This window comes from Panicum virgatum, chromosome 7N (assembly GCF_016808335.1).
Source record: "Panicum virgatum strain AP13 chromosome 7N, P.virgatum_v5, whole genome shotgun sequence".
Lineage (NCBI taxonomy): Eukaryota > Viridiplantae > Streptophyta > Magnoliopsida > Poales > Poaceae > Panicum > Panicum virgatum.
In genome coordinates, this window is record NC_053151.1 from 35975074 (window position 1) to 36044551 (window position 69478).

A 69478-nucleotide genomic window follows, 5' to 3' on the forward strand; every position below is an offset into this window, starting at 1 on the left:
TTTCACCTAATATTGATTTAGGTGTTCGATGTTAAAATTGTATTTATTTTGAAACGGATGAAGTATGATCACTCATTCACTCACTCACGTGGTCCAAACTCCCCTTTAACCGACAAGGCGACAGCAACAGCCCCCGAGGCTCGGAACCGAAAGAAATGCAGGGCCAGAATTCCTCCTCTTCTCGGCGGGGTACACACGTACACCCAAATTCCAATCGCGAAAACCGAGTGGCGCTTGGCCGCCCGCAGGCTGCAGGTCCCGGGAGGCGCAGGCCGCCAGCTGCTTATATCCCACTGACACAGCGACCCCGGCCTGCCACCAGCCCAATGCGGCGGACGCAGTGAGCAAGTGAGGAAGACATAGCGCCCGCCGCAGTGGGCACGCCCGCCCGCCCGCCCGCGCACTGCTGCCGCTGCCTGACCTCGCCAGTCAGCCGTTGCTGGGTGGTGGAGAGGAGAGGAGGGGAGGGGAGCCGGGAGGGCGGCGGCGCCATGGCGGGGGGAGGAGGAGGAGGGCCCGGGCCGGAGAAGGTGAAAGCGGGGAGCCGGCCGCCGTGGGTGGGGCTGGCGGCGGCGGTGTGGGTGCAGGTGGCGGCGGGGAGCGCCTACGTGTTCCCGCTCTACTCGCACGCCGTCAAGGAGGCGCTCGGGTACGACCAGAAGGCGCTCACCATGCTCGGCGTCGGCAACGACGTCGGCGAGAACGTGGGGCTCGTCCCGGGGGTGCTGGCCAACCGCCTCCCGCCCTGGCTCATCCTCGTCATCGGCTCCGCCTGCGCCTTCTTCGGCTTCGGCACGCTCTGGGTCGCCGTCACCAAGACCGTCGCCATGCCGTACTGGGTGGTACGCTCCCCTCCCCTCCCTTCCCTTTTTCTCCTTCCCTCCCCCATCGCAGCGATCCAACACCTGAGTGTTCTGGGCCATTTGCCATTGGTTTGCTTGATTTAATTTGATGAGTTATGAGTGCCATGGGGGATGTGATTTCCACCGACGATGCGCACAGTGCGATGAACGGACTAATTTGGGCTTTAGTCTTAGACGTTAGCTCTTCAAGTTCCCATTTTCAGTGTGTGATTAAAAACAAAATCTGGTTGTGTTTTTGACTTTTTCTTTCAGTTGATCTTTTGAGCAAATATAGTGTAAAGTGTGTTGGTTGGACAAATTGCACGGTGTTAGCTGCCATACTCTAAGAACATAATTTATCCTATTATATTATGTTTCAAGTAAGTAGGAAATCATTGTGTCCGCTTGTGCATGTTTGTTTATTGTATGATTGATGGTAACACCAGCAGATATTTCCTCATTTCAAGGGCACGGAGCTAGATATGCTATGATTTTTCTTTGTTGCCGTCATGTAGAATGCTTCCTTTGGTTAACAAGTTGCGATGCTTTGACTAATCATTCCTGCAAGTGGAAGTAATTGATTTCAGTGTTGGACCACCCAATAAATCTCGACATGTGTGCTTCCCTTGCATGCTATTTTGGGCCATTGTCTTCACTTTGTTCTTCATTTGCTGCCTGCTTCATGCTATGGGGGATTTCTGTCATTTCCAGTGATACTGCGCACGTGTTGGGAGATGAATGATCTAGGGCCTATAGTCATTTGGTTCTTCAAGTCTCCAGTATCTAGTTCCCTTGATTAAAACATCCCAATTTCTATTTTACCATGTTTGTTATCCTCTTTGGGTCAAATGTATGTCAAGTGTGTTCGTTGAGCAAGTTTCGTGTGGTAGCTGGCATCCTGGAAAATTTAAGGCAGTAGTTTATGAATTGTTTTTCAAATGGCCACATGTGCATATTAATTAATTCTGTGATTGACGTTGACACATCTAGATATTTTCCCTTTCCAAGGTGTCGGAAGCTGGATATGATCTGAATATTTTCCTTATTGCAATCATTTTGAATCCGTATTATGGTCATAAGCTAGCCTATTGTTGCTTTTAGCCAACTCTTTCTGCCAGCGGGAGGAATGGCCTCACTGCTGTACCACGCAGCAAATCTGGAACCTTAGTTTCGTGGATTTCATCAAATCCTTGTGATGTATTCCCACCCTGGTGATTTGATTTGCAGAGATTTGATAGGAGTGAGATCTTTCTTGGTACCCTGTTTTGGTAAGATTTGTGAATTGGGCTTCTGTTGTCACAAAATCTAAAGTTGACTTCAATTATTATATTTTATTAGATTGTATGCGAGGCACTTTATTGTTCAGTTCAACTTGATTTTAATTTATAGCTTCAGAAAAGATTGGCATTTTATCATGAGGAGGCATACTGCCTATTTTCTACATTAGGTTTGCCGAAAAGGTTGCTCATGTCATAATGTTTCAAAACATATCTGCGCCAGTTGATTGTTTCCCTCGAAAAGTTTTGGGCCAGCTGATCTGGAAATTCCTAGTTGATATTGCTAAAGTTTAGAGTTTGCGAAAAATTCCATCCAAACACCACATACTTCTTCCTATATACCTTATTGTGGAATTCTCAGACAGCAGATATAAATCTTCAACAGAACCATGCCCTGTTTTACTGTCCTCCATTGGACCTGATGTGTCCAATTAGTTAAATTTCATCCATTCATAAATCAAAATGTGTCTCATAGAACCATGTAGTTTTCCCATGAAAAATCAGCTGCCGAAGAAGGATTAGTTAAGGTATTATGATGTCATTATTTAAACCTTTATTCTTCTTAGTTATCTCTGAACTAGTAAATCAGGTGGGCATGCACATGCATAGTTAGATGTCAAAAAATATACATGCATGGTTATCCTGTTTGAGTGTTGGTGATCTCCAGTACAGACACTCAAGAAAAAGCACTCACAAATTATTTGATTTAATGCTCACCATATGGCTTGTCACAATTTTTTTTCAATTCTGCCAATGAAGTTATCTCTTGACATCTCACAAAGAAGCACACTAGTTTTCTTGTGACTATGTCATTTTTGCACCATCAATATGCATTTTTTTTCAGACTGTTTGCCAGATTCAGCTTCTTGCTTTGTTTCTTGACAATTTTATCGGATACTTGCAGTTGTGGATAGCTTTATGTATCGGCACAAACAGCAGTGCATGGTTGGGCACTGCTGCTCTTGTGACCAACATGAGGAATTTCCCTCTCAGCCGAGGCACTGTTGCTGGTCTTATCAAGGGTTATGTTGCTGTTAGTGCTGCTGTCTACACAGAAACTTTTAATGGAATGCTAGGGAATTCAGCCACAAATCTTTTGCTGTTGCTTGCCTTGGGGATCCCAACAGCATGTATTGTGGTGATGTATTTTGTTAGGCCTTGCACTCCATCACTGGAAGAGGACAACTCAACAGAACACAGCCATTTCATGTACACACAAATCTCAAGTGTGGTTCTCGGCGTATACCTTCTGGTAGCTACAATACTTGGTGATACTTTGAAACTAAGTCAGGCTGTCACATACCTTTTGTTTGGTATAATGATACTTTTGCTCCTTGCTCCACTTGCAATACCAATAAAGATGACACTTTATCCAAACAAACAAACTAAGGAAAAGCCCAGCACCCTTGCTCCATCTTATTCAACTGATAGTCTGTCTGGCGCGGATCCAGAGAACTCAGAACCACTTCTGGGCAGCGCCTCAGCAACACTTGGTACAAGTGTCCATGAATCCGATGATAGTACTGATTTGGATGTTCTATTGGCAGAGGGTGAGGGAGCAGTGAATTTGAAAAAGAAAAGAGGGCCAAGGAGGGGAGATGATTTCACATTCCTTGAAGCTTTAGTAAAAGCAGACTTTTGGCTACTTTTTATTGTATACTTTTGTGGAGTTGGCACAGGAGTCACTGTTCTAAACAACCTTGCTCAAGTTGGAATGTCTGTTGGTGCTAATGACACAACTATTTTGCTGTGCCTTTTTGGCTTCTGCAACTTTGTTGGCCGAATCCTTGGTGGATCTCTCTCTGAGTATTTCGTAAGGTAAGCTACATCTAATGTATTCCCAATAACTTTAATCGCATCATTTTCCATCAATGCATCCTTTAAACTTATTTTATTTAAGCTGAAGGATGAAGTAGTAATGTTTCTGTACTTTACTGTGGTATACTAATATTACTTAGTGTCAACAAGTATTAGTCGAGCACTTCTGTTAACTCTTTATGGCATTGATGTCCATCTGTGTCTGTTATTTTGCATGTCATCAGGACTCAGTTATCCAAAATCGTTCAGATCTATTAATGTTTTGGAAATATGTACAAAATTAAGGAACTGCTACTTCTGAAAAAAGGATGCTAAGACATGATATTTTGCAGGTCAAGGATGCTCCCTCGTCCTTTTTGGATGATGTGCACACAAATAATCATGGTAGTAACCTTTCTGCTGTTTGCAACTGGTCTTCATAGCTTGATCTATGTTTCAACTACACTCCTGGGGATATGCTATGGTGTCCAATTCGCCGTCATGATACCAACTGTCTCGGAGCTTTTCGGGCTGAAGGACTTCGGCCTGATGTACAACTTCATGCTGTTGGTGAATCCGCTCGGTGCATTCTTTTTCTCGGCTCTTCTTGCTGGCTACATCTATGACAAGGAGGCGGCAAGGCAGCACCCAGGTGTGCTGGAGCCTTCAAACTGCTATGGGCCTGATTGCTTCAGAGTCACCTTCTATGTCTGTGCTATCGTGTGCTGCTGTGGAACCCTGTTGAGCGTGTTGTTCATAGCAAGGATAAAGCCGGTCTATCAGATGCTCTACGCAAGCGGGTCATTCAGGCATCCGCGGAGCCAACAACAGCTTCACTGATGATGCATGTACAATCATGCTAAGAAGAAACATTGAGGTTTGGGACTGAATGCACAATGTTATAGGGTTAATTATCTGCTGGATGCTGTGTTCCGGTGTTGTATCAAGATGCCTGGTTCGCTCCTGTTTGTATGGGAGAGTTGTTTTGCTTTCATCTATCCCTATTCTGTAAAGAGCGCCACTCGCCAATTTAGTAGATAGCATACAGGGAATGATCAGTATATACTGGTAAATCAGGCTGCCTATAATTTGGTATTTTTATGGCAGCTCTTGTGAAGGGCAGGCTTGGTGCAGTTGGTGAGAAGCTCACCCACCGAGCACCAGGTCCTGGGTTCGAAGTAGCCTCCCTGCATATTTGCGGGGGTAAGGCCGGCTTCGGTTACCCCTTCCCCAAATTCGAAGTAGCCTCCCTGCATATCTGCGGGGGTAAGGCTGGCTTCGGTTACCCCTTCCCCAAAACCCCACTCAAGTGGGAGCCACCTGGCACTGGGTCTGCCCTTTTTATGGCAGCTCTTGTACATCAGCAAGTTTGAGGATGTCGTACAGAGAATATATCTTCTTTTTTATACTGTTCTAATACCATGAGTTTTCTCCACTTCTTCAAGTCTTCCAATGCACAAATTTAATCAGCTATAATCGCAAAAAAAAACAGTTATGATACCAGGAACTCAGCTTACTTTTTTTTTTTTTTGAGAGAGGAAGGAACTAAGCTAAGCTTTGTTGGGTGTTCTCGGATTAGGCTGACTCTGCATAGTGGAAAAGATGCTTTTTGGACCGTCCCAAGTGGCCCATGTGTGCTCAGCATTATTCCCCACTTGGACCGTCCCAAGTGGCCCATGGGCTGGATGTCACATGAACTTGGATTCACCACGGTTGACAATTCATGATCAGCGACAGTAGAAGTTTCTGTTCTGCATAAACATGATGGCTTCATAAACCACCGTTGACAAATTATTTTTTAAGAAACCACCATTGACAATTGAGTAAGCACTATAGCTAAGCATGCATTCAGGGTCGAACAATATGGTTCCGAAGTCCGAAGCGCCATTTCATGTGCGATCAACAAACTACTAAAAAACAATTTCTGAAATAAGTAGCATCAGTTTTCAGTTTTCACCACTTCCACACCCCCGGAGGAAGCAGAACAATCTGAAGCGCACGGTGACACAAGCAATTCAAAAGAAACAAGGATTCAGCCTGACGATGCTTCAATTAAACCCCCAAAGAAAAATCCCAAGCAAGGCGGCGAATCGAAGGTCAAGATCACGTGCCACTGATGAGGCGAGCCTTTCTAAAGCGCATTTTATTGGGTGGAGAACATCTCGCGATCCGCAAATCCAGATCCTAGCATCTGGTTGGAAGGGGAAAGAAAAAAAAAACACCAGCAAGCATCGTGCTCGGTGCCGCGAGCATCGTGCTCGGTGCCGCGAACTCGTGGGCGCGCCCACCGCAACGCGCGCATGTGGATTCCAGGTAGGTGGCAACGACGGAGCAGCAGCACACGGACGCGCACACGCACCAGAGATGAGCCCCCCGCGCTTTTTGGTAGAGCCCTCCTGTGGGCGGCCCCCGCCCGGCTCCCGCGCAAAACCGTCGGCGGTCGGCGCCACCGGAGCCAGTGGGCGTGAACCTCGACGCCTCGCATCTCGCTTGCGGCGTGGGGCCCGAGAGGAGGTGAGGCTGACCAGGCTGCCGGGGAAGGGCGAGGCGAGCCGGCCGGGGGATGGGATGCGGGGATAGGCAGCAACGCGCCAACGCCGGGCGGCGGCATTGCCAGGTCAGCACCTGCGGCAGTTCGCTGCGGTCTTTTTTTTTTTCTGTTGAAAGCATCCAGAGCTCCGAGGAATCATTTAAGAATTTAATTGGACACCCATGTTGACCGCGCGCTCAACACAGATGGACTGCCAGAAAATCCGAGGACGCGCCTGCCGAGGTTTACACATGCACACATACCACACACCTGTACACACGCATCCCGGTACCCCTCTAAAGAGAAACCCCGGTGCGCACCCAGAAATTCGGCCCCGACCGGGCTCGAACCCGGGCGGGCAGCACGGCCACTGCCGCCGCTAGCCAGCGGACCTTTGGTCCGTTCGTGGTTCGCTGCGGTCTCACGGCGACGGATCCTTGGCAGCTTTGTGCAATTGTGCTTCCGTGCAACAGTTTCTACTCCATCCACGCGTGGGTGAGTGGGTCCGACTCCGCTGGCTTTATTGCCTTGTTCGGCTGGCGGATTCAGCCGGATTCAGCCAGCCACAACAGTATTTTTCTCTCACGCAAAATCAGCCCAGCCACCAGCCAACCAACCAGCCAATAGTATTTTCCTCTCATGCAAAATCAGCCTGCCATCCAGCCAGCCAGCCGAACAAGTTTTATCTCTCCGGTTGACTTGCCGCCCCCCCCCCCGGAACGCTTATCTTATCAAGCGCGAATGGTTCCGTGGCAGGACTGTACTGAACGTTCACTGTCGGTTTCGGCTTATCTTGCTTGTCTTCCAGCACCACGCAATCTTTTTTCCCCTCTAGCTGACGTGACATTTTGCTAGCCTAACGGTGGATACAATCAGCACTGATAATTCGCGCTGCTATTTGAGAAAAGTTGCACGCTTGCAAAAGGAGAGAGCACTAATCAATCCAAGATATTATGCAAAATAAAATTTGAAACAAAGTAATTGCAGTTTTATACACGTACTCGTGCTGTCATGCTGTGTAGTTCACCATCGTAGGTAGCGATGATCGACATGCACTGGGGCACACCACCGCGGTGCCGTAGCGATTTGCACCCGGGAGAGCCTCCGGTCACCGGTCCGCCACAATAAAAGCGGCCCCGCCACGGCGACGCGTTCCCCATCCTGGTCTACCAGGTTTACCGTTTCGGTCAGAAAGACCGAAATTTGTACTTTTTTCTGTTTTCGCTATTCACCGGAAGCGAATTTCAATCCGGAAACTGGGTGACTTCGGTTTCAAATTTAAAAATATAAAAATCAAACTTTGGTAAAAAAATAAAATTCGGAACCGTAAAAACGAAATGGTGAACCTGATCCCTACACGGCCACACCTGCCTCCCACCCACTTGCCGCCGCGCCTCCTCTTCGTTTTCTCCCTTTCCACTCTGCTCCGCACCTACCCATCGCCGCCTCCTCTCCCCTGTCTAGTCCTCCCAGAGTCTAGGCCGTGTTCAGTTCCATTTTTCCAAATTCCAAATTTTTTTTCGGCACTTGCATGGAGACTTAAATCTAGATGAAATAAAAAACGCATTGCGACTGCTGTCTGTAAATGGCGAGACGAATCTAATGAACCTAATTAGGCTGTAATTAGATGCTAAATTGCTACAGTAATGCTACAGTAAATAACCTCTAATGATGGATTAATTAGGCTCATTAGATTCGTCTCGCGATTTACAGACGAGTACTGTAATTATTTTTGTGATTAGTCTATGTTTAGTATTTCAAATATAGAAAAATGTCTTTTCAAAAAATTTACAGGCTGCAACCAAACACGGCCCTATCCGCAGCAACCGTTCGCCGCGCCGCGCCGTGCGAGATCAGCTCGATCCGAGCGACGGCGGCCATGACTTCCCTGCCCCGCGCGGCCCGCCTCCTCCGATCCGCCGTCGGGCGGCTGAGGTCGCCCCCTCCGCCGCCGGTGCGGCTCTTCTGTAGCGCCGCGGGAACCGGGACCGGGACGGGGGCGGGGACCGGGCGCGAGGCCGCGATCGTCGCCACCGCCATTGCGCTGGCCGGGTCCGGGCTCGGGCTGTGGCTGAAACCGCCCTCGCTCGCCGACTCCGGCGAGGCGGTCGGCGGCCAAATCTCGGTCGCCGGCGGCGGCGCCGCGGAGGCCCGGGAGGAGAAGGGTCGGTTCCTGTTCGCAGGTGAGCGCCCTGTCGTCCCCGCTTGCGTCCTCCTGGTCTGCGATCTCTCTGTCTCCGTGCTGGCTGGGAGGTTTAATTGATTGATGGACTCGCGCGTTCGGGTTTGGGGTTTTCTGCTGCTGCGGCCGCCGCCGCCGCCTCTATTGTTTCGTGTTAGTATGGCTTAGCTTACTGCTATGCATTAGGATGTTTGGAGCTTTGCGCGGTAAAGAACAAAGCTGTGCCAGGTAGACTCCTTGCAAGACTGTACGCTTCTGCTGCTTTTGATCACCCGTTTGCACGTCCTGCTTGGGTTGCGAGCGGTACGGTGCTGTCCTGGCTGTACCACTCCTGCTAGATAAGTGATAAGCCAATGGGTCACTAGAAAACTAGGTGACGCGGCGGCACCGTACAGGAAAGTCCGTAACCGTTACGATTTCTGCCTTTTGATCAACAGTACGTAAGCGTGCCCTGCTAAATACGTGTAGTTTTGCTTAGTTGTCTGAGTTTATCTTCTTCAAGCTTAGCAAATCTGACTGGAATGTTGATCTGATTATAATCCTATCATTTTTGTTCCTCTTCACTCTGCGCGTCCTACAGACTCATTCCGCAGAAGGGTGTTCTTTAATTACGAGAAGAGGATACGGCTTCTCAGCCCTCCTGAAAAGGTAATGTATGTAGTGCTGCATTAAGGATACTTCGGGGAAATTCGATTCAATAAGTGTTGGCAACAAATTTCTAACTGGTATATTTCTCGATAGATCTGAGTACTTTGCGTCTGTGAGGAACCCAGAAGGTGAAGTTTACATGTTGCCCTCTGACTTGATGAGGGCATTAGTCCCTATTTTCCCTCCATGTGAGTCGACTGCAGTTCGCGAAGGGCGATTAAGGGGGGAGCGGAGCCCTGGAGAGTTGCATTGTGCTCCATCGGAATTCTTCATGCTGTTCGACACAAATAATGATGGCCTCATCTCCTTTGCCGAGTAAGTAGAATGAACTTCAGAAAAATGCTGTATCTATTCACTGTGTTCAGACTATTGAACTTATGCCACTTGGATTTCTTTTCTGCATAAATATTGTCCTTGGTTTATTGTAAGAAAATCGTGAAAATCTGTAGGTGTTTGTATAGCACCTGTTCAGGATAAATGTAGTGTATATATCAATAAACATGGCACTACGCCATAGATACAATGCATATATTGGAAGTCATGGTGCAATACCATAGCTGTTTTCTGTATGATGCACTGCTAGACAGGTATATTATTAGTTTCTAAATGCCTGTGGTGTCTTGACAGGTACATCTTTTTTGTAACATTGCTCAGCATTCCCGAGTCAAATTTCAGTGCGGCTTTCAAAATGTTCGACGTTGACCATAGCGGGTGAGTTCTTATCCCGTCACCACACTCGGTCTTGATAATATACGGTCTGCAGTGTGCTGTTTCTTAGATATCAACTTGTCCGGTTCTATTTGTGTTTGACAAATGAACATGAAGAATTTGATGGAGTGAGAGAAAATTGACCTGATGTCTAGTTCACTTCAGTTTGAAATTCCTTTTTCCTATGTAATGCATGTTGTTTAGTAAAAGCTACGAAAGGTATGTTTCCCCTTTAATTTCTCTTGTATCCATGCACGAACAAGAATATATTTAAGTAGTCTTGTTTGTGCTATATTATTGTTTACCTGTGATCATTGCCTGCAGTTAATTTATCTCGCTCAGAAAAAGACCAGCTCTTTATGAGCATGTTCAATCATCTGACTTGTTAGTTGATGATAAAAGAAGGGTATGGATAAAATTTAGCCACCTTCTCAATGTAAATTTGTCGTTCTCATTGGGGACATGTCATCTTTTCAGGGTGATCGACAAAGAGGAGTTTAAGAAAATAATGGCACTGATGCGGTCTTTTAATAGACAAGGAGCCACCCATAAGGATGGCTTACGTATTGGACTTAAAGTTGGCCAGCCTGTGGAAAATGGAGTGATTGAGTTCTTCTTTGGTAATGATGGAAATGAACCTCTACACTATGATAAGTTTACAAAATTTTTGAAGGACATGCATGATGAGGTGATTTACTTCTTTTATTCTTTTGTCAACACATGATGGCTTGTCCACCAATATTGCCTCCTGCCTTGACCTGGAAGGTAAATGCATTTATATTATTTTATCCAACACCTATAACATGAATATTTTTATCCAACACCTACTTTTCATAGCATGTATATAGACATATACCTGCCAGCCAATGGTTGTTTATTTCCTTCATTGCCTTAATAATTTCTATTGATTTGTCTGGACTTACCCTTTTAAGTAGATTAAGTATACAATTCTCTGAACTTTATCTCTTTTAAGTATACAATTAAGTATATAATTTATCTTGTTGAATCTTGGAGACATTCAAGTAAAAGATGTACCAAAAATATCTAATAAACACCATCATTTAAGGAGTTTTCAAGATAAAAATATCCAATTTTTAAATGGACACAGCTAAAATACAGCTGGCCGTAAATTTACTTGTTCGTACGGCCGCACCGTTTTAGGAATACAATGATTAGGAATCAACGTGCAGGGCAGTGACACGTGCAAGTAATTTTAGAACTTAAAAAAGTTATAGTTCTTAAACCACCCATCAAAATCAAAATCCGATTGCACAACTGTATCTCTTTCGAGGAGATCTTCAAAACAAGACCCCACTTAAATTTATTTCGACGATACTTTTCAAAACACATAAATTATTTTATGTGCTATGAAAAAATGCCAAATCAATTAGTCAAAATGCTCAATCGATCTGTTAAAGTTGCCTATTATTGATCGAGCGATAAACATTCACCTACCTAACAAAGTTGTTTACTCTTATTCACTATTGACACTAAACATTCTATCTTCACAATATGAACACCAATATCCACTTCACTGAATCCGGGCATGCAAAAGCAACATGATGTAAATCTATAAGCAATTTCTGCAAACATCATAGGCAAATTAGAATGCGCGAAAAAATATTTTCTCTCAAAAAAATATGTCATCAAAACATAGTGGTGTGAGATCTTGTTTTGAAACTTTTATTGAACCAAGCACACCTGTGCAATCGGATTTTGATTTCGATGCTCGGTTTTGAAACTATGATCTTTTTTAGTTTGAAATCATTCCCATGGATATGCCTTTGCTTTATCTGGTTGCCCTCACGTTGTAAGGATCGATGGACCAAGAGGGGGGTGAATTGGGCCTTTTTCAAATTTCTAAAACAATTAAAACAACCTTAACCTATACAAAGCTAGTAAGGCTCAATTCACCAACTGGCTAACTAAGCAAATTACACAAGCTATCAAAGATACAACAGGATATGAAACTAAGCAAGGTAGAACTAAGTTATGATCACTAAGGTCAAGCACATGAATAATTGCATGAAAGTAAGTGCTTGAAATGAAAGAGTGGGCAAGAGACAACCGGATTTTTTCCCGTGGTGTCGATGTGTTGGCACACACCCCTAATCCACGTTGTAACACTCACTAAGAGTCTTGTCACCTCCCATGTCACCGAGACTTGGGCGCTCACTAAGAGTCTCCGTTCACCATCCCGGCGTGGTGGAGCTCAAGCCACGTACAAACTTCTTCGGGCTCCCACAATCCTTGGCAAGCTCCGGAAGAAACACCTTCAATCACCAAGATCGCCTAGGTGCTGCCAATCACCAAGAGTAACAAGCTAGGGTCTTCACTTGAGCAAGAACCGATCACCAAGAACGGATGCACACAAGCTTCTCTCTACTCAAGTCCTTAGTCTTGCTTCTTGAATGATTGAATGAACAAAAGTGTGGAAGATGAAGCTCAAGGTGGCTCTCAACAATAGTATAGTGTATGAATGTTGCCTGGTGTCAAGAGAGTGCAAAATGACCCATTGGAGGGGTATATATATAGGCAGCTCACACGAATAGAGCTGTTGGAGAAAAGCTGCCAGAAAACTGCTTAGCGCCGGTTAATCCGACGAACCTCCAATAGCCAGCGTCGGTTTAACCGATGAATGTAAACTGCCCATTTGGAAAACTAGCCGTTACAACTTGGGCAGATTAACCGACGTATCATCGGTTTAACCGGTGAGTGTAGTTGTCCACTGATCAACTGAAAAACCAAGTCTCTGGACAACTGCACCGATGTTAACTCAAATCCATCGTCGGTTTAACCGGTGAGTATAACTTCTGAAATCCCTGAGAAAACCAACTCACTGGACAATTGCACCGATGCTAATTTCAAACATCGTCGGTTTAACCGGTGTATAAAACTTGAAACACCCTGGAAAAACCAACTCTGGACTAATGCACCGACGTTCATTTCAAACATCGTCGGTTTAACCGGTGTATAGAACCTGTCCAGACTCTAATAACTGCGTTTAACCGACATATAGAAAAGTTGAGTCGTCGGTTAAACCGGTGTATAGACTTTTTCTGATTTTGCCTTTTCTGATTTGAGTCTTGAATGAAATCCAAATATTCTTGAGATATAAGTTGAAAACCACTTATTTGAACTTCTAGGAACCTGAGTGACCATAGTGTGCATCCATTTTTAAATGACCATGTCCATGCTCAAGTTACTTGACCTTAACCCCTCTTAATAGTGCGATCACTACAAAACTATAAAATCTATACTAACTTAAGTGTCCTTCTCAACCTTATGACACTTAGGACTAGAAAGATCCTTAGTCTTGATATATATTTGAGTTGAATACCGAGATCGCCTTTTTGAATAACGAAATTGAGGGGCCTCTTTAACAAATGACCAAATGAGCGATAATGATTCATTAAACTGCACAAACTCATTAGTCACAATAATGGTTGTCATTAATCACCGAAACATACCTAGAGGGCCTAGGTGCTTACAATCTCCCCGTTTTTGGTGATTGATGACAACACAAACAATAAATAATAACGAGAGAGCGAGGAAGATAAATAGGAAAACTCAAGCAAACTCGAAAGAGAACCAAGGAGCTCAACGGCTCAAACGAAATCCATAGATATGTCTCAACACACAGCATACTCAAGAGTCAAATGTACATATCCATGAACTAACATCAAATGATAATAAAACATCAAGGTCCTTCAACTACGAGCTCTCTCAATCTCTACCCTCCCTCTGACTCCAACTCCCCCTAACTCTCTCCCCCTTTGGCATCAAAGCACCAAAAAGGCGAGCTACTGATCCAGCTGTCGTGGCACAGCGAGGAAGCGGTCCGGATCGTCGTCGTCGTCGGACGGAGAGCCCTCAGTGACGGACGAGAGCTGCTGGTCTGAACTGACTGGGGGTGTAGCTGTCGTGGAGGCTCTCGTGCTAGCACTTCCTGGGAGAGGGTCCGTAGACGTGGTAACCGGCTTAGCAGAAGAAGTGTCAACATCTGAAGTAGTAAGTGCTGAAGCTGCCGGCTGTGTCGACTGTGGAACTATAGACTCCTCTCCTCCTCCCCCTAAAGGCAGTGTCTGTGGTACGACGGGGAGGGCGACTGACTGAACTGCCGACGGTGAGTCCTGGAAGAGTGTAGTCGCTGGCAGTGGTGAGAAGAGCGGACGACCGGCAGACCCAAGGAGTGCGGACATCGAGAACGTGGTCTCCGGTGTCGCCGAAGTAGCTGGAGCTATAGTAGGGGCTGGAGCAGGAGTGACTGTAAGCTGAGGTGCTCCAACACCCTGAAGGCCTGGCTGCTGCGGGGCGAGTCCGGTGTGAGTGTATAGCTGTGTGATCATCCCGAACATCACCATCATGCCCTGCTGCATCTGCTGAAACTGAGCATCTGTCTTCTATGATACTCGATCAATGAGCCCGACAAAACGCTCCTCGGCTGCAGCACGCTCTCGAGCAGCCTCTCTCTGAATGGCTGCTAGCTGAGCCTCATGAGGTCTCCTGGCCTCCTCCTGTGCTATTCGATCCTCTCGCTGCTGAGTGACAAGCTGCTGAAGAAGAGAGGTAAGCTCGGACGGCTGAGTCACCTGGGACTCTGTGACTGTGGCAGCTGCGGGTGACGAGTGAGTTGGCTCTCTGGACCCTCCTGCCTCGTGGTTGTGACTGGCGGGTGCTGCAGGAAAGTACTCGGCATCCTCGGAGGAGTCTGACACAAGCTCAGACCAGTGAATCTCATCATCCCCTCCGGGAAGCTGTGCCTCGGCTGCCAGAAGTGTCTCGTCCTCCTGTGCTACTCGGGTCTGTGCCTCTGGTGATAGCTGTGCCATAGCAGCTCTCTCGGCATGTCTGCCTCTCCTCCGGTCCTAGGGAGCTGTCGGACGGTAAACTGGAAATCGGGGAGCCTCATCCTGACGGTATACTGCACTGACGGGTGACTCAGCTGGCACAATCATAGAGCATATGTAGCTGATCCAGTGAGCATAAGGAAACTGACGTACAACACTCATCCCATCAGTGATCACATCCTCGATCTCAGCCAAAATGAAGTCAACAATGTCAAACGGCTCGTGAGTGAGTATGTGAAGTAGTAGCAGCTGCTGCAAACCAGTGAACCCCTCTGGGTAGCCACTTCTCGGTAACAGGGTCCTCCGGAGTGCCATGTGAACAGTGTACGCCTCTGGGGTCAGCAAGCTGGGTACTCTGGCATACGACGCTGGAAACGGTTGGCGGAAGCACTGAGAGATCGCCTCATGAGAAGGTGCAATCCCGCCAATCATCGCTCTGCACGGTGGATCTGCGTCTCCGTATACCATCTCGTGCAGGGAGACATCAACCAAATCGACTCCGAGAATCCCTGCAATCGTCGCCCTGGACAAGCCAAAGACCTGGCCTCCAAACACGAAGTGTACGGCTCTGCGCTCGGGAGCGATCCAGGCTGTGGCATAAAACACTCTGACCCAGTCCTCGATATATCTGTTCTGCTCTATCTGAAGTAGCCTGGGCAGACCTCTGAAGTGTGCAAAATGCTCTCTAACATCTGCTCCCCCTGCAGCTGTCCTCAGAGAAACCCAGTCAAGCACCCTGTGCGGAAAGATCCTGTGCCCTCGCCTCTGGTAGGTCTCGTAGAAGCTGGCCTGAAGAAGTGTCCTGAATCTACGGTCGACCCTGCTGTCACGGGGCACGGGGAACCAGTCCTCCTCTCCAACACTCCACCTGAGCCTCTTGACCTTCGCCGCATTGGCCTTGGTCAAGTTCAGGAGCAGCACACCTGGCTCCAGACGCACAACAATGTCCATACGGAACACTGCGCGCTCGGCCTCTAGGGCCTCGGCTATACGGGCTGCTGCTGCTGCGGACCTGCGAGGCTCCTGTGGCTGGTGACCTCCTCGCGTCCTCGGTCCAGTGCGACGCTCGATCGCGGGCGAAGACTCTCCTACTGGGGACGTCTGCCGAGTGCGGCCAGAACGTCGTGGAGTCGGTGACCCCTGAGCACTCTCTCCCTGGGACTGCTCTGACAGTGCTGCATCTGAATCTGCATCTGACTCTGAGCGATCTGACTCTGCAGCTGCCTCAGTCATGGCTCTGGTGGCCCTGGCACCTCGCACCCTGCCCATACCTCGACCTCTGCCTCTGCCCTTGGCTGGCTGCTCCCTGATCGCGAACGGACGAGCACGGCCTGACGCCTGCTCCTCGGCGGCCTTGGCCACCATCTCGGCCCTCTCGGCCTCCCTATCTGCGCGGGTCCGCTTGCGGGCCGGCTTCTCAACCACAACTTCCTTCCCCTTCCTCTTCTCGCGACCCATCTTGATCAGGCAAAACGTCGAACACTTTGCGCGCACCGAGTGAGAGAGTGAACTGCAGCGCAAGGTGAACGGTGCTGTTGCGTGGGCGGCTCTGTGGCGGTCAGCGGCGGCTCTTGTGCGTGGCAGTAGCGCTGAGTGGCAAGCGGTGGCGGCGGCGAGCAGCAAGTGATGGCGTACGCGGGCGGCGCGGGCGTGCGCGGGCGGAGCGCGAGCGGCGGTGGTGCAGGCTGCGCGTGGCGGCGGCTTGGGTCGGCGGCGTGGATGGCGCACGGCGCGTGGAGCGTACGGGGCGCGGCGGCTATGGCGGAGCGGTGACGGCGGCGTGTAGGCGAGTGCGGCGGCGGCTCGAGTCGGGTGTGGAGCGGCGGCGGCGTGAAGGGAGAAAGGAAAACAGAGGCCACGGCTCGAGCAAGAAACATATATGACAGGTGGGCCCACGATTTTCCTTAACGCCGGTTTAACCGATGCTTAGGTTTAGAACGCCGGTTGATTGCATCGGTTTAGTTCACCCGAGACTCCAGCAGAAAATCATCAGAACGCCGGTTGATCCGACGATAGGCAATTTGAACTCGCCGGTTGAACGCTGCTAACACCGGTTGATTGTTAGGTCAGATCTGAGTTACGTTCACCGGTTGATCCGATGCAGTGACTTTTGTATACGCCGGCTGAACGCCTAGTTTGACTGAGCTGAGTCAGAAACTTAGTAACGCCGGTTAAACCGATGGCTTAAAAACTTTTAAGCGTCGGTTTAACCGGTGAACTCGAAAAACCTTCACTCAGCTCACTCTTCTATGCTAAGTCCAATAAACTTATAAAATTCAACTAAACTCAAGTTAATGGACTTGCATAGGCGACTTTACCCCACAAAATAATTAGGATAGCACACTAGCTTAATAGTTTTTCTTTTCAACATAAGGAAAAGCCGCAAAGCGAGACAAACCGCCAAATAAAATGTATGAGCCTTGTCATAGGAGTATTGAAGATAGAGAGCTTCAAACTCATCATGACATGACTCACTAGGCAATAACGCACCTAACACTTTGCTCTTTTCACTTTTCATGAATTAAGATCTTGTATATGAAACAAGTCTCATTTTCATCAAGTGATCTCCTTTGTGACCCTTACGCATGCAATGATGATGCAAGTTACAACCACATGCGAAAGACGAGTAAACATGAAGTGCACATCTATATGACAAGAAATGCATAACAAGAATTTAAGTTCTACTTGTCAAGTTTGAATCCACGGGAAGCTTCTTCATGATGAGCCTTTCTACAAGACTAGAGGAAAACAAGTGGACCACCACCTCTAACTAAACCCATGCTCATCATTATCTTACCATGGTTAGACAAGTGTCCTATATGTATGCATTTTTCTATATGACATGACAACTTACATGACGTTTGCCGCATCTAATACATTAAGCTCATTCCTTAGCCTAACAAAAGTACTCTCGTCTAAAGGTTTTGTGAAAATATCCGCCAATTGCTCATCGGATCTCACACCTTGAAGAGATATGTCTTCATTTTTGCTTCGTGATCACGCAAGAAGTAATGGCGAATATCAATGTGCTTTGTGCGAGAGTGTTGAACCGGATTCTTGGCAATTTTTACGGCACTTTCATTGTCACAAAGAAGTGGTATCCTATCTAGTTTCACACCAAAGTCCAAAAGGGTTTGCTTCATATATAGAATTTGGGCACAACATGCACCGGCCGCTATATATTCTGCTTCCGCGGTGGACAAAGCCACGGAATTTTGCTTCTTACTCGACCAAGAAACTAGAGAACGCCCAAGCAAGTGACAACCCCCGGAGGTACTCTTGCGATCCACACGGCTTCCGGCAAAATCCGAATCCGAGTATCCCAAGAGATCTAACCTAGCGCCTTTGGGGTACCATAAGCCTATGCTTGGGGTGTGCTTGAGATACCGAAAGATCCTATTCACAGGCAAGAGGTGTGATTCCTTTGGGTTTGCTTGAAAGCGGGCACACAAGCACACACTAAACATTATATCGGGCCTAGATGCGGTAAGGTAAAGCAAAGACCCTATCATAGAACGATAGAGGGATTGATCAACCGGTTTACCGTCCACATCCAAGTCAAGATGCCCATTGGTTGCCATGGGTGTCTTGATCGGCTTGCACTCATCCGTCTTGAACCTTTTGAAGATATATTTAGTGTATTTTTCTTGATGGATGAATGTCCCTTCCTTCAATTGTTTGACTTGAAAACCAAGGAAGAAGGTCAATTCGCCGATCATGGACATCTCGAATTCTCTAGACATCATAGTAGCAAACTTATGGCTTAGTGAATCATTAGTTGAGCCAAAGATAATATCGTCAATATAAATTTGACAAATGAAAAGATCCTCGTTGACGTCTTTTGTGAACAATGTAGTGTCCACCCTCCCGATTTTGAAGCCTTGCATGATTAGGAAGTCACGAAGCCTCTCATACCATGCCCTTGGAGCTTGTTTGAGTCCATAGAGTGCCTTGTGCAACCTATAAACATGGTTAAAATTCCTCGGATCTTCAAATCCGGGAGGTTGCTTAACATAAACAAGTTCGTTAATAACGACATTTAAGAATGCACTTTTCACATTCATTTGATATAACTTGATATTATGATGTGAAGAGTAAGCAAGAAGGATGCGGATAGCTTCAAGTCTTGTGACCGGAGCAAAAGTTTCACCAAAATCCAAACCTTCGACTTGAGAAAACCCTTTTGCCACAAGTCTTGCTTTGTTGCGTATCACCACCCCATGTTCATCTTACTTGTTTCGAAAGACCCACTTGGTGCCGATGATGTTCTTGTCTTTCGGAGGAGCTTCGAGGACCCAAACTTCATTGCGGGTGAAGTTGTTCAATTCTTCTTGCACGGCCATCACCCAATCCGAGTCCTCAAGTGCTTCCTCTATGCTAGTGGGTTCAATAAAATAAACAAACGAGTAATATTCGCAAAATGAACCATGCTTAGAGCGAGTTCTTACTCCCTTGGAAGGACTTCCAATGATTTGACCAATTGGATTATCCTTGGAGATACGACCATGCTTCACTAGCGGTACATGCGTGGATGTTTGTTGGGGTGGATCATGCGTGACTTGTGTTTGTGGTGGAACATTTTGCTCTTCTTGTTCTTGGACTTGGGGTGTTGGCGTTGGCACATTTTCTTGAGATTGTGGATCATCTTTTTCTTGATCTTCATCCACTTGGGGTGCCGTGGAGGTTCTTGGTATAGATGAGGAAGGTCCCCCCCTTGATCATTGCCTTCATGCACCTCTTTCGGCTTGATATCCCCAATGGACATCTTTTTCAAAGCTTCATCAATCTCCTCATCACCTACATTGTCATAGCCAATAACCTTCTCTTGGGAGTCATTAGATTCATCAAACTTCACATCACATGTTTCCTCAACTAACCCGGAGGTTTGATTGAATACTCTAGACGCTTTGGAGTTTGATGCATAACCAAGAAATAAACCATCATCACATCTACTCTCAAACTTACCGAGCCTTTTTTTCTTATAGATGAAGCATTTGCAACCAAAGACTCGAAAGTAGGATATATTTGGTTTCTTTCCGGTGATGAGCTCATATGGAGTTTCCTTGAGGAGTCGGTGGGGATACACTCGGTTGGATGCATGGCAAGCCGTGTTGTTTGCTTCCACCCAAAACTTCTCGGACGTGCCATAATCATCCAACATTGCTCTTACTAGAGTGATGAGTGTCTTGTTCTTTCTTTCCACCACTCCATTTTGTTGAGGCGTGTAGGTGGCGGAGAACTCATGCTTGATGCATTCTTCATCGCACCATTCTTCAATCTTCATATTCTTGAACTCGGTGCCGTTGTCACTCCGGATCTTCACAATTGGGGAGTTGTACTCCCTTTGAGCTCTTCTTGCAAATGTCTTGAAGACTTCCGGAGTTTCTCCCTTATCGCCTAAAAATATGACCCAAGTATAGCATGAAAAATCATCAACGATTAGTAGGCAATAAAGGTTACCACCAATGCTCTTGTATGTAGTTGGACCAAAAAGATCCATGTGTAGTAGCTCGAGCGGCTTGGAGGTAGACAACATCGTCTTGATGGGATGATGTGTTGCAACTTGTTTTCCGGCTTGATATGCTTTACATAATTTGTTCTTGTCAAATGTGACGTCCTTCAAGCCGGTGATCATCCCTCTCTTGTGGGCTTTCTTGAGGTTGCTCATGCCAATATGAGCAATTCTTCTATGCCAAAGCCACCCAAGAGACGACTTGGTGAAGAGGAATGTCATAGAGCTTGTTTGCTTTGACGAGAAATCCACAAAGTAAATGTTGTCATGCATAAACCCCGTGAATACCAATGACTTGTCTTCTTCAAGAGTTACTACAACACCATTCTTGTCAAAGGTACACGTTAGTCCAAGATCACATAATTAAGCAATTGAAATAAGATTAAAACTAAGTGCTTCTACAAACAAGACATTAGAAATAGATAAATCTTTTGAAATTGCTATTCTACCCAAACCTAAGACTTTTCCCCTTGAGTTATCACCATAGGTGACATATTCATGATCACCGGGGTGTTCAAGAGAGGTGAACATGCTATCATTGCCGGTCATGTGTTGAGATCAACCGCTATCAAGTACCCAATGTTTTCCACCGGCTTTGTAATTCATCTACACACATGAGAATTCACTTTTGAGTTTTTGGAACCCAAACAAGCTTTGGGCCTTGCACATGTGTGACAAGAGCTTTTGGGACCCAAAATTGCTTGGGGAGCTTCTTCTTTGACTCCTTCGTAATTTTGCCAATGAATTTGGCCTTCACCTTGCCCTTCACTTTACTCAAAAGAAAATGGTTCTTTTGAAACATTGATGAGTAATTCTTTGGTAAAGTGGGAAGAGGGCGTGATGGTAAGGTGCATTCCCTAGTGTGGTGCCCGATGACTTGGCAATGTTGGCAATATGAACCAACTTCCTTGATGAAGCTAGTCTTAATCTCCGGAGATGGAGTAGTGCCTTTATTTGGCTCCGGAAATGAACCAAGACCTCTCTTGCCATAGTCACGTGCATTGTTGGAGAGAATTTCCTTGTGGATGTATTCTCCTCTTGAGAGCTTCTCCACACTACTCTTGAGGCTTGCCACTTGATCCATCAATTTCTTTTCCCTAGAAGGAGCAAGCTCGGGCACAATATTAGTAGCATTTGCATTAATGAGTAGGTCATCACATGAAGTAGAAGCATTGACATTTTCAATGGTTCCATTGACAAAGTTCTCAAGACTTGGGTCAATTGCTTCATAGGCAAATTCAAGTTCTTGATATTTGTGAGCCAACTCCCTATGCTCTTGTTTAAGTTTTTTGTGGCTCTCTTCAACTTGCTTAGCAAGTACAAGTGACTCATTGTGCTTTTTGAGCAAATCATTGTACTTGCCAACTCCCTATGCTCTTGTTTAAGTTTTTTTGGCTCTCTTCAACTTGCTTAGCAAGTACAAGTGACTCATTGTGCTTTTTGAGCAAGTCATTGTACTTGCCAAGCAAATCGGAGTGAGCAAGCTCTAACTTGGCATGAGTGCTCTCAAGAATCTTGACTTTGCTCTTTTCCCTCTTGATAACGGATGTATACTCATTAATGAGGTTAGTAAACTCATAAGGGTCAAGCTCTCCATCACTATCATTGTCACTATCCACCTCACATACCTTTGTGTTACTTTTTGCCATGAGGCACATGGGAGGCGGAGGTAGCGGTGATTCTTCATTGGTGAGGGCGATGGTGACGATGTCTTCTTCATCACTTGAATCTTCACTTGATGAGACATCGATCACCCACTCTTGTTTTTCCACCAAGAAGCTTCTCTTGGTGTGCCCTTTCTTCTTTGGGAAGAGCTTGGTCTTCTTGTCATGGCTCTTCTTCTTCCCAAGCTTCTTGTTCTTCTTTTCATCCTCTTCATCATCGCTTGAATCATGACGATGTTTGCTTTTATTGTCCTTTTTTCTTTTGTCCGGCTTGGGGGCAATCGGGAGATATGTGGCCTTTTTCTCCACAATTGTAGCATGTTTTGTACTTCACATCTTCCCTTGGTCGGAACATTCTTCTTTTAGGGTCAAAGTTGTAACTCTTCTTGTTTATCTTGTCGCTCAAGCGTGTGAACTTTCTCATCATGAGAGCAAGTTCTCTATTTTCTTCATCATCGGATGAGTTTTTATGATGATCCTCTTCTTCATTGCTTGAGCTTGATTCTTGCTTGATGATCTTGAGCTTGCGGGGCTTGTTTGCCTTGGTTTTGAGAGCGATTGACTTGCTTGTAGTTGGCTCTTCGGATATACCAAGGATACCCATTTCATGAACGTGAATTTCGCCCACAAGCTCTCCCACTTTCATCGTATCAAGATTCTCCTTTTGAAGCATAACATTGATGATGTTATACTTGGGTTTCGGAAGGAGCATAGGAATCTTGCGGTTGATGGAGCCACTGTCAATTTTAGAAACTTCAAGACCATTAATGTCCTTGACAATGACATTCAAGCGATAATACATATCATTACAATTTTCATGAGCTAGCATTTTAAAGGAATCATACTAAGCTCTAAACAAGTGATATTTTTGTTCACAGACTTTTGTGGAGCCTTCATGAATTTAAATTAGCTCTTTCCAAATATCACTTGCTAAGTCCATGCCATTTACTCTAGCAAAGACTTCCTCACTAACGGCTTCGAAAATTGCATTTCTAGCCTTGGCATTCCACTTGACTTGTTCCGATGTGGGAGTTCCGGTGAACCCGATCTTTGTTGCCAACCACACTTCGGGGGCAATCGCATCAAGGTATGCGGCCATACGAACTTTCCAATAGGCAAAGTTCTTGCCCTCGAAGTGAGGCGGCGAACCTCCCATCTTGGTCATAGCTCTAGGCGGTGAAGCCTAATGATCCAAATGAGCAACGAGGCTCTGATACCAATTATAAGGATCGATGGACCAAGAGGGGGGTGAATTGGATCTTTTTCAAATTTCTAAAACAATTAAAACAACCTTAGTCTTGATATATATATTTGAGTTGAATACCGAGATCGCCTTTTTGAATAATGAAATTGAGGGGCCTCTTTAACAAATGACCAAATAAGCGATAATAATTCATTAAGCTGCATAAACTCATTAGTCACAATAATGATTGTCATTAATCACCGAAACATACCTAGAGGGCCTAGATGCTTACACACGTGCATGTACAAATGGGCGGCCGTACAACCGGCCTAATTTACGGCCGGCCTAAAATAAGTCTTTTATCTCTTTCTAATTTACGGCCAGCCTAAAATAAGTCTTTTACCTCTTTAAATATAGAAGTTGTCGAGCAGTGCATCCGCCTAGACTATAGAAAAGGCAACGTTAGCGCTACCAACTATCGGAGTGAGGATGCTGCCATGGCCTTTTTCATTAACATAATGTATGGCGATCATAAGTATAGAATTAGTGTTTATTACCTAATCTAGACACGTCTAGTTCATGAATATAATAAATTAGTTGAGAATACTTCTCCTCCTCTGGTTGCCCTAAAGAAGTTAGGCACTAATAGTAGTTTAGTCAAATAAGACCATCATTTGAAAAGTAATGTTAATAGGAAAACTTAATAAGCTAGCCTTTATGTTTGAGCTAGAAAAGCCATTTGCAAAAGGTTATATAAGCTACAAAGTTTTTTTTTCATTTAGAGCATACAAATTGAGAAAATATAAACTACTATTTTTTTAGTCTAATAGCCAATGACTCACATGGACCAAGGGTGGATTTAGATCCCAAAATTTTACACATCACATCGAATGTTTGGACACATGCATAGAGTATTAAATAAAATCTATTTACAAAATTTTTTGCACGAATAGATTGTAAATCGGGAGATGAATCTAACGAGCCTATTTAATTCATGATTTGCAACAGTGATGCTACAATAATGATTTATTAATTATAAAATAATTATGGATTAATTAGCCTCATTATATTGTTCTCGCGATTTACAATCCATCCGTGCACAAAGTTTTGTAAATAGATTTTATTTAATACTCCAAATTAATAAAATTCTTTTTCAAAAAAAATTGGCATCTTTAATAGACGAAAGCCGTACAATCTTGATCTGGCGGTTGTAATGCGTTCTCGCTAAGTGTCCCGGGCACTCCTGGCTCATCGCCCATTCTTTCTGGCCTCCTCCAAGTTCTCCAACGGATGGAGACGTCGCCGGCTAAATCATTTCTATATATTAAAGACGCACGCTTCCTCGGCCTCCCATTCATCCACGTCAGCTAAAAAATTATACACCGTTCGATACACATCCCACGGCTCTCCTCCCTTCCGCCGCCGGCCGAACCCCGCCTCCTCCTTCCCACCGCCGTCCCGTCCCCGGCTGCTCCTCCTCCTCCCCGCCATCCCCGTCCCCGGCTGCTCCTCCTCCTCCCCCTCCCCGCCGCCGACGCGGCAACCAAGCTCGGCGGGCTTTAGCCCGAGCTTGCCTCCACTCCGCCGGCCAGATCCGGCCGGCCGCCGCTCCTCCAGCCCTCCCCGCGGCCGGATACGGCGGCGGCGCCCACAGATCGGCCGGTGGAGGCATGGATCGAGCGGCGGCGGGCGGAGGCGTGAGCGCGGGCGCGGCTGGAGCTGGGCGGGCGTGCGAGCACGCGGGAGGCGAGCACCGAGCAGCGCGGAGCACGGTGCTCGGCGCGAGGCCGAGGCCCGGGACACGACGCGGTTGGAGGTAGGGCAGCGCGGCTGCGCGCGACGCGGGGGGCCATGGTCGCGGCGGCGGCGGCGGTGGCGGCGGCTCGGGCGTGCACGAGCAGGTGCGGGCGGCGCACGAGCAGGAGGCCGGTAGGCGCGGGCGCGGCCAGCGAGGCTGCGCGTCTGCGGCTGCGTGCAGGACCAGCGGCCGGTGGCGGCGCGGAGCAGCTCGCCCGCTCGGCAATCGCTGCCTCACCTCCACCTCCCTGCTCCTGCTTGCCTCCCTCGCCGCCCTGCCTGTGGCCGCCCTCGAAGGCACACGGCCGTGCACGGTCGGCGGCGCTCCCCACGCGGCGGCGGCGGAGCTCCGCACGTGCGCGCAGCGGCGCTCCCCGCGCGGCGGCTTCGGAGCTCCGTACGCGGCTCGCAGCCCGCGTCGCCACCGCGCCCGCGCCAGCCGCCGCACGCCAATCGCGCCACCTCAACCCGCAGTTCCCCGGCCGGCGTCGCCTAGCCTCGCCTCCGTCCGAGGCTCGCGGCTCGCATCACCTCCGCGCTCCCGCCTGCCACCGCTCGCGTCGCCTCCGTCCGCGGCTCGCGGCCTGCATCCCCACGGCAGTCGCGCCAGCCGCCTGCCGCCGACGCTGCTGTCCCTGACGCCACCGATGTTGCGACGCCAAGCAGGGCAAGGCGGCCGGGCGCGCCTCATTCAGCCCCTCCCCTCCTTGACCTCCCTCCCCTCTGCTCCTGCGTTCCCAAGGGCAGCAAGCCTCGCCGGCTAGCCGGCCGCGGCTTCCGTCCGTCCCTCCCCCAACCCCAAGCTCCCAGAGAAGGATCGGTTGCAGCTCCATGGTCATGAGGCCATGCATCGGTCTGTGCTAGAGCTAGACCGTGGAAGGAGCAGCGGGCAGCCGCAGCAATGCCTGGCCATGGGAATTCCAAGGTGAGCTCTCTCCTTCCCTGCTTATGCCCATCTTGATACCTCTCACCTCTGCCTCCTTCATTAAGTAGTGAATGGTAGGCCAGCTTTGCCGTGATCCTACATTTGTGTCGTTCTGTGGTGCCTCCTGCAGTCATCACGATTCAAGTGCATACAGCCATACACCACGGAAACAGCTTGTAAAGTGTTCGACAGAATGCTCATGAGGAGAATAGGGACAGCAACATGAGGATAGTGGTTGTCTGATCTCCCTGTTGTGCTCTAATAACCACATCAAGAGCATGCCTACTTCTCTACCAGGTCAGATTCCCTCACCCTAATATATGTTTACAAAATTGGCATTGCCCACATATCCGGTTTCTTATTTGCATCTAGCATTCTCTTTGCTTGGTGTTTGTTACGTGGCTTTTGGAGGAAGACATTTTATTTTTCATCAATTAGATGTTTCGTTTAATGTGCCTGCAACTCATGCTCGCTACTTCCACTGCTGCAATAGGATCTCCTGAACCTTGGCAACATATTATTGGAAGTGAAGTCCAAGAAGACACACAGTGGCTATAAAAGATGGAGGAGAGCACCTGGCTCCTCCATGACCTGAAAATGGGCGAATAAAGTTGTAGGTGGATAAATGGTTAGAAAATTTGAACTAGAGATAAAATATGATCCAAATGGTAAGGCAAACTTCAAAAGGCAAATTTATTCTCTTTCTTAGTTTAGTGGATAAATTTGCCTGAATCTTTGGCCTCATTTTATTTTCCTACACCATGCAGGAATTTCAGAGAATGCAGCTTCACTTATCCAAGCAGGTACTAAGGAAAAACTACATTTGCGTGCTAAATCATTTTCTTGCCCATCATAGTTGCAAGTGCAGTGAAATTTTCGAAACAGAAAAAAGAAGTGTGCAACAATATATTTACAGAATAATTATGCCTTATGTTTGCTGTTACCTTTTGTCATTGCTTCTTTCACATATGATGCTCTTAAGTGTGACCCACTTATTTAAGCACAATTTAATATGAACGACCCTTCCACCAGCTTGACAGATGGGTCAGAGATACCTGTAGTTTTTTTACCCGTGGCCTTTTTATATTTGAACTTTGACTAATTTGTTCCCACACCACATCATGTACTTTTCCGGATGAATATACGGAAATCTAATTCTGAGCTGCCACGATCACATTTGCTGATTATAGGTTAAATGGCAGAGATTTCTTCCAGAATAAGTGGAATGTGGCATGTATGGCCTGAGGTGAAACACTTCATATTGAAAGTTTCTTTAAGCAATTTGGATCCTTCTTTGGATATAAATGCACACATCCTGTCTCGGTTGTAGCACGCCAATGCACAGCTCTGGTGAGGCCCTACCTCACCAGCATCGGGGCACCGGCAGTAGGCTGACAACAGAGGTGGTGCACAGGTAGACGAAATTATAGATGTGAGATAGTTAAGAACTATATCTTTTCTTGGTTATATATTTTTTTTTACAATTACTTCTATGCTTTGAATTGAATTTAATGTATGCATTTGCCATGTAAGTATAGCCATTGACATTCATAGGTCCTTATTAGTATTAAACTTGAGTGTCCATATACTTAACTAAATGCACACGGATAGTCAAGACTTGCATAGATTAGTCAAAAGAAGTATTATTAATGCCTTCTATTGAATATGCAGAAACAACATTTATATTGGCTCAACCCTGCTAACTAGAGTATCTCTGCAGCACCTTTAGTTCGGTAAGTTTCGCTTACTCCATGCATGATCTATGCTAGGACCATTAACTGCTACTACTTATTTCCATTTCCTTTGAAAAAATATTGGTGTGTTCATTTATATCAATTCACATCAACATAGCTTGTGATATTGATGTAAGATGGTCTAGGCTTAGTGTTCTTTAGCTCTATAAAATATTTATAGGGAGAGCTTATATAACTATATGTTTGCATACTACTGAGAGCTCCATCGAGAGCTCCTATATCATATTAAATTATTAAGAGTTCCTATATCCTCATTGTTCCAAAAAAAACTAACTGCATCTAGAGTTAATGAGTCCAAGAATTCATTCATGGTGGACATTCATATGTGAAAGATCTTTCAGACAATTGGTTTAACAGACCCATGTAAAATTCCCCGCAGAAGGAATATAGTTTTCAATGAAACACTAATATTTGTTACCATTCAAAGCACTAATATTTTTAACTAAATTTCATAGTTTACAAAATTCTAAATAACCAAATTGATACAAAGTAAATATGAGCGCGCGCGAAGGCGCGCGTAATGTACTCGTTTTTATAATTGATGGACAGTACCGGAATCTTCTCGCTAGCGGCACGCGACTCGAGGTCTGCTTGTAACTCTGCCGCCCCAGCAACGTCGCCCACGCTGGCTATAACTGATGGAGGAGGCTAATGCCTCGTTCGGCTCCCCCTGCCTCTTGCTTTGCTTGTCACGCTTTCCAATCTTCTCCTATCTGCACACCGTCTAGCACCGCAAATGTCATCACTGACTCCAGGAGGGTCGAGGCTGCTCCATCTGCCCACCTGCAGGACCTGCCGGGAACGAGGTGGCGAGGTGGTGGCCAGGGAGCTCGTGAGTACGGAGCTCCTCTGCCTCTGCTTCGAGGGAGACACAGTGGCGCCCAACCGGCGGCCCGACATCAAAGAAGATGTATTCCCCGGCGACCACCCTACTCCACCCGCCCAGCCGCAGACTTCGCATGACAGTGCCTGCTCATGGATCGTGGCTCCTACACACCATATGCTTGGCCTCACCCGCGCGTGCTCTGCCTCCACTGCGTAGCGGACCTCTCCCATCCATGATGCAGGCAAGTTGGTAGATGAAATGCCACCGCTGGTTACTAGCTTACTGCAACATGCTGGGGACATTTAAACCTCCAAGTTACAGCTTCAAGTGGCACGTCTTCCGGACTCCGGTGTCTCCTAAGACTTGGCAATGGAAAGCTGCCTCCAACATTACAACATATCTTTGAGGAGTTGCACATCTATATCTCAAGTATTTAAGATCAGGCAAGTATTGCTAAATTGATTCTCAAGGGAACGAAGGCCACTCTGATCCAACATTGGGGGCATCTTTCTAGTAGTGATCTAAACACACCCCAAATTATAGAAGCTATAATGGGATGAACATATTGCATTTTTTATGCTCATGTCATATCCCTTATGTAGGGTTACATATGGAACACATCAATTTCCCTTGTAAGACTAAAAGAGTTGTTTATCGTATTTCTGGCACCAAGCTACTTGTGTAAAGTGAAATCAACATCATGTCTTTTTATGTCCCCTTGTCTAAACTACACGAGAACTTATTAGCCAAAAAAACAAAAATCAAATAGCTTATTACCGCTGGGGCGACGGATGTAACGAAGGCGTTGGCGGAACATTTGTTGTGATGGAGCCGCCGTTGAACATTTGTTGAGCTGCTGATCTGACCGAGAAATGTCTCCAGCGTTGACTCGATCGACCCAACCTAGCGTCCGAGCCCCGCCAGCCTTCCTCGTCACTCCCGAAATACCGAGGCCGGGGCCCCACCCGCCAGCGCCCCACCAACCCGCCGCCCCGCCACCGTCGCGCGGGCCCCAGGTCCCACCTGGCAGCAAGCCGCCCACCAATACAATATCCCGCGCGTCGGCGTCGTTTACCAGTCTCCCTTCCCGGTCGTCGGTCTCGAGCGACCCCGCCTCACTTTCTCCTCCGCCTCCCGCCGCCCGGTCCTGGCACACGGTTTCCACTGCCAGCAAGGGGGCGCCCACCGCGAAGATCCCATCAGATCAAAAGGGAACTCCTGAGAGAGAGAAAGAGAGGAACCCTTCTTCGCCATTTCCGTCCGAGCGTTCCTTCCCCCGCGAGTCGTGCCTGCCGGTTTAGGTGGGGCCAGTGGTGGGGCGGCGGGACGGGAGCATCGGCCGGCCGGCTGCGGCGGAGCTCGAGTTCTCTTCTCTCCGGTGAGTGCTCGCGTAACATTCCTGCCGGAGCTTCCGGAGTTCCAGGACTCGGCTTCCAACTGTGTGTTCTGTTCCCGCGATTGGTTGCTGTCTGTTCAGACTTCAGATTGCTGTCTGGTCTGTGTTTCGGTGGATTGCAGACTAGCAGAAACAGGTTCGTTGCTGGTCGTGTTTTGGCGGACCTTCCGTGGTATAGGAAATAGGATTGGCGGCATACTATGCTTGTTGTGGAAACAAGGATTCGAGGAAGCAGAATCCGGCAGCTTGTCTCTCGCTTGATCGGATTGCGGGCTTGACCACTTGATTATGTTCCTGAAGCAACAGTTTTGCTCTTATTAGCAATGGATACCATGTTTGGTAATTTGTAGTATATGCCATTTGAGGCCGAAATGTTTCCTCTCTCCTTTTCTTGTACCTGCTTGTTCTGGTGCATGATCAACTATCATCTGACAGATACGGATAGATTTGACAGAAACGACTAACGACATCTTTTTCCTACTTCTCTTTTTTTGTTGCTTTGAATATGTAGAGGACCTCTAGCAGTATTGTTATTGTACTTGTACAATAAATGCATAGTTGAGGCTTCTGCTAAGAATATTGATAATATAGACGGTTTTGTTAGAGGCAAAGACAACTTATTCATAGTGCCCAGCAAATTAGCAGGGCAAAGGAATTCATAGGTCAGAATATTATGTGCATTTACAATCGAACTATTCCATTTCTAGACGGTAAATATTTCTTCTGCTTACTTCATTTTACCCTCTGGTTTTACTCAGAGGAAATTAGCCTAATCAAATGCATGTTTTGTGCATACTTTGTTGATATAAGCATATCAAGTGCCAGCTCATATTATACTACAGTAGCTAATTTTGTATCTCATTCATAAGTTGATAAACTGAATGATTTAGTTTTTTTTTCTGTTTTGATTGAACCTACTAGAAGGGAAAGGAGGACAACATTTACTGTGAGTCAATAGTCATATAAGACAGCTTCCTTCCATGATGTGCTCATGTAAAGGAATCAAGTACAAATGAAGCACACTGCTGTCCTTTGTTCGAGGATTGAAGACAGGTAGCGTTATGGTAGTCGCCACAACTGCGGGAATGTTTCTTGTGTGTTTTGAGTCCCTCTGCACCTGTTTTGGCTCAAAAAGGAAGGATGGAAGCGAAGTTCATGTTCTTGCAGGACATTCCGATTCCTGTAAGTTAAAAATGACATCTGTGGGATCATGATAAAACCTCTTGACACAGCGATGTCTAACCTGCTTGTTGGATGAAGTTAATACTGCTCCCTCCGTTCCAAATTATAGTTCATTTCAGTTTTTTGTTAAATCAGACTTATCTAACTTTGACTAAATTTATAGAAAAAAGAATCAACATCTACAATATCAAATTGGTTTCATCCACAACGAAATATGTATTGATAGTGCATTTATTTTATATTGTAGATACTATATTTCTCTATAAACTTGGTCAAAGTTAAACAATTTCAGCTGTTTTTGACACCCCAAATTTGAATTCGGACAAAGCCAAAGTGAACTATAATTTGGAACAGAGGGGGTAGCACAAGAGACACATTTGTACTTTCTGGTGGTACAAAACACTCACCATCGGTTGTGACATATTGCTTTTGTTTTTTCAGTGAGTTCTTCTGAAATGAGGTCAATTTCTGATAGAATTCCTGCAAGCCCGCTTCGAGTACCTGCAAGTCCATCTAGATTTTCATTGTCTTCGCCTCCAAGTAGAAACGAGCCTTTAAACCTGAGTCTTGAACATGTTGTTAAACTGACGCATAACTTCTCGCCAACCTTGATGATTGGCGAAGGTTATTTTGGAAAGGTCTACAGAGCGGAGCTGCGAGATGGACGTGTCATAGCTATTAAAAGGGCTAAGAAGGTAACTTATTTTGTCCACGCAACTATACTGCAAATTTCCTTGCTACAATGATTTAACTTCAGTCCGCATGTTGCCTAGTTATGGAGGCTCTATTTGTGTGGAGCCTTATTTAGACTGTTGAAGCTTATGTTCTACTCTTTCTTCTCTATACGCACAGTTGCTCACTTGCACTCGCGCACATTCATATGCAATATATTTGGGTGGAATCAAGATTGATCTATAGAGTGAGCTAATCCAGGTTTAGATAGATGGTATGGCCACTAAATGATAAATGTTCATAGACCAAAAGAACAGTATATAGGTGATGCTTGATGAACTATGCACTCATATTCCATTCTTTATTCCAGCAATGGAGGAAATGTTATGCGCTGGTCTTTATTTATCTATATGCTTGTTTGCATGTTTCTTTTTTGCACTGGCAATTTTACTCAAAGCCATTGTTTGCAGCATGAACTATGGTTTTGATATGTTTTCATCTTGCAGGAACATTTTGTTTCTTTACGTGCTGAGTTTAGCAACGAAGTAACATTGCTAAAAAATATTGAACACAGGAACTTGGTCCAGTTGCTTGGCTATATTGAGAAAGCCAATGAACGGCTTATCATAACTGAATACGTATCAAATGGCACTCTTAGGGAGCATTTGGATTGTAAGCTGCAAACCAGATTGTTAGTTTCTTGCATTCCTTCAAAAAATGTTTAATCTGGTATTTTGAAATCATATTTCAGGTCAACATGGTCTAGTTTTGGGATTTAATCAGCGACTTGAAATTGCTATAGATGTTGCCCATGGATTGACTTATTTACATCTATACGCAGGTACACTTAGTTTCCTTTTATTAAGCATCAAGCAATTTAGTTAAATACGACTTATTTGTTCTTCTGCCTTTCTTTGATCCGACTCTGCACTTGTACTACTTCACAGCTGCAGTAAGGAAAACATAATGACCATCATTCCTAGGGCATTTTTTTTGAAGAGAATATTTTCTTTTTGTTAACAATGCCTGTTTGGATAGGGTGATTGGGATCTGGTTCCTTAGAGTTTAGTTCAAATTTGAACTAAATCTGAAATTTGTAGAGGACAACCATCCAATTCAAATAGGCCATAAGAACCTGTGACCAGATTTGTGTTTGATCAAACTCTTTTGGTCTTCGATATAATACAACATATGAACTAACGTCCTGAATATGTAAAATTATAACTCTATCAGATAAAAAAAGCTATTGTAACAGATTTATTTTTGTCTTGATGTGCTATGCATCCAGATAACAGGAAGATTCTGTTTTGTTCACTCCTATTGACAACCTGCATAAGTTTATTAACTCATAGTTTCCTGCCGTTCTCTTTTGCCTTTAGAGAAGCCCATAATACACAGGGATGTGAAGTCATCAAACATTCTACTCACAGAAGGCTTCAGGGCCAAAGTGGCTGACTTTGGATTTGCAAGAACAGGTCCTACTGAGCCAGGACAGTCACAGATTGAGACTGACGTGCGAGGAACTGCTGGCTATGTAGATCCAGAGTATCTGAGGACAAACCATCTTACAATCAAGAGCGATGTGTTCTCTTATGGTATTTTGCTCCTAGAAATTCTTTCAGGCCGTCGTCCTATTGAGGTCAGGAGGGGTGCAACAGAAAGGATTACAGTGAGATGGGTATGTATTCACTACCCTACTCTTGCACTCATACCAATTTTACCTTTGATGTTTCTGCTGAGGTCTTTATCTCAGATTCCTTTGTTATCGATGAATTCGGTATGTAGGACAAGGTCCTTTCAGTTCCACCAAAGTGATATCTCCAAGAGACATAGGTCTGAGGGCCAGTTAGAACACTGAGAGAAAATTGTACCAATAGAATGAACATGGAGTAGCAATTGTTGAAACAAGTATGTTATAGAGTTAAAGAGATAAATTCGAGCTCATTCTGTGGGTTAATTTTTCATGCACCTCTGCCTCATGTGTGCTTTTTCATTGACTCGCTCAGGCGGTGTGCATGCATTACAGCATTAGTTCATTTCTTCACTGGCGATTTAATAATTTATCACAATTTAAACCAACCACGAAGCTAGGTTGACTCACTATAAATGTACTCGAAAGGGTTACAAACACCATGATAATGGCTTTGCTAGTAGTAGTTGTTAAGTGGGCCTTTTCTGTTGTCATTTGTATCCTATTGTTTTAGATATCTGAGACTCAGTCTATTGCTGATACAGGCTTTCAATAAATACAACAGAGGCAATGTTAGGGACATACTGGATCCAATGCTAACTGAAGCAATAAACGAGAATATACTGAACAGAATCTTTGATGTGGCGTTCCAGTGTGTAGCTCCTACCCGCGAAGACAGACCACACATGAAAGAAGTCGTGGAGGGGCTGTGGAAGATAAGAAGGGATTATACGAAAATGCAAAGGATAGCAGAATTGACTCTCTGAATTCTTGAACCATCTGATCCTGGTTGCCCTTTTTGCTTGGGCGAACATAGATCAGGTCCTGGTGGCTGGTGAAGACGGAAGATTCCCACACAAAATAAAGCAAATTTTGTGATTGTGAACTACTGGAATTTTGTACAGGGTTGCAAAATCGTTGTATATCAGCTCTATAGAGGAGATCAATGTGCCATACAGTGAGCGGCCTATAATTGATGATTTCCCTGAGTAGGCATGAGCCCATTGATCAATTTAATTTGTTCAGCAATCTGTATCCTCAAGGAAAGCTCCTGTTTGTGGCTCTTGGACTTCTAGAACTAATAAGACGTGAAAAATCAGAGTAGGTAGAAAGGAAGGAACACTAACTTGTTCTGGATATAGCTAGATATAAGAGAAGCTGCAAATTATAATTCCTCGCTTGTCATTTATGCCATATTCTTGGCAAATGTGTAACGCCTTCTTTGGATTGTCTATGGATTCTATAATGAAAATTTGGCCTAGGAGAAACAAGTCCAACATATACAACCAACGTGGTAAATAGGTCAATTTGGGTGGTGTTTGGTTATGGTGAATGTAACACTAACTGATTACAACAGGTATCTGATTGTGTTGCCTGACATTTGTTTCAGCCGCTCTGTAATCGAATCTGTTCTGTAATTGAATCCCGCGTAATCAGATACAGGCTAGTAGAGAGCTGATATCGCTCGTAAGTCGTAACGCAGAGGAATGGGATAACACCACAGAGGATGTCACGTCGATCTAGAACCAAACAAAACGTGTATTCTGATACATCTCTGGCATTTGCAGCGTAATCTTATCTCATTACCGTTAGCATTTGCGTTTGCCAACCAAACAGTACCTTGGATGCAACCAAAACCCAAATTCAAAACAAATGTTGAAACCATCACACGCACAAAGGTCCCAGATGGTATCGGTTAATAGTACAAGCATTCAATCAATTAAAGCCGCTCGTTAGGACAAAATCCTCTCAACCAGCCAGCCAGTAGCTAAAACCATTTATCCATGTGCAAAGTTTCTTCCTTCAGCCAGCTGAGATGGACCGTCAAAATTGTCAGTAACACTTCTACATGCACATGTGGTGTGCCACTGTACTCCTTGCATTGCTGTTGCCCTTGAAAGCCATGCAATTAACAAACGTATCTGGTCCCAATTTTGACTTGTGTAATGACTAATTGAAACACCTAGCGGACATGAAAAACAAACTAACACGGTTGTTTTGGTTTCTCCCGATAGATTCATGCAATGATCCCAATAGGCCAAACAGACTTATGCTTAACTGCCCTGTTAGAAGTTCCGTCAAGACTATGGTAAAATAAAGCCTGTTCTGTTCGCGTGCTTCATCCGAATCTACCACATAAACCTTTGTGTCCCAGGCTCGTGTTCCCAATGGAATGGTCGGAACAGAAACATCATCAGGGTAAACAAGTCAGCAGCCACATAGAGTAACCCCAGAGCGAGCAATTTGCCGTTGCCAATTACTGGAAAATGAAGAACCAGTATGACAAATGGAATTGTATAGTATCTGAATTCAATCAAAGGGGCAGGTACAAGGACTAGCGCAACTGACAGAACAAATGATAGCACCCAAACCCTCGTCTGAGATTTCCCTGTGAGACAAGAAAATTAGAACATACCGTTCATTATAAAATCCTACTTATAAGTAAAACAAACTTACCTAAGATGTTTAAGATTGAGAACCATGAGTACACATATAGTGGAATCAACATGTACTTCATCATCCAGTTAACTTGGATAACCTTCCTCCAAATATAGAAGGTATAGTGTCTATTGTCAGCAAGAAGATACGGATGAGCAATGCTGCATCAAAAGGTGGGTTTGTTAAAAGTTGGGAAAACAAACAAAAAATACAGAAGATGAAGGACATCATTGTCTGACTAAAAGAGAAAGGTGAGATGATCAAGATTCTTGTGGCATATATTTCACCACAACTCTTGTTCCGCACTTAAAATAAAGCTTTATGACAGTGAAACTATTTGGCTACATTCCTTTTGCTTTTGGCATCATTATTGTTTGCTTCATTATGGTTTTATAACAAAATAATGAGCCATCACTGATAAGCATCTAAAGGTTCAGCAGGAAGAACTTGTGGCAGTTCTCATACTTGGATTAAAAAAGCCAACATGAAGGAAGTGCCTAGGTAACAAACCTGAAGAAATGTACAGCAATGAAACTTAAACCAAGACCCATCGATACTGCCAGAAAACTACAGGTCTTATTCTTTCCAGATAAGTGGAACAAGTCCAATATTTGACTGGGAGTGAAATGCCATGGTAGGAGGGCAGCAGCTGAAACTAGACCGAAGTACAGAAACTGTGCAAAGTGGGGTGAAACAACATGAGCTTCCTTAGCACCTGCATCACTCAAAGCAAGGGAGTGGTTTTAGAAATTTTTAACCTATTACAGAACAAATAACTAAAGTTTTTTAAATCACTTAAAAGTAGGACCAAGGAGAGATAAAATCTACCTAGTACTATACCACCATTCCAGATTATGAATGCGACAAACGCCACCATGACAAATGCAAATGGTGCAAAGGCAATCAAAACTTCACACTTTGAATTCCATAACTTCAAGCAGATGTCCCAAACTTCCTCTGCAAGACCTGAACATTACTCATTAGCCATAAATCATAGATATGGCATCAAACTATTGCATGTAATATCAAAAACAGAATCAGTAGCTGCAAATGTGAATTTCTTAATTAAAGGAGAAGGAGCACTTACTGTTGTACAGTTTACTAGATTCAGAAACAACCACCTTCTTACTTATGGGACTATTAATTTGGCGCCTTCTCAAACCTTGAGCAGTAGTTTTGTTATCTCTGCTAGACACTACTTTGTTTGACTGATGTGTTGCTTCAATGCTCTTATGAGAAACATTGTCCTTGGGGTACAAATCTTGAATGTATGAGATAGCTCCATTGGCAGCAAAAAATATAATCCATATTACATTTGTCTGACGAAAAAGTATTGAAAAAGAACCAAACTGCAGCACAAAAAATTTTCATTTAAGTTGATGATCATCAGCAACTTTATGGCAAACATCATAACCCTGATTACATGTTCCTACTGTGCAGGTAAAATCTATAATTTAACAATCTAGGAGTACATGCTCCCATGAGTGAGGCAAAATATACAGGGTAAAAGGACTCAAAGTCCAGATTACAAGGCATCTATAGTGTACAGCAAATAGCTATGATTAAAATGGTTAGTCTATAGAGAATGGTTTGAAGTCTCAAACAAAATTATGGATCCTAATAAGCTTATGTTGTGAATGCAACGATAGCGTATATTTTAGCAGAAGGTGTCAACTTTCTCACTCAATTCTATGAAACATTGTTCAAGCACTCACCATTGCACTGATCCAGAACTTTTTCTTCAAGCAGAACAAGTACATTGCAAGAACTGCAGCTAATGATGCGACATCAGTGTAATAAAGAAAGCTGAAGAACCAGTGAACAGGATACAGTGATACAAGAATAGCATATGTAGTTGCCTTCCTCTCTCCAATTCCTGGCCGGATGCACAAAAGCAGATCATGAAAAAGAACAGCACAGACCATTGCCATTATAACATTAGTTGATCTGAGAGCTGCTGTGGAGCACAGTACATCAAATGTTTCTGCTACCCGAAACATCCAAGCAACAGGAAAGAAAGAAGCAATATATGCTAGTGAAACATAATACCTGCAAAATTGCAACAAAAATCCATCATGAGGTAAATTTGAGCTTGAGTCAGTAAGGAATTGTCAAAACTCACAGGCCAGGAGGGGTGGTGATCATGGGATCCCACGTCAAGAAATCTCCATGACAATACTGCTGTGCCTGGGGAACATGAAAGATCTCATCCTAAACAGAAGGCATGGGTTAGCATGTGACTGAATGTTTTTTCATGGTTACCACAAAAGTTTTTGTTTCTTCTAGGCTATCGAAACCAAATAAGGCAAATGTACCACTACCAATCCACAAAATAGTTCCTAACAAATGTAGATATCACAAAGCACCACCTCCTTGCTCGACTTACAAAGTCTTGAGAACTCCATTTTCTAGAAAGCCATGATTTATGATGTATGGAATATTTACTTGTGTTTCTGCATGGAAAAACATTTCCAACATTTTTGCACATCTCACCCTTGTATTTGCATGTATAAAAAACAAGCATCAAACACCAGTGTCTTTGCACTATTCACGAAATGAAATCGGCTTGACAACTTCTATGATATAGGTGTATCATCCAAACACTTAGTGAGGTTATTTCCCATAAGCACACAATTCATAGCCAGTCATTTAGCTACTGGTTTAACTCAATTTTTTTGCTTCCATCCTCAATAGGCCACCGAGACCAGATGAAATAGCATTCCATAGAAGCACACTGAGCACGCGTAGAGTCCTTGTAAGAGAAGGAACTCACCATGTATGGTTCTGGCACGACCAAGTTAACCAAAGCCGCAATCGGAATCGCCCATCCGGCCACCGCCGCCGCGACAACCAGCCTTCCCATCCGCAGAGACGGCTGGCTCGGCCCTCCGATTTGTCAGCAACTCCTCTTCAGATCCAGCCCTGCGCCCGTGGATGCTTTCCCTCAGTCCTCACGACTCACGAGACCGTCGGAGGCTGCGGCGCAAGAGACCCAGCGTCGGGAATGACTCAGGAGCAGTATCCCGCGTAATAAGACCCGGCGGGCGGCTTCTACGACGCGGCGGTGCTGTGGTCTCGCCGCCGCCGGAGCCCGCAGCGATCGTCGTTGCTCGGCTCCGGCTCGAAGATTCGGGCTTTCGGCTCGGACTCGACAAGCGATTTTGGGCCACAAAGATAGGCCCAGCCCAACTTCCTGGAGGCCTGGCCCATAACCATTCTTTTTGTTTGGGGAGAGAGCCCACCAGCCTTTTTTTTTTTGAAAGATCAGCCCACAGCCATTCAGTTAAGGCTGTTTCGCGTCGCGAACGGGGAAGAGAAGAGACGAGACAGCGGAGCTCGGGCGCTCTCAGCTCAGATCTACTTTCTGATCCCCGACCCCGAGTGCGAAGACGACGGCAGCGCTCCGGCGTTTTGTGGCGGTGAGGCTGCGCCCCTGCGGTCTTCACCGACACTTGCTTCCATGTGAGCTACCACTGCTCCTTTTTATGCCGAGTCCCGTGTCTTGCTGGTTTTTAATGGTTAGTTTGTGGGTGGAATTTCGCCGTTTCGTTATTCCTGCGTCCGTGGAGAATTTGCGTAAATACTCAGCGTTAGTAGGAGGCCAAGGAACCTTAATTAGAAATGGCGATTTCTTTGCTAGATTTTGTTATGCCAAACGTGGGCGGGAAAGGCGCTCGTAAGATCCACCGAAGCTAAATGAGTGGAGGTATATGTATTAACAGAGCATCATTGCGGAGCTTGAACTGGCTTTGCTAGGACCTTATCCGGCGGAGCCACCGGAGCTAGGAGACATGACTATATAAGTGGGGATCAATGGAAGTAGAATAATATTCAGATATCTTATCTGATAGGTTTCGGGTTCTCATAGAGAAACTTAGGACTGATGATTAGTTTCTAGGTCAGTTTCAATCCAATTGTTGAAGCAGTTTTCTTTGATATAATGGTTATCAATTATCCAATTACCTTTTGCGCAGTCCCTGACATCTGAATCTTTCATAGATCACTTATACCTTCAGTCCAACATCAATTGGCAACCATCGTATTACCACCAATTGATGAACAGCTTAGAAACCAAGAATTTTCTGCATTGGGCTCCAATTGCAAACTCGCCCAGACTTGATGAGGGATTGTTTGGGCTGCTAAGGTTTTATTCCACCTGATCGCTTGATTAGCAGAAATGCAAAACTATATGAGCCTTGTGAGTCTGCCTTACAATCTCTACCATCTCTGCAGAAAAATGATATTTTTTCACTACCATTTCTTTTAGCACAAAGAAACCCAATTTTGTAGAAACAAAACATAAGTGTTCTGAGGTCTTGATACAAAAGTTTCTCGAGTAAGAACAGCAGAGGGTTCACTAAAAACTAAACTCCATGACCTAGCAGAATGGAGAGAACATAAAGTTTCCACTTAAGTGCCTAGCTCGTGTGGTACTCAACTTTCGAGAACTTGTATTCTAAGATATGCAGCTCTCCTGCGTGTTCTTGAGAAAGTAGCGATTCAATCCTCTTAGATACGAAAACAGAAGACATGCGCATAGTTCCTGATAAGACTACCACGGATGTAGAGCTGTAGATTCATGTTTTATGACCATCTATAGTCATTTGTTCATTCTTTGTTTGAATTGTATAATTCCATCCTTGTGGAGCTAGAGTAGCTGCATTGAAATTTTCTGATGAATCTGTTTATATATCTAATGCCCTTTTGTTTGTGACCTCTGAAGTCTTGCTGGAGTGAAATTAATCTAGTTGCTGTTGGGAATGGCAAGTACAGCATGCTTTGTGATTGTCTGTAAGAATGACATACCAATCTACGAGGCAGAAGTTGGATCTGCACCAAAAGTACGTACCTTGGACTTTAGTTCCTTCCTATACATTGGGTTCACATTACACTTAGCTATATGGCTATATCTATAACATTTCATTTTCCTTCATGACATGAACTATTTTGTTTTGTTGATATGATATATTGGTATGTAATGAAAATTGACATTAACACAATTCATTTTGGCTTAGGCTCTTCATACCATCCCTAAAGAGCAAGTGCTAACTGTTTCGTGGAGTAGTTTACTTTTCTAACATTTCATTTGTTTAAACCAAAGTCGTAGTGTGTATTACTGTATACAGATATATACAATTGTAGTTTCAACTTGGATCCTTTTGGCAGTTTTTTTCCCTTTCTGAAGCGACATATCCATATAAATTAATAAGATCTATGTGTAATCTTGCCATTTGCTTTCTGTGGCAGAAAGAAGATCTCTCTTATCACCATCAGTTTATCCTGCATGCCGCGTTAGATGTTGTTCAGGACCTAGCATGGACCACAAATGCAATGTGAGTATTATGTTGGCTGTGTATTTGATGTAGGATGTGGACGACACCCAAAGTTATCCATCTAAAATTTTATATATTGTTTACCTCACCTAGGAACTTATAGTCTTTTACATTCTTTTTGTCAGGTTCCTGAAGTCAGTTGATAGATTCAATGACCTTGTGGTGTCTGTTTATGTAACTGCAGGTCATATCCTTCAAAAAGTGACATTGACTATAACTCATTAACTTCATTTTTCAAAGTTTGATCATAATGGTCTTATTGTTTCTTTAACTGCTAGTATGGCACATACCAGATTTATGTTGCTTCATGACTCACGCAGTGAAGATGGAATAAAAAGCTTCTTTCAGGAGGTCCATGAACTTTACATCAAGGTAAGACAATTATTGGTCATCTACAGTAAGGAGAATCCCCCCACTGCATTCTAGATTTGTAAGTGCTGGACCAAGTATGCATTCATGTCTATGTATGGACATGATATTCAATTCTGATGCCTCTATTTATCTTGTTGTTTGTGGCGGATATCATTTTCAACAGTAGCTGGTCATCTTTTGTAATTCTCTTTATCTGAATTTTTTCATGATAGTGATGCCACTGGTCTCGAAAATTGCATAGGTTCTTTTTTAGTTCTGTACCTTGCAAAGTTAATGGGCCGATGCATAGTTGTGTGCAGTCTCCGTGATGAATTCTGACATGTACATTGAATTCGTTCTAGTTTTCAGATTTTCCGTACTTCACCCTACGGTTCTCTTCTTGGTAGCATGCTTTAAGTTTGTTTACTGTTGTGCAGATATTCCTCAACCCACTTTACCTGCCTGGCTCTCGCATCACATCCTCCCATTTTGATACCAAGGTCAGGGCCCTCGCAAGGAAGTACCTGTAGTACGCAGGCATGGAGGTTTTATAAGCCAATGTAGAAGCAGGCAGCAGAGGAGGCAAAATCCATTGTTCGCCATCTTCTCGTGTCCTCGTTACTCGACTCTTTGGGAAATGCTGAAATGGAATGTTATTGGCTTATTGCCCATCACACAAGTCCGAGCTTCCTGTGTTTTTTTTTCTTCTTAGCTTTGGCTTGTGTTATGAGCTATATCGACCGTTGTTATTCCGAACCAAATAGCTTATGAACTGTGACTTGAGAATTTGCTCCATTATTCGGCAATTCAAACCTGAATGGATTGTGTTGTACATGTCAGGTTTGTAAGGCCAGTCTTAGTGGGAGTGTCATCGACACAGTTATCAAGACTGAAAATTTGAGAACTGTGTCAGTGGAGTGTCATAGTGATGACACTCCTCTCACATTTCATGACACTTCTCTCTCCTCTCTCCATATACTATTGGTATATGTTAACAAATTTAATTTCCATGACACTTCAATAACACTCCCATTGAGATTGGCCTAAAAGGTGCATCTACGAGTAACATGGAAGCATTTATCTTTGTCCTTGTACGGGGCCAGATACGGCTGTGAGCACTTCACTTCTCCTTTTACCCTTTTTCCTTTGTTTGATTTGATCTCATGGCGTAGGAACACCTTTCGGTCGAGCTGTGTCCGTTGCCTGCTCGCACCACGCAGAAAGATCGCTCGAGTGAGGTTTGATGAGCGCCAGTCCACCAGAGAAAGCTCAAGTTGTGTGCATGAAATGGCCTTTTTTCGGTTTTTGTCCCTCCCGCTTTCTACCAGCCCGGTCTCCAGTCTCCAGTGATCCAGTCTTGGCGACTTCGCCACTCGAGTCGGTCAAGAACAGGACGCGCGTCTTCGTGCGAAGTCCGCTGTACTCATGCCGCACCACCAGCGATCACTTGCTCCTAGCTGTCGCCAACGACGGCCGCTGTCTTGTTGCGCAGGCGGAACAGTAGCCGGTTAGCGTCAAACAGCGCGGCGCGTGGCGTGGCGAATGGCGATCCGTGACACCGGTGGCAGTCGACACAGCAGAGGATCTTGGGGGAGATCCTTGCCGAGCGAACCCCGACGAATTGAACGCCCCTCTCTCTGTCTCTCTGATCCTGAGCCAATCGCCTGTTCCCTTCCGGCAACAGTAGCCTGCGCCTAGCTAGGCACCCACCCTAGCTAGCCAATCATGTGATGTGGCGCTGGCGCGCCTCCGTCCAGAGCCCAGACCCCGTGGCCTTCACGCCACCAGTCGGGAGGATTAGGCGCCTCCTGAGTCCTTGATTCGGCTAAACTCCAGAGCCGGGCGGGAGATTAGAGGTTGCCGTCAATCGCTTGACTGGGCAAAGCCTCTTGGCGGTGGGCGGTGGCGAGTGGCGTCACGGCGGCGCCAGTTGCAGTCGCAGGCAGTCGGCGAGGGGGGGGGGGGGGGGGGGGGGGGAGAGGAAGACGTCGTGCTGCCCGCTGCCCGTCTTTCGCTTTTCCCGGGATGACCCGGCTGCCGGGCTCCGCAGCTTTGCTTGCTTGCTTCCCGGGGGTCCAGGGATTAATTTGCACGGCGCATTTAAAAATAACCGGGATATTTGGCCCAGTTGCTCCGTGTTCCTGGGAGCAGTCCTCAGGTCCAGTTGCTCCGGCACATGGCCGGCTGGCCTCCTGCTCCAGCAGACCAGCACCAGCGCGCGGGTGCTCGTCGGTCGCCGTCTCCAGGCTCAGTGCTCAGCTGGTGTCCGGCCGGCGGACCCCGGTCGCTCGCTCGCTCGCGCAGCACGCCACGCCGGGCGCACGGCGACGAGCGCGCGCGCGTACTGATACTGTACAGGAGTCGCGCTCCGAAATTCTCTGGGTTAAAGCCGCGGAGAGCGACGGCACGCGCGGCGCGACCAGCGCTGGCCGCTGCCCTTTTTGACGCATGAGTTCGCGCGCGCGCGGCCAGGCGTGGCGCGGCGGATCTTACCGTCCCGTACCAAATCCTTGGAGAAAACGAAAGGGGCTGCCCGTTTCGCCGGGGCTGTCGTCGGCGTCGCTCGGTGCGGCTCGTGGTGGTGGACGGTAGTGGCGGTGGGTAGGGAGACGGGAGACCGGGGACCAGCCTGCCTGCGCGTGCGATGCGAGCGAGCGAGCGCGCTACGGATGCGCGTAGGGCGGTAAAAAGGCGTGCGCGTTTTTTTTTTCAAAACCGTTGGCATGCGTGGTGCTTGCGTACAAGAAAGTCTCCGGCTCTTTGGTCTGGGTTTGGGCATTGAGCTTGCGGTCTTGTGGAAGGGAGCTTCCATGTCGAGGCTAGAGGAAGTTGGACTTGGATGACCCGATCACACGGCTTACGCGGAGCAAAATGCAGTTCTTCATTAGAAAGCCACTAGGGCACACTACTGCACAAAGGTGCGCCCAGAAAGGCAGTGACTTCCCCACTGGCTGACGCCAACGGTTTCCGCTCGGTGCCTCGGTCTGAGTCTGAAGCGAATCGGCAACTACGGTTCCACCGCATGCCACAAGCCCACAACTTCACCGCTCACCAAAACAGAAAGGTCAGCATCCACTCTCTAGTTCGAGCTCGGAACACTGTCGAGTCTCGAAGCAGGCCGAAGCCACACGAGGCGTGCCGCTCACCCGATCACCCCCTTCTCCCTCTTCAGGGCTAAGCGCGACGCCGCCGACGCGTCACGGTACGCCGATACGACAAGCGAGCGGGCACAAACAAATAAAACGCCACGGAAAGCCCTGTTCCTTTCCTCCCCGATCCGGATGCCGCCGCGCCTCGTCAAACTTTTTTCGCCCGGGCCATCGCAGGGGCCACGGGGCACCAGGAAAAGCAGCGGCGCCCACGCCCACGCCTCCACCCCCGCCCGCCGCGCCGCGCCACGCGTGCATGTCCGATCTGGCGCGGCGCCGCCGCCGCCACCGGCACGCGGGCCGGTCGGCGACCCGCTGGGTAGCTTGAACTTGACCTCGCCTCTTTTGGACGCGACGTGCCGGGTCGTCCCGTCTCGCGACGCGGAGGTGAGGTGAGATGAGCGCCAGGTCCCTTTCGGCTGCGGTGTGGTGACGAACGGACGGAGCCGAGATGGAGCGCGACCGGTGAGTGCGCCCCAGATATGCCCGGATAGCCGGCGGCGAAACTTTGCGTGCATCGCCGTCCTCCTCCGGGCCGAACCATCACACTTCGGTCCGGTAGATCACACGAACGAACGATTGATTTTCTTCGTGGCATCGTCCGTACTAGTTGTAGTAGGCTAGTAGCCAAGACTATTGGAAGTGTTTAGGTCCTTATTTGGTTGGTTGCATTATTATTTTTTGCTCTATTTAGATTAGAGCAAGTATTATGATTGACTAATTATATAGCCAACTTGTATCTACGTGGATAAGAGAGAAATGAAGAGAAAGAAGCAGACGAGCGTTTCGCGATACGCCCACTGCGGCCAGCAAAGAGATGCTGCACATGCCGCTACTGTTGAGCAGCGAGCTATGCATTAAATAGCAACGGGCCCACCACCATCGTGTGGGTTGTGGCTAGCGGCCAGCGAAACTATTAAACTTGATCTTATAATATTTGGTTGGCTTCCATTGTTTGTGGATTGGCTTGCACTGTGTAATGTAGTTGAGCCCATAAAGGTAGCCACGCCAGCCCTTTTGCTGGCTGCACAACCGAAGATGGAGCTGAAATCCATCTCCCGCAATGCAGGCCATACAAACCTGTTTGCACTAGCTAAACCTGCATAACGGGTCTATTCAGTGGCGGAACTAGGATTGAGTCGAACCCCGGGCCGAGTTTTAAATATAGACGTCCACAAACTTACAGTTCAAAAGATACATGAAAATATAAACGGAAAGATAGATAACATACAAAAAGCGCCATCGCGAAGTAATATATTTATTCTTCTTCAGCAATTGATCCAAGTCCAGAGATAGAAGCTACTGCAAAATGAAAAAGATATATTAAATGTCTAAAACATGTAGCAATGATAATGTAGAAAAAATATATTAAATATCTAAAACATGTAAAATTTGGGCCGAACCCCGGGCCATGGCCCGGGGTGTGCATCCGCCCCTGGGTCTATTCATCCATCTATCCACACAAACCAGACCTGAACTATGCAAGCCCGGCTAGCCTCTAATGCGCTTTACCGGTCACAACCAATGTCCACGAGAAAACGGCACAAAGTGGCGTACTTTTTTTGAAAATTCAAAGAGGCGTACTACCTGTTGCCAAGTCTACGCAATTATAATTTGGTTTCTGACGCTAAATAAAAATCCACCGTCTCACCGTCGTTATTTTGTTCCAATAATTGCATCCCCATAACATTTGTAGATTGTTAATTTATAAACCTAGCATCTCTGCTTTTGGCCTTTTGGGAGGAGGAGGAGAAAAACTGACGACGGATGCTACGCCTATACGTCCCTGTTGGGCAGTTCGGGAAAGATTCCGCCCGTCGTGGTGAGCCCTGCCAAGCCAGTGCGTGGGCAATGCGCATGTGTCTGTTCCTTCTGAATCCGAAACAGATTGCTTCCCTTCCCTCCCGCTTTTCTCCACTTTCCGCTGTGCGCCGTCAGGATCGTCACTTCAGTTCTCTTCTCTCTCTTTTTTTTTTTGCGAGAAGGGACAGCATCACATTATCATGAAACAAAGATCAAGTACAGTGCTTACCCTTCTTACAAAGGGATCCCTACGAAAAATGGAAATTACAAACAAATCCCTCTTCTTCCTCCTCCCCTCTTCCCGGCTGTTCCTCTGCTCCATCCGAGCCGCTGCGCTGCAGCACGCAACACCACCATCGCCGCCTCGCAACCAGACCAAGAAAGCGACACCAGTATGGTAAACTGTGACGGAACCGCCAAATTAAAACTCTAAATTAAGCGTAATGGCCGTCATTTGAACACATTGGGCGCATTAGCTTAATGATTTAATTTGACGGTCCTTTCTCAACCCACGATCCGATCGAAACAACACCGGAAGTCCCACGCGAAGGCGGCGCGCAGATGGTACAAGCACGACAAAATACTTAAAAATATACAAGAGTGACATACGATATTAACAAAGAGTTTTACAAAACGAGTTCAAATACACCAATAGTTTACATAATCGACATAAACTAAATAGTTTACAAACTATACAATAGGGTAGCCAAGTTCAAATAGAAAAGAACCTACAACTACGCTAGTGTTCTGCCTCTTCTCAACCGGTCAGACCGGTCTGCATGGGAACTCTATGTAGACACCGGTCAGACCGGTCCCACCGACCGGTCAGACCGGTCTAAACAGACAGAGAAGCTGCACACATCGCCCACACGCGTGCAACTCGCCAAATCTCTAATCTAGGGGTCTCGCTTCACCACTTCCCACCCCTCTGCATCATGGCGGATAAATTTGACACAGCAGGTGTAATGTCCCGCCTCCCCGAGGCCGGACCCGCTTACATCTGGCAGCTCTCTAGGACATAGACTGTCCCCACAGACCAACACATATCTTTTCTGCACACTTTGTCCTCACTCATGCGCACCCGGAAATCACTTCCCGGTCGGTCACCCATCCCCAAATTGCTCCGGGCCAAACACGCTTAACCTCGGAGTTCTTTGGAGACCGGCTTCCGGAAAAGAAGTTGCAACTTGTTGACATGAGTATTCTATCAATCCTATTAAGCCCTGGACCGGGATGTCACATCCTCACCCCCTTAACAGACCGACGTCCTCGTCGGTCAATCCCAAGCCAGGAACGTCCTCTCTTGGCCACGTCCCGTACGTCCAGTGCCAACGGCCCATGTGCCATGTTCGGGCGTCCAGTGCCAAAGGTCCCTATGCCACGTCCGTGCGTCCAGTGCCAACGGCGCATCCCAGATGCCCGCGCACTGACCCGCCACGCGCCCGTCCACATGCCAGTGGCATCTGCGCCCCCACGCGCCCGTGCTCATGCCCGCGCACATACGCCCGTACGTGCCCGTGAAACCGCGAGAGTCGGCTCTGATACCATTCTGTAACGTCCCGCCTCCTCGAGGCCAGGCCCGCTTACATCTGGCAGCTCTCTAGGACATAGACTGCCCTCACAGATCAACACATGTCTTTTCTGCACACTTTGTCCTCACTCATGCGCACTCGGAAATCACTTCCCGGTCGGTCACCCATCCCCAAATTGCTCCGGGCCAAACACGCTTAACCTCGGAGTTCTTTGGAGACCGACTTCCGGAAAAGAAGTTGCAACTTATTGACATGAGTATTCTATCAATCCTATTAAGCCCTGGACCGGGATGTCACAGCAGGGACAGAAGTCAATGTCCGGGTGCCCTGAAACAAAAATATGTGGCAACAAACCCTGAGCAACTAATACTTAGCAAGACTTACCCGACTAGTGGGTATAACTTAGCCCACATATCTAGACATGCAAGTCATTTTGGCTGGTGGTTGGTTTTACAAAAAAGGCACTAGAGGTGAGTCCTTATTTTCCAAGTTTTACCTTCCATTTATATTAATAGACTTACTAACCACTTAGGATTTGCAAAACTACAATAATCAAGGTGAGCAAACCATTAATTAAATAATATCAGCCCTCATTGCATCTCATCTCATTCTTATTTCCATTTCCTTTCTACAATGTGACCAAGAGATCAAGGGTCTCATAACCGCGAGACACGGCGAATCGATCCGATTTAACCTTGCAAGTTGGACCTAACCAACATGGCACGCAAAAGCCCCGTCGGACCCCACGCACCGACCTTTCCCCTCCCCGCCTCGGACTACAGGAACCAACCCAACGACATATGGTCAGCCGAGATCAACGTGAGACCACCAAAAATAAACATATGCATCCCCATTTCTCCGCGACTACTCGACTACCCCAGGAGTTGGTGCGGGTTCCTGTACTTTTGAAGCAAAGCAGTACTCGGCTTACCAATTTCGACTACCTCCTACTCCCGGCATGTGGTTAGTACAGTTCAATCCCCGATCAGCACAGCCGACAACGGAACGGTCCTTAATCGACACATATGGGGCTACACATTTCCCCATCCGGTCTTCCATCCCATATTTTCCATCTTGAACATAATAACTCATATAAAATAACATAAGGACATCCTATATCTCGCGAGTGACCGAATTATCACTCGGCTTCTATCTATCCCTATTAATCATAGCGGTGCTAACGACCTATTCATACTAGTATAAGGCCCAGGGAAACCTAGGGATCATGCAACTAGGGTTCCAAACAATTTCTAAACCTAATGCACAAGTAATAAAGACATATATAGGTGTCATAACTTAAAATAATAAGACATGCACCGAGGCTTGCCTTCGGGCTGCTGCTCAGAACTGGGGTGAGTTGGGCCTGCTCTAGCGGCTCCGGTGGCTCCGCAACCACCTTGTATATCACCTCCTCTGCCGCGGCTACTACACGTATGCATATGATATGAGTTAATGCAAATACGATTTTATAATTATAATTAACCATCGACCGAGTACAACTACTAAGGATCTACCCCAATTGCTCTTGTCCAACCAAAAATACCCAAAAACCCGGAGTATCCGTACACCTGCTCGGAGTATCTGGACTCCCAAGTCCGGAGAATCCGGACCTAAACCCGGAATGTCTAAACCACCACAAACCCGGAGTATCCGAACTAATGGCCGGACTGTCCGGACCCCTACCAGTCAGACAGGTCCTGCCCAGATCAAAACCTAGAATCCTTGGCGCGGCAAAAATCGCCCACAAATTCTAAAACCCTTCTAGGTACTAGTTCAGGGATGTAAGTGGACACGTTTGACCAAAGGAAATCAATTAGAACCACCTAGAAAAGGAGATCAATCCACCCAAGCTTGATTACCTTGAATGGCTTCTTCCCCACGAAGAACTTGGAATCCACAGCACCCCAGGAAGGAGCACGTGGAAGAGATGATCACCTACACAAATCCGAAGCTCCCATGGCCTCGAAATCAAGGGAGAGGGAGGATTGAGGAGCTTAGGGCTTGGGTAGGGAATGAGAGGGAGAGACACGGAGAAAGAGTGGCCTGAGCGTGGTGAGGATGAGTGAGTTGTTGAGAGAGAGAGAGAGAGAGAAAAGTGATTTAAATGATTTGGGCCCAAAAACCCACAATACAGGTTCAACCGGTCCGACTGAACCGAGCCAAGAAATTTGATCAGTGAGTTTTATCGTTTAGGTTTTTCTCAAAACTAATGGCTGGGCTTAGTCTTAATTATGGGTGATTAATACCTGAGGTGTTACAATCCTTCCCCCTAAAAGAAATCTCGTCCCGAGATTTTGGTGGAGGTGCAAAAATTGAAAAGAGAGCGGAAGGGTTAGGTACCTTGATGAGCTTGTTGCAACTCAGGATATTTGGATTGAATAAATTCTTCCGTCTCCCAAGTGGCTTCCCGCTCGGAGTGATTACTCCATTGCACCTTATAGAATTTGCTGGTTTGATTTCGAGTAACTCGAGTCTTGAAGTCAACAATTTTGACCGGGTGCTCTGGATAGACGAGATCCGGCTCCAACTGTAACTTCTCCATCTCAACAACATCAGTTGGAACTCGAAGACATTTTCTGAGCTGGGACACATGAAAGATATTGTGGACCGCCGACAAATGCAGGGGAAGTTCCACACGATATGCCACCGGCCCACAACGCTCAGTGATAGTAAAAGAACCAACATAACGGGGTGCTAATTTGCCTCTCATGCCAAACCGCTGCACACCCTTCATTGGAGACACCCGAAGGTAAACATTATCACCAACTTCAAAAATCAGAGGCCAACGCCTTTTATCTGCATAGCTCTTTTGGCGGGCCTGGGCAGTTTTCAAATTTGCCTGTATAAGGCGGACCTGGTCTTCTGCTTCGCCAACCAAATCGGGCCCAAAGAAATTCCGCTCACCAGCTTCTGACCAATTTAGTGGAGTCCTGCATCTCCATCCATACAAGGCTTCAAAGGGTGCCATTTTGATACTTTCTGGATAGCTATTGTTGTAAGAAAATTCAGCGAGCGACAGACACTCATCCCATTTCTTACTATATGAAAGTACATAGGCCCGCAACATATCTTCCAGAATTTGATAAATTCTGTCGGTTTGACCATCGGTCTGAGGATGATAAGCCGAACTGCGGATCAGTTTTGTACCTAAAGCGGCATGGAATTGTTCCCAGAACCGCGTAATGAATTATGCCCCACGATCTGAAATAATGGTTTTAGGAATTCCATGGAGACTTACAATACAGTCCAGGTACAGTTGAGCATATTGCCTCGCCGTATAAGAAGTCTTTACCAAAAGAAAATGGGCTACCTATGTAAGTCGATCAACTATTACCCAAATAGAATCATACCCTTTAGAGGTGTTGGGTAGACCGACAATAAAATCCATACTGATATCCTCCCATTTTCTTGAAGGGATATTCAAAGGTTGAAGCATCCCGGCGGGTCTCAAATGGCTTGCCTTAACCCTCCGACAAATGTTACATTCTGATACATACTTTGTAATTTCCCGTTTCATCCTGGTCCACCAAAATCAATGTTTCAGATCTTGGTACATTTTGTTACTACCAGGGTGGATAGAATACCTAGAGAGGTGAGCCTCATCGAGAATCTGCTTTCGAAGCTCCAAATCTTTAGGTACCACCAATCGATTTTTAAACCAAAGAGCTCCCTCACTATCTCGATGAAAACATTGAACCTGAGGATCATTCTCACTAAGCCACTGTCTAATTTTGCCCATGCCCACATCATTTTTCTGAGCAGCAATAATATGATCTCGAAGTGTTGGAGTGAGGGTAAGATTAGCAAGAGTACCCTTAGACACCATAGTCAAGTTCATCTTCTCCATTTCTTGGGACAAAGTGTCATGCACCGCTGTGGCTGAGATGCAACTACAACTGGCTTTACGACTCAATGCATCGGCTACAACATTAGCCTTGCCCGGGTGATAATGAATCTCCAGATCATAATCCTTAATTAGCTCTAACCACCGTCTCTGGCGCAAATTCAGCTCGCTCTGAGTAAAGATATATTTGAGACTCTTGTGGTTTGAGTATATATGCACAGGATTATCCAGAAGATAATGGCACCAGATCTTTAATGCATGTACCACTGCTGCCAGTTCCAAATCATGAGTGGCATAATTCTCTTTGTGTCGCCTAAGTGCTCTGGAAGCATAAGCAATTACCCTCTGATCTTGCATGAGTACACAGCCGAGACCCGTACCTGATGCATCACAATAGACATCAAAAGGTCGAGTAATATCCGGCTAAGCCAAGACAAGGGCCGACGTTAAGAGATTCCTCAAGGTCTGAAAAGACTGTTCACATTTGTCGTCCCAATTAAATTTTACCCCCTTTTTAAGCAATTCAGTCATGGGTCTAGCAATTTTTGAAAAGTCTAGTACAAATCGACGATAATAACCTGCTAGCCCAAGGAAACTCCGGATCTCTGAAATAGACTCTGGAGTCTTCCAATTCAATACATCTTGAATTTTGCTGGGGTCCACAGAGATACCCGCCTCAGAGATAATATGACCCAAAAACTGGACTTCCTTGAGCCAGAAATCACATTTACTGAATTTAGCATACAACTTGTGCTCTCTGAGACGCTGGAGAACAATGCGAAGGTGTTCAGCATGTTCTTCTTCATTCTTGTAATATATAAGGATGTCGTCAATGAAAACCACAACAAACTTATCCAACTCAGGCATGAACACCGAGTTCATGAGATACTTGAAATGAGCAGGTGCATTTGTCAGCCCGAAAGACATAACCAGATATTCATAAAGCCCGTATCTGGTAGAAAAGGCCGTCTTAGGCATATCTTCTACTCGGATTTTGATCTGATGGTAACCCGAGCGGAGATCAATTTTTGAAAATACCTTGGCCCCGAATAGCTGGTCCAACAGGATTTCAATCCGGGGCAGTGGGTATTTATTCTTGATTGTGACGGCATTCAAAAGTCTATAGTCCACACACAACCTGAGGCTTTGATCCTTCTTTTTAACAAAGAGCGATGGACAGCCCCAGGGCGAAGTGCTAGGATGGATATAGCCTTTGTCGAGCAGCTCTTGCAATTGCTTCTTAAATTCTGCCAACTCATTGGGTGGCATTCGATAAGGTCTTCGGGAAATTGGTGCCGTTCCCGGTTGCAATTCAATGGCAAACTCCACATTGCGATCTAGTGGCATTCCAGGCAAATCATCCGGAAAGACATCCGTATATTCGCATACCACTGGTATATCTGCTAGCTTCTTGCCCTCGGCGTGGTTCACCGTATGGACCAACGGGGTGGGGCTCATAAGACCCAAGGTCATCGAACCATGGATAGGAGAATTGATGTGCACAGATTGAGAAACAGTGTCAAGAATGACTCCGTGAACTTCCATCCAATTCATGCCCACTATAATATCCACCCTTTGGGTTGGTAACATTATAAAGGCCGTCGGAAAAAATTTTCCTTGCAACTGTAAGGGTACTTGCTTAACAAACTGATTAGTGATTAACTTTCCCCTAGGTGAATAAATATGGTACGGCTTAGGCATGCTCTCTATCTTCAGCGCCAGTATGATAGCACACTCCTTGCTAATAAAGGTGTGAGATGCTCCAGAATTAAACAGGACAATAACAGGATATTCATTCACTGAAAACATACCTGACATCACCGGAGCTCCCTCTGGGATACTCACGAGGGTGGTGTAGTGCACTTGTCCCGGTTTGAAATGAGCCACTTGCTGCTTCTGACTCAATGGACCAAACTGCTGGCCTTGCTTCGGTGGCATCGGGCAGTTGCGTGCGAAATGTCCAGGCTGCCCATAGTTGTAGCACGGGAATAAATTGGGGCGCATCCCCGGCGGCTGCACCCATACCTTCTGCTCACCCTGCTGAGGAACAGGAGGCCTGGCTGTCCCCTGTGACGATGTGTACTGAGGGGGTCTGTATCCCCACTACTGCTCTGGCTGGTGCTGAAAGGGGGCTCGCTATGGGCCCGACTGTACCAGATGGAACCTCTGGGGAGCGCTGCTCGAAGATCCCACTGTCGGCGCCTTTCTCTTCTTTTCCGCCTTATGAGCCAAGTGGGCATCCTCCTGAATGATAGCCCCATTGACTAGCTCACTGAATGTGTCAAATTTGATCATGGCTAGGCGATTCTGGAGCTTGCTGATAAGCCCCTGCCGGAAGCGCACCTGCTTCTTCTCATCAGTGTCTCGCAGTTATATCATTTGAACACAATTGGGAGGCCTCTGTCTGCACTCAACCGGTCAGACCGGTGCCACGAACCGGTCAGACCGATCTGCATGGCGTTGTGTGGCTCAACGTGGACCAACCGGTCAGACCGGTAGCCAAGACCGGTCGGACTGGTCGCCACCCTGAAACTAAACTTCACTCTCAAACTTGGGTGACAACCCTTAAACCAATCCCATACATGCAATTGAAATTAATGTATGCCATGATGCATGCCATGGTGCAGAAACTCCTATGCAAAGCCCTCAAATGAAATAAAAATAAATAACGAACATGATGCATGAACGTCCTGCGTTAATCTCTCGACCCAAACTGGATATCTATTACTCTAACATAAACTATATACATAGAGCTTACTACATATATTTCCACCTACATCACTAAACCACTTTTATCCTAAATTAGAAATTCATTTTTAATTTGTATTATCTGAAAATCAGTCATGCTCGTACCACCCCCAGTGTGTTTCGGCTCTGATACCAGCTGTGACGGAACCACCAAATTAAAACTCTAAATTAAGCGTAATGGCCGTTATTTGAACACATCGGGCGCATTAGCTTAATGGTTTAATTTGACAGTCCTTTCTCAACCCACGGCCCGATCGAAACAACACCGGAAGTCCCACGCGAAGGCGGGCGCAGATGGTACAAGCACGACAAAATACTCGAAAATATACAAGAGTGACATACGATATTAACAAAGAGTTTTACAAACCGAGTTCAAATACACCAATAGTTTGCATAATCTACATAAACTAAATAGTTCACAAACTATACAAATAGGGTAGCCAAGTTCAAATAGAAAAGAACCTACAACTACGCTAGTGTTCTGCCTCTTCTCAACCGGTCAGACCGGTTCATCCAACCGGTCAGACCGGTATGCATGGGAACTCTACGTAGACACCGATCAGACCGGTCCCACCGACCGGTCAGACCAGTCTGAACAGATAGAGAAGCTGCACACATCGCCCACACGCGTGCAACTCACCAAATCCCTAATCTAGGGGGTCTCGCTTCACCACTTCCCACCCCTCTGTATCACGGTGGATAAATTTGACACAGCAGGGACATAAGTCAATGTCCGGGTGCCCTGAAACAAAAATATGTGGCAACAAACCCTGAGCAACTAATACTCAGCAAGACTTACCCGACCAGTGGGTATAACTTAGCCCACATATCTAGACATGCAAGGCATTTTGGCTGGTGGTTGGTTTTGCAAAAAAAGGCACTAGTGGTGGGTCCTTATTTTCCAGGTTTTAGCTTCCATTTATATTAATAGACTTACTAAGCACTTAGGATTTGCAAAACTACAACAATCAAGGTGAGCAAACTATTAATTAAATAATATCAGCCCTCATTGCATCTCATCTCATTCTTATTTCAATTTCCTTTCTACGATGTGACCAAGAGATCAAGGCTTTCATAACCGCGAGACACGGCGAATCGATCCGATTTAACCTTGCAAGGTGGACCTAACCAACATGGCACGCAAAAGCCCCGTCGGACCCCACGCACCGACCTTTCCCCTCCCCGCCTCGAACTACAGGAACCAGCCCAACAACATATGGTCAGCCGAGCTCAACGTGAGACCACCAAAAGTAAACATATGCATCCCTATTTCTCCGCGACTACTCGACTACCCCAGGAGTTGGGTGCGGGTTCCTGTACTTTCGAAGCAAAGCAGTACTCGGCTTACCGGTTTCGACTACCTCCTACTCCTGGCATGCGGTTAGTACAGTTCAATCCCCGATCAGCACAGCCGACAATGGAACGGTCCTTAATCGACACAAATGGGGCTACACATTTCCCCATCCGGTCTGCCATCCCATATTTTCCATCTTGAACATAATAACTCATATAAATAACATAAGGACATCTTATATCTCGCGAGTGACCGAATTATCACTCGGCTTCTATCTAGCCCTATTAAGCATAGCAGTGCTAACGACCTATTCATACTAGTATAAGGCCCAGGGAAACCTAGGGATCAAGCAACTAGGGTTCCAAACAATTCCTAAACCTAATGCACAAGTAATAAAGATATATATAGGTGTCATAATTTAAAATAATAGGACATGCACCGGGGCTTGCCTTCGGGCTGCTGCTCAGAACTGGAGCGAGTTGGGCCTTGGGCCCGATTCTCACGCCTCTCCTCCTGCTGGGCCTGCTCTAGCGGCTCCGGTGGCTCCGCAACCACCTCGTATATCACCTCCTCTGCCGCGGCTACTACACGTATGCATATCATATGAGTTAATGCAAATACGATTTTATAATTACAATTAACCATCGACCGAGTACAACCACTAAGGATCTACCCCAATTGCTCTTGTCCACCCAAAAATACCCAAAACCCGGAGTATTCGGACACCTGCTCGTAGTATCCGGTCTCCCAAGTCCAGAGAATCCGGACCAAAACCCGGAATGTCTAAACCACCACAAACCCGGAGTATCCGAACCAATGGCCGGACTGTCCGGACCCCTACAGGTCAGACCGGTCCCTCCGACCGGTCAGACCGGTCCCAGATCAAAATCTAGAATCCTTGGCGGGCAAAAATCACCCACAAATTCTAAAACACTTCTAGGTACTAGTTCAGGAATGTAAGTGGACAAGTTTGACCAAAGGAAATCAATTAGAACCACCTAGAAAAGGAGATCAATCCACCCAAGCTTGATTATCTTGAATGGCTTCTTCCCCACGAAGAACTTGGAATCCACAGCACCCCAGGAAGGAGCACGTGGAGGAGATGATCACCTACACAAATCCGAAGCTCCCATGGCCTTGAAATCAAGGGAGAGGGAGGATTGAGGAGCTTAGGGCTTGGGTAGGGAATGAGAGGGAGAGAGCTCGGGGAAAGATTGGCCTGAGCGTGGTGAGGATGAGTGAGTTGTTGAGAGAGAGAGAGAAGAGTGGTTTAAATGATGTGGGCCCAAAACCCACAAAACAGGTTCAACCGGTCAGACCGGTCGCCCCGACCGGTCAGACCGGTCCGACTGAACTGAGCCAAGAAATTTGATCAGTGAGTTTTATCGTTTAGGTTTTTCTCAAAACTAATGGCTAGGCTTAGTCTTAATTATGTGTGATTAATACCTGAGGTGTTACATAAACTGCATGAGATCCTCGGTGAAAGAACATCACCCGTCGAACTTTCCCGTCTAACCACCCAGCTCCGCCATCTCCCTTACGAAACAGAGCGTAGCTGCACCAGATCGAGCAAGAAGACGAACCAAAGAAGAGGCTGGCACCACCGCCGACGAGAAGCGGCAGTCCAGCAGCAAAACCGCATCGGCCCGTCGGGAAGACGCCCAAGCAAGCCGATCGGAACGGAAATCCACCATGTAGGGAAACGGGTAGGCTACGCTAGCATCACTACCGCATATACCCAAGATACTTGCGAGTAGAAGATCATAGATCGTTACCAATAGACGCGCAGCGCAGCGGAAGAAGTCGCGCGCCGATGTAGAGGAAGTAGTCGATCACGTCCCACGAACCGAGCTCCTCGTACTTGATCCCGGCAGCCGATCAGCGCAGCAGTCACAGCAGCGCCTCCACGGAGTCCACACATACGGGGATGAAACGCCGGGCGTCGGTGTGCTAGCACCGCACGCACGGCATGGGCGGCGGCTGAGAGAGAGAGAGGGAGGGGCGGTGGCTAGGAGGTGGCGCGGCTCACAGGGTATCGCCCCCCTAGCCCCTCCCTCGTATATATAGGGCGTACTAATGGGCTTCTATCTCATAGGCCCATTAGTAACCCTAATCCCTCTTGGATCAATATCATTTTGGGCCTTTAAACCGTATTGTGATGATGGGCTCTTGGGCATATCACCAACACACCACCGGCACGAAATACGACGAGGAAGACGAGCCCCCAAGGGGCAAACAAAAGCTCCACCCCATAAACGGAAGGACGAAGCACAACTAACCTCCACCTACGACCCTCGCCAGAGCCGACGCCAGCATCACCGCCGCCGCCGCTGGAGACGGGGAGGGGAACCAAAACCCTAGACGATGAAAGCGAAGACGCCGTCGGGAAAGAGAGCACAAGACCTAGCCTAGATCTACTGCTATACAATCCACCCGCCGTGGAGTCGGGCTCCCCTCTCAAATCCGTCGCCGGAGAGGCGCCGGAGGAGAGGGGGCCGGCGGAGCGGCGGAGGAAGCCGGGGTCGCCCTCGAAATCGCCCGAGAGAACTGTAGCAAGGGGGAAAAACGAGTCAACAGACACTAAGACAAATGGCCTGTTCAGTTCACAAGACGAGCCCCAAAGGGCAAACAAAAGCTCCACCTCATAAACGGAAGGACAAAGCACAACTAACCTCCACCTACGACCCTCGCTAGAGCCGGCGCCAGCATCGCCGCCGCCGTGTTCAGTTCTCTTCTCTCCACGGAGAGAAAAGGGCAGAAGATCTTTCGTCGTACCTGAAGGCATCACATTCATTCACATGAATGGACTGTAGATGTGTCGGATCACATGAAGGGCCATTTTTTTTATCCCCCATGACTAGTTAAACACCACTTTGCAAAAAAAAAGACTAGTTAAACAATACTCCCTCTGTTCACGGAAAAGTTGTCGCTAGCCTCCTCCAACAGCTTTGGCAAAATCGCCGGCTGAGGTGAAGCAAACAGTGAGTAAAAAAAATACAAAACTGGTTTACAACATTCCTCGTTCTCTGCACCTCCTCTCACATTGTCTCGGACAACGGGCCAGCCTAGTATGTTTTGTAACGTCTCTCTCCGCAAGCAATATCGCTGCTTGTTGGAGAAGATCTTAGGCCGTCCGCAGTGGTGGTGGAGAAATAGCTAGCTGACCTGGTGCTGAGAGAAGAAAAATTACAACGGCATGATTTACAAAGCAGGTACTCATGACTTTGGGCAGGCCATGGTCCCACTGCTCCTCTCTATATTTCCTTGGGTCACGTAAATCGCCTAGCGATTTCTCCGTCGCTAGCTAGTATTCTCTTTCCTCCTTTTATGCTTCCACGTCAGATCACTGTCCTAGTCAGCAGTCAAATAGCTAGCTGAAATCGACTTGTTGCGGACGCCCTTAAGGGCATTGCACAATCTAAGATTTGTTAGATGATGAATGGAACAATCCGAAAAGATATACTCTGATCTTTTCATCCTTTTTCCTTTTGCAGTGTCAACACTTTTCATCTAGTTGAGAAGCAAGTGTTGGTTCATTCATGGCTAAACTTTAGTTCTATCACATTGAAGAGAATCTTGTTATTGATGAGTATTAAATAACATCTAATTATATTTTTTTTCACAGTGAGGTGCTAATTCATGAGACGAATATAATGAACCGAATTAATCCTTAATGAGCTACAGTGATGCTAAAGTAAATATTGCTAATCATGGATAATTAACCTAGTTACATTTGTATCACAAATTAGCCTATGGATTCCGCAATTAGTTTTGTAATTAGAATTTATTTGATACTTCTTAATAATAAAATTATCTTTGATGTGACAGATTAAAGTTTAGACATCCGGAAGACCTAAGAAGGAAGGGTTTTCATAGGCTATCTCTATGTTCTTGGTTGATACAGCCTGACATGCACTCGGTGGATAGCATTCTCCCTTCCTAGACTGGTATAAACCATATCGTCCTGGCATTGGTACCATCAATTTTTCTCACTTCCATAGCCAACTATGGAGTCGTGCCAACACTTCCACGCTGCCTGCAGTTATCATAGCTACTCCCTCCGTTCCAAATTAAATATACTTCTGTAGTTCAAAATTTTCAAAAAAATATGTACATCTATGAATAGGACAATTTAACTTAGGTGTGTTTTCTACTTTCTCTTTTTCCAATGTGCAATGATTATATTTTAATATGGCTACCTATTTCTTACTAGTACTGATATCCACATCAAAACTCTGAAAATGTATTTATTTTAGGACAGACGGAGTATTGGCTTCGCTGCCCCCATGTTCCTGCAATCATGTCATTCACTGATCGCCATACTTTTTTGATCCCACTCCGCTCTCTTGCTTCGACTTGTTCACGTTCGTGTTCCACACTTCCACTGCTTCCATCCGAGCATGTTTTCCTCCAACCGCACAGGAGTTCCATACTTGAAACTTAGTATTTGCGCGGCCATGGCCATGTTTAGGCTAGTTTTTTATTGGACTGGATCACTGCTCGGCAGCATCATGCATGATGATTGATGACCCGAGCTTTGGTCCAAACCTACGGCGCAGGCGGCTGGCGCGCCGTCTCCCCAGCGGCGGGGCACGGCGCAGGGGGATTCGGATGCGGGAGCGGGCAGGGCGGGCCCACGGCAATATCCCGGATCTCACTGCCAGCGGATACGCTAGCCCTGGGCTCGCTAACCCAGAAATCCTCTGTAGGTCGAAAGCTCCAGCCGCCCCGCCATCCTCAGGCCGCCTCCCCCGTGTGGCCTCCCCTGTTGCCCGCTCGCTTGCGGTTCGCCTCGCGCCGTTGCCGATGCCGAACCCATTCCGTTCGTCCTCGCGCGCACTCCGTCCGTCGTCCTTCCCGGCTCGCGCTGCGGATAAGGCGCAGCGGCAAGGCCGGCAGCCAAGTGAGGTGGCGTAGTTTATTCATGGCATGCGTAATTTTCCCTCGGTCGCATCGCAGAAGTCCGCGGCATTCGTCCCTGTTCATCTTTTACCTCGAGGTAGGGAGGGGGCGCGGCTGCCAATGAGCTAGGGGAGAGGAGAAAAGTAGCGAGAGGTGGCAGCTGGGCAGAGCAGCCGCCCCGGGGTGGTGGAGGGCACCAACGGCCTTAGGATTCCAAACCTAGAGGAGGGATTGGCGGCGGCGGCGGCCCAATGGCGGTGACGGTTCGGCCGGCGGAAGGCGAGGCGGCCTTGCCGCCAGCTGGGCGGGACAGGATTTTCGGTGGGCAGTGCCAACGGTGGAGGCAAAGAGAAGATGACTCCAACAACGGTGAGCTCGGTTAATGTAGCGGCGGCCGGCTCTTCTGCTGCGATGGCAGCGCAGCTCCTCGCTCTAGGAATAGAGCACCCGGTGAGACGGCCGCTGCTGAGGCCATAGGCAAGCCGGCCGGCCGCGCGCGCACAGGGTGCTGCGCGGGGGATCACATGGCGATGATTCGGTGCGGGGGTGAGGAAAAGACGCGATGCCGGGGCTGCCAAAGCCAAACCCGCTGCGTCAGTGCGGGGAACTGTTCGACGGGATCGTGCGGGGAGATTTGCCCTGCGGTAGCGCCTGGTGGATGGAGCAGCGCGCCGGACCACAGGATAGTAACGAGCCACGCCTACAGCAGCTGACGCAGTAGTGGGACTTGGGGACGACCAGTTGATTCAATGATTCCCATTGGTTTGGCACCGTCCAAAATACCATTGCCCTGCCTTGGAGCTAATAATCAAGTCCCAGCCATGGAGGCTTGGAGCTAATAACTTCGTTGTAGCAGTTGAATTTTCCTCAACGTTGGGTACGAACTACCCCCTCAGCAGTGGCTTGCCTATGGGCGGCCCCACAACTCACAAGTCATTCCGTACAAGGAAAGTCATGCAGGTCCGAGGACGGGCGAGCATCGGATCCTCTCGCTTGCCCGTTCAGTCGCTGGCTGGCCTAGTCACATCGTGGCACATCAAGCACACATGCGATGCGAGCTGTGCAGGAGCTAGTAGGCCTGGTAAAAGGCGCTCCGGGCCGGCCGGATTGGAGAAGTAGCTGCTGCCGCTGCTGCTGGCCTGCTGCGGCACTGTTCGTATTTGGTAGCTAGCTTCAAGCAAAATCTGGCATAAGATTTCGACGCAACGGTAGCCACGGCAGGCTAAGGCTGTCCATCCTTATTCATCCTCAATATCAACTACCAGCACATATGGGGCTCACGTGTCATACTCTGTTTTTTTTACCCTGCACCCTCCCTCCTCTCTCTCTCCTGAGCATGCCTCTGCAGCTCCGCTCTGTGCCTCCTTGCCGGCACCACACTCTCTCTCCCCCTATGCTCCGCTCCGCTCGGCCGGCGGCGGCGGAGCTCCCTCGCGCACGGCGGGCGGAGTCCGGCCGGGTGGAGGCCGCGGCGGCGGCGGGATCCCGGACCGGCGCGCGCCGGCGCTCCTCCAGTGCGGGTCGAAATGCCGCCGGAGCTCGGGGTCAAGGAGGCCGCCGCCGCCGCAGCCGCCGGGCAGCAGAGCGAGGGGGCGGGAGGCCATGGCCATGCCGCAGAGGGAGGGGCCGCAGGCCATGGCGCGCCGTCCTGCCGCTGCGGAGCACCGCTGCCGAAGACGCCTGCCTGCGCGTGGCCATGCCGCACCGCTCCCCTGTGGCAAAACTGCCAAAATTAATCAGTCTCAAGTGCGCTAACCATCACCCTAAAGGTAATCCCGGCTAACACGCACTTTAAACGGAGTAATCCGGCAGTGCTGTCGGGTAAAGTCCCCAAGAATCCACCTGAGCGTCGATCAAATCCAAAACTTACATGCAACTCACACGAAGGTGAGTCCAGAGAGTACAACATTTCACAAATATATTACATTACAGAGTCTTAAATTAATTATTACAAACCAAGTTCGAAATCTCAGAAAGGTACTTGAAATTCAAACTGAAAGTAGTTCAGAGTTTAACTGCAACGGAAATAAAGCAAGTTCTAAATGACGATACAAAATGTCATGATGAAGCCCGTACATGACATCACTCGGCATTGTCATCGTTGGCCGGAGTCGTATCCCACTCCACTGGCCAACCAGGAGGTAAAGTACATGGCCAAGTCAAGCTAGCTATCTGATCTTCAAACGTATCACCTGAAAACAAAGTTGAGCCACAAGCAAGGCTGAGTATACTACTACTCAGTAAGGCTTACCCGAATATGGGTATACTTAGCCCACTACCTAGACATGTAAGGCTTTTGGCTGGAGAGGTTTGTTTCGCCGAAAAGCAACTAAGAGTAAATTCTTAATTTCAAATTTTAGCTTCAAAATTCTAGTTCAATTGACCATTCTAAGTGAGCATCTATCTAATAGCATACATGGTAAAAAAAATAATTATCTTTCATCATCCAACCAGATTCATCATCATACGTTCCACTTGTTACTCTATGTGGCAAAAGGGTTAAGCAGTCCCAATATCCATGAGAGGCGGACGATTCGAATTGAATTTGTTAACCTTGCAAGGCAGACCTAACACACACATGGGGACCCAGTCACCCACACGACTTTTCCCATTTCTTTCCGGCTTATGGATCAGGGTCACCCCCTTCGACTACAAGAGCCCCACGCCACGGTCGACGCGCGGGTCGTGACCACGCTTGCACCCGCATGTGGCCGCATGAGAAACAACGTTCAAAGAGGGTGAGGAAAAAGTCCACTCCCCGGGCCGATCAGGTACTTAAACTTACCGATTACCATATTTCTCGGCATGTGGTAAGTACGTTCAAACACTTAACCACCACTACCACACACTGCGGCCTTATCCATTTTTACTAAACAAACGGGGTATCACAAGTACAACAACCCCACCTGTAAACCTTATATTGCAGTGTGTAGTAACATCCAACTCCTATAATTCTCGCGAGTGACAGGAAATCACTCGACTTCTACCGAACCATTAGCATAGCCAACTAGCGACCTATACATACTAATATTCAAACATAGGTACTTAAGATTATGCAACTAGGGTTCCACACAATTCCTACAAACTTAAATGCACAAGTAGATAGGAATATAAGAAGTTGCATAAATTTAAAATAGATAGGACATGCTCCGGGGCTTGCCTTCCTGAGCGGAGCTAGCCTTGGGCTCTTCTGAATTTTGGTTCAGGTCTTCAGTAATTTCAGTTAGATTAACTTGAGCTTCACGCTGCTCACTCTCGGACTCCGGCACCAGCTCGTACGTACCATCGGCGAGAGTAGTCAAATCTAAATGAAATGCACATGCATGAGTTGTGGTGATGGTAACAAATTGAATTTAATTCACTATAGAGTTGTAATCCAACACAACTCAAGTTAAGTTGGAAAATATTTTCTATTTATTGGGAAATCATTTATAGAGTACTATCTAACATGATTTTATTCATAAAAGGACTAGGAGTTTGCTGTTTTTCATTTTCTTGACACGTCGAACTGGTATTTTCCTTAATTAACACTATAACAACCTGAAAAAGCCATAACTATGGTTTCATATACTTTCTAGTATTGAAATTTTTATGCAAGGTACATATTGGAGTAACTTGCCTACTGTGAAATTTTGAGCTAATTTCATGTAGCATAATAATCATGAAAAAATAAAGTAAGCAGCTACTGCTAGAAACAAAAATAAATTGTACAGGTCAAACTATGACAGTAATGGTAATGAAACTTAAACTAAGTGTTGAAGACCCTATTATGAAGCTACTGTAAAAATTTCAGATTTAACTAAGCATTACACAAGGCATGAAAAATAGCACAATATATAGCTGCATGGATCAAAACTAAATTCCACAGAGTTTTATACCAATATTATGAGCCTAAAAATTTACATAAACGGTTCCCAACTTAATTAAATACTTTAGTAAAAATATTATATTTTTCCGGGCAATGAACTATTTTTCATGATTTAGTACATTTCTTCCTACCATAAATTATTTCAACCAGTTTTAATTAACTAAAAATTACCAAACTTTTTTTGAAGAATACATTCATCTCAATAGAGAAACTGCAAAAGTTTCATTTCATGAATCATATCATAACAACTTGGATAAATAAAACTATTTAACCTAGGCATAAAACAAGATCTATTAAAATCTATAGCTATATTTCTCCTATGGTCATGAAATTTTTACACAGAGCCATACTATTTGGTAGTACAACAATATATAAAAATCAGAACCAGAACATGCATATAACTTGAGAAACAATAAAAACTACCTATTCTTTGTATTTTAAATAAAGAAAACAATAGTGAGCAAATGAAAAAGTACATGTAACAAAAGTTGTAGATCTAGTCACAAGGATTCCAGAAAAGTTGAGTTTGAATTTTTAATATTTTTCTGTGATTTATTATTGATTTTACAAGTTTGCTGTTTTTGAAAACAAAAGAAAAAGAAAACAAAATCTTGCAGTTGGGCCCCTGGAATGTTTTGGGGGTTCGCAATCCAGCCCTTCGCCGGACAGGGAGCAGAGGAGGTGGCGCCCGGCCGGAATCTGGCAGGTTTGGTCGCCGGTGGCGAGCGGAAAGAGGTGAGGGGCACGAGGGCACCACGGGCTACCTCGTGGGGGTCTTGGCACGGAGGGAGGTGGCCGGAGGCGGCTCGCCGGCGTGCAGTAGCGGAGGCGGCAGTGGCGGACAGCGGCGGCGCCGCTCTGACGAGGGAGAGAGTGCGAGGCCGGGCTGGGAGGCTTCGGTGGGTGGTGGGGGTCTTGCTAGGGTGCTCTATTTGGAAGGGAGAGGGCCGGAGAGGCGGCTCCGGCGGCGGCGAATGGCGACGGCGGCGGCGTTCCGGCAGGTCTGGGAGGCCGGGACCTCGCCGTGGAGCTTCAAGGGGAGGTGGGGATGCCGTTTTAGGGGTTGGCTTGGGCGGAGGAGGGCTGGAGAAGGGAGCTCGGTGGTGGAGCTCGGCGGCGGCAGTGGCGGCGGCTGTGGCTCGCGGGCACGCGAGCAGAGACTTGCCTTTGCTTATATAGGCGGCATGGTGAAGGAGGAGGGGATGGGCGCGGGCAGGGAGGCCGGGCAGCTCGGGCAGGTGCCGGGCAGAGGCTTAGGCAGCTCAAGGGGAGGGGCGCGGCGCGGCGCTGGGAGCGGCATTGATGGACAGCGGCGTCACCACGGCGTTGTCGCCGAACGCTCGTCGGGTGGTGGCGTGCGGAGGAGGCAGCGGTGCAGGAAGGGATGGCAGCATGGCGGCGCGATCATGGCGGAGGCAGCAAGCAGGCTCGCGTGCTGGGTGTGCTGGCTGCGGCATGATGGCCTGCTCGGCTCTGCTCTCGGGAAGCAGGAAGTAGAGCAGGGGAGGGAGAAAGAGAGGAGAGAGAGAGAGCCGGGTTTAATCGCATTTTTTCTCAAAATTTTGTGTGGAGGATTGAAAAACTTTCAATATAAAAGTTGTAGAGAATTTAAAAGGCTACAACTTTTATTTCAGGAAAAAGTTTATTAGAGCAACGGTTTAAAAGTTATTTTAAATTTTCGAAAACTATGATTCAAATGACTTGTCATTTCATGTGTTTTTTGTCACTTTTACCCCTAGAGTTCAACTAGACATTTATTAATCTTTTCATGGTGAATATGTCTATTCATTTTCATATGCATATTTGCATTGGTTTGAAAGTTATTTGAAATTTCTCACCACTGGAATTTGAACTCTTAGTTAATTAAATTTTGAATTTGAAAGTGGTCTTTCAAGTAAACTTGTATAGCACAAAACTATAAGTGTGTTTTATGCTACAATTGTCATGACAAGCTGAGCGTGAAAGTTTACAAATATTAAAGGAACAAATTTTATATCCACACATACATATGAGCACATACACATACATACAAGAAATGCATTTTTTTAATTTAACCTTGATGATTATGCATGATGACATGGTTAATGGCTTTGCTAATTATTTTTAAACACATGGGGTGTTACATCCCCAGCCGTTGTCCGCCCGGGCGAGGCCCGCGCCGCCTGCCCCGCGCAACCGCGAGACCCGCCATGTTGCCGCCCCCAGCCATTGCGGCCCACGCCGCCGCTCGGAGGGAGGGAGGATGCGGGCACGAGGGAGGGAGGACGCCATCGTGGCCCGCCTCGTCGCTGCGCGCACGCCACCGCGGCCCGCCTCGCCGCTGCGCGCGCGCCACCACAGCCCGCCTCGCCGCCGCGGACGCCCCGCGTGCACACCGCCGCCGCCACCGCGGACGCACGCCACCGCCGCTCGCGCCGCGCGATCCGCCGCCACCGCGTCTCGCCGCCGGGCCGTCGCGGCTGCGCTCGCGCCGCGCTCGCCTCCGGCGCCGAGGAGCAGCAGCTCGGTACAACGAGCCGGCGCCAGCGAGCTCGAGCTCCGCATGCCGAGCTCGGACGGATCTGGGCGCCTCCATGCCGCGCTGCCCCCTCCTTCCTCCCTCCTCCCCGAGCTCCCCCCGGCGGCGGCGGCGGCCTCGAGCTCGGCGGCGCGGCGGAGGCCCGCCTAGAGCTCGGCCTGACCTCGCGCCGCCCTTCCTGCTCCCTCCTCGATCTCGAGCGGATCTACGGCCGCCCAACTGTAAGGATCACCGGGGTGTCCGACCCTAGAGGGGGAGGGGGTGAATAGGGTCGCTAATCGCTTTTCTATCCTAGGGCTCAATCTAATTGCTTAAGATAAACCTAACACGTCCTACACATGCTAGTTATGACTAAGGTTTATCTATGCTACCCTCTACTTACCCCAAAAGACTTGCCACCTATAGCCAATCCTAATCAAACTAACTAGGAAAGTAAAGGTAAGCAAGAAAGAGTAAATGCGGAAACATAATGCGGTAAGTAAAGCGGTAAGGGAGAGGATATGCAAACTCCCGTGAAGACACCAAGACACACGATTTAACGTGGTTCGGTTAGGACACCAAAGTCCCTCCCTACGTCCACGGCCACTTGCTCACAAAGAACAAGTGTGATACCGAGTCTCTTCGCTTGATCACCGTCTTGCCACGCCTCCAAGGCTCCCGACAAGCAAAGGCTAAGTGACACCAAGTCACAAAGACGAGGTCACCGCCACCGTCTATCTCGAAGCATCACCACGGCACCGTCTTCACTATCTTGGAGCTTTAACACCAAGTAGGGGCCTCCTTCCCCGCACAAAGTGTCGTTGCCACTCCACACCAAGTCGGAGGGTCACACGACGAGTACAAGTGTTTGCTTGCCGCAGCAAGACTTCTCTCAAGGGAGCTCTCGCAAGAACTAATCCCTAATCAAGCACTAAGCACTCTAACAAGTGTGCTTAAGCCTATATGATGTACAATGAAGCTCTATGGTGGTTGGAGATGATCTTTAGCTCTAGTATACTTCTTTGAACTCCAGCACACTCAAATGGTGCGGCCTTGGGGGTATATATAGGCAGCACAAGCAAATATAGCCGTTGGAGAAAAGCTGCCAGAAATGTGCTTAACACCGGTTAATCCGATGCTCCCCAAATTGCCATCGTCGGTTTAACCGGTGATACTAAACTGCCCACTGAAAACTAGCCGTTACGTGTACGGGCAATCAACCGACGCAATCGACCGGTGTATGTAATATTAGCGTCGGTTTAACCGGTGAGTGCAACTGTCCTCTGATCCTTGAAAAACAAACTCTCTGGACAACTGCACCGACGCCATTAACCGGTGCATCATCGGTTCATCCGATGTATGCATTTTTCTTGGTCTGCTTCTGCCATTGCACCGACGTATTCAAACTTCCTATCGTCGGTTCATCCGGTGCCAAACCCTAGCCCGCAGGCCAAACCCTTCGGGCCTAGCTTCGCCTCTCTTCTCTTTGTCATCACTTGAACCTAAAAGCCTGAGTATATCATCTAAGCAAACACATTAGTTCAAGTGTTGCGTGTGTCATCAATCGCCAAAACATTATATTGAAATATGGCATGAGAGGCCATTTTCGCTACACCAACTCGGTTGGCCTCGACCTCGCCGGTCTCGGCCTCCCCGACGGCCGTCCCCAGCGTCGCGCTCCGCCCCTCTCTCCTTCCCCTGCTGCGGCAGCGGCGGTCGTCCCCGGCGTCGCGCTCTACTCCTCGTGCGGCCTCGCCGCCCTCACGCCAGGCGGTTGGGACGCGCACGGGCGGGCAGGCCCCGCGCCACTGTGGCGTGTAGCGGGCATCCGGGATTCTACTAAGAATAGAGGGTACACTCGGCGTCCGCTGCTTACCGGACGCGTTAGCGTGCCCCGCTGCAGCGCGTTGTTCCTGTAAATGCTCCTCAAGGAACCTGTTCAGTATACCGCTGCAGACAGCCTAAGACTGTCTGCACTCGTCATACTCTAAATTCATCCTCTAAAAAAATATTTTGTCCTAATCATCGATATTCTCACTCTACATTCAATTTTTCCACACCCATTCATACTCTATATACATCCTCTATCCCAACTACCACATATTTTATTAAATCGTCTCTCTCTCCCTCCCCATTGGCCTGCTCTCTTTCTTCCTCTGCCAGAGACAAACTCAACGAGCAGAGCTCCACCCGCCGGCCGATTACTCCCACATCCGGCCACCAAAACCAAATCACCGCTGCCCACAGCTAGCACACCTTCCCAGCTACCTTCTCCACCACTCG

The 69478-nt window shown here is 47.0% G+C and overlaps 5 protein-coding genes across 12 annotated transcripts; 4 read left to right on the forward strand and 1 right to left on the reverse strand.

Annotated features, from left to right (window-relative positions):
- The first annotated feature begins 327 nt into the window (after nucleotides 1-327).
- Nucleotides 328-5004, forward strand: LOC120681523 (protein NUCLEAR FUSION DEFECTIVE 4-like). The gene is made up of 3 exons (XM_039963037.1): nucleotides 328-842; nucleotides 3024-3937; nucleotides 4270-5004. The coding sequence occupies exons 1-3, from the start codon at nucleotides 492-494 to the stop codon at nucleotides 4754-4756; spliced, it is 1752 nt and encodes a 583-aa protein (XP_039818971.1). The 5' UTR covers nucleotides 328-491; the 3' UTR covers nucleotides 4757-5004.
- A 3247-nt stretch (nucleotides 5005-8251) lies between these two features.
- Nucleotides 8252-29206, forward strand: LOC120681856 (calcium uptake protein, mitochondrial-like). 2 transcript variants are annotated; one of them, XM_039963497.1, is made up of 6 exons: nucleotides 8252-8629; nucleotides 9209-9285; nucleotides 9377-9591; nucleotides 9904-9987; nucleotides 10462-10749; nucleotides 28219-29206. In XM_039963497.1, the coding sequence occupies exons 1-5, from the start codon at nucleotides 8326-8328 to the stop codon at nucleotides 10706-10708; spliced, it is 927 nt and encodes a 308-aa protein (XP_039819431.1). In that variant the 5' UTR covers nucleotides 8252-8325; the 3' UTR covers nucleotides 10709-10749; nucleotides 28219-29206. The 2 variants fall into 2 exon arrangements, 1 of the variants encoding a protein (XP_039819431.1); XR_005678111.1 differs by lacking the exons at nucleotides 10462-10749; nucleotides 28219-29206 and having other exon boundaries at nucleotides 9209-9276; nucleotides 9370-9591; nucleotides 9904-10276.
- Nucleotides 29207-29728: 522 nt separating this feature from the next.
- On the forward strand, nucleotides 29729-34764 carry LOC120681853 (calmodulin-binding receptor-like cytoplasmic kinase 3). 2 transcript variants are annotated; one of them, XM_039963492.1, is made up of 7 exons: nucleotides 29729-29873; nucleotides 30813-31073; nucleotides 31515-31768; nucleotides 32252-32417; nucleotides 32497-32586; nucleotides 33125-33423; nucleotides 33981-34764. In XM_039963492.1, the coding sequence occupies exons 2-7, from the start codon at nucleotides 30953-30955 to the stop codon at nucleotides 34200-34202; spliced, it is 1152 nt and encodes a 383-aa protein (XP_039819426.1). In that variant the 5' UTR covers nucleotides 29729-29873; nucleotides 30813-30952; the 3' UTR covers nucleotides 34203-34764. The 2 variants fall into 2 exon arrangements, with proteins under 2 accessions (XP_039819426.1, XP_039819427.1); XM_039963493.1 differs by having other exon boundaries at nucleotides 29732-29873; nucleotides 30816-31073.
- Nucleotides 34765-34996: 232 nt separating this feature from the next.
- Nucleotides 34997-39011, reverse strand: LOC120681852 (dol-P-Glc:Glc(2)Man(9)GlcNAc(2)-PP-Dol alpha-1,2-glucosyltransferase-like). 4 transcript variants are annotated; one of them, XM_039963489.1, is made up of 8 exons: nucleotides 38648-39011; nucleotides 37997-38085; nucleotides 37590-37923; nucleotides 36962-37223; nucleotides 36703-36831; nucleotides 36385-36589; nucleotides 35893-36035; nucleotides 34997-35824 (listed from the first exon to the last, which is right to left on the reverse strand). In XM_039963489.1, exons 1-8 carry the CDS (start codon nucleotides 38735-38737, stop codon nucleotides 35565-35567), a joined length of 1512 nt encoding a protein of 503 aa, XP_039819423.1. In that variant the 5' UTR covers nucleotides 38738-39011; the 3' UTR covers nucleotides 34997-35564. The 4 variants fall into 4 exon arrangements, with proteins under 4 accessions (XP_039819423.1, XP_039819422.1, XP_039819425.1 ...); XM_039963488.1 differs by having other exon boundaries at nucleotides 36703-36840; XM_039963491.1 differs by having other exon boundaries at nucleotides 36703-36840; nucleotides 37590-37906; nucleotides 38648-38737.
- A 139-nt stretch (nucleotides 39012-39150) lies between these two features.
- Nucleotides 39151-42411, forward strand: LOC120681854 (trafficking protein particle complex subunit 2-like). Of its 3 annotated transcripts, none has more exons than XM_039963496.1 (7): nucleotides 39151-39336; nucleotides 40598-40715; nucleotides 41122-41207; nucleotides 41333-41394; nucleotides 41494-41579; nucleotides 41996-42103; nucleotides 42141-42402. In XM_039963496.1, exons 2-6 carry the CDS (start codon nucleotides 40635-40637, stop codon nucleotides 42086-42088), a joined length of 408 nt encoding a protein of 135 aa, XP_039819430.1. In that variant the 5' UTR covers nucleotides 39151-39336; nucleotides 40598-40634; the 3' UTR covers nucleotides 42089-42103; nucleotides 42141-42402. The 3 variants fall into 3 exon arrangements, with proteins under 3 accessions (XP_039819430.1, XP_039819428.1, XP_039819429.1); XM_039963495.1 differs by adding an exon at nucleotides 39874-40072 and having other exon boundaries at nucleotides 39164-39336; nucleotides 41996-42411; XM_039963494.1 differs by having other exon boundaries at nucleotides 41996-42411.
- The last annotated feature ends 27067 nt before the right edge of the window (nucleotides 42412-69478 follow it).

Bases quoted from the DNA above. Each gene is read 5' to 3' on its own strand.
- LOC120681523 (XM_039963037.1), top strand. From the start codon at position 492: ATGGCGGGGGGAGGAGGAGGAGGGCCCGGGCCGGAGAAGGTGAAAGCG. The intron at 843-3,023 runs GTACGCTCCCCT...GGATACTTGCAG, and splicing joins TCGCCATGCCGTACTGGGTG to TTGTGGATAGCTTTATGTAT. The intron at 3,938-4,269 runs GTAAGCTACATC...GATATTTTGCAG, and splicing joins CTCTCTGAGTATTTCGTAAG to GTCAAGGATGCTCCCTCGTC.
- LOC120681856 (XM_039963497.1), top strand. From the start codon at position 8,326: ATGACTTCCCTGCCCCGCGCGGCCCGCCTCCTCCGATCCGCCGTCGGG. The intron at 9,592-9,903 runs GTAAGTAGAATG...GTGTCTTGACAG, and splicing joins GGCCTCATCTCCTTTGCCGA to GTACATCTTTTTTGTAACAT. The intron at 9,988-10,461 runs GTGAGTTCTTAT...TCATCTTTTCAG, and splicing joins TTCGACGTTGACCATAGCGG to GGTGATCGACAAAGAGGAGT.
- LOC120681853 (XM_039963492.1), top strand. From the start codon at position 30,953: ATGGTAGTCGCCACAACTGCGGGAATGTTTCTTGTGTGTTTTGAGTCC. The intron at 32,587-33,124 runs GTACACTTAGTT...TTTTGCCTTTAG, and splicing joins TTATTTACATCTATACGCAG to AGAAGCCCATAATACACAGG. The intron at 33,424-33,980 runs GTATGTATTCAC...TTGCTGATACAG, and splicing joins AAAGGATTACAGTGAGATGG to GCTTTCAATAAATACAACAG.
- LOC120681852 (XM_039963488.1), bottom strand. From the start codon at position 38,737: ATGGGAAGGCTGGTTGTCGCGGCGGCGGTGGCCGGATGGGCGATTCCG. The intron at 37,924-37,996 runs GTGAGTTTTGAC...GCAATTTTGCAG, and splicing joins ATCACCACCCCTCCTGGCCT to GTATTATGTTTCACTAGCAT. The intron at 37,224-37,589 runs GTGAGTGCTTGA...TTTGTGCTGCAG, and splicing joins AGTTCTGGATCAGTGCAATG to TTTGGTTCTTTTTCAATACT.
- LOC120681854 (XM_039963494.1), top strand. From the start codon at position 40,635: ATGGCAAGTACAGCATGCTTTGTGATTGTCTGTAAGAATGACATACCA. The intron at 41,208-41,332 runs GTGAGTATTATG...TCTTTTTGTCAG, and splicing joins GCATGGACCACAAATGCAAT to GTTCCTGAAGTCAGTTGATA. The intron at 41,395-41,493 runs ATATCCTTCAAA...CTAGTATGGCAC, and splicing joins TGTTTATGTAACTGCAGGTC to ATACCAGATTTATGTTGCTT.